This window comes from Astatotilapia calliptera, chromosome 10 (assembly GCF_964374335.1).
Source record: "Astatotilapia calliptera chromosome 10, fAstCal68.1, whole genome shotgun sequence".
Classification (NCBI taxonomy): Eukaryota; Metazoa; Chordata; class Actinopteri; order Cichliformes; family Cichlidae; genus Astatotilapia; species Astatotilapia calliptera.
In genome coordinates, this window is record NC_137431.1 from 33,131,482 (window position 1) to 33,203,570 (window position 72,089).

Sequence of the window (72,089 nt, forward strand, 5' to 3'; positions counted from 1 at the left end):
AAAACACTATTTTTTCTACTTCTACTTCTGCACAGTTTGTAATAGCAAACTTAAATCTAGGCTGAAGAAAACATTCCAGCTTTTGTTTGATGGGATTGCTAAAGCAGGAAATCCAGTCCATCTGAGTCAGCTCTACACAGATCTACAAAGAAACGTTGTTTGAAATAAGAGTAAACCAACAGAATAAATTTTCAGGTGTATCTTAAAGGTAATAGGCACGTTGCGATTTCATTTACAAATCATCCAGCGATTGGTTAAAGATGGTGAAAGTTTATCTGCTGTTGTACAGTAGCACGGTAAATCATTAACGAATCTGCTCCTTAAAAAAATTGCGTCTTCCATTGACGTGTTTCACTGTTAAATAAACTTGGTAGGTTTTTGACTGCTGTTACACTGCAAATACTATAATGTGGTATAATAACCTATAAATAGCTAAATGACTGCAACTGCTTTAAAAAAATGCATATATTGTTTTAATGTTATAATGGCAATGGTAATCTTATCAGTGAGACAGTCTGTCTTGATATCTCAATAACATGAGCAATGCCCACTAGTAGGGATGGGTATTGATAAGATTTTCACGATTCTGATTCCATTTTCGATTCTGTTTAACGATTCGATTCTTTATCGACTCTTTTTAAAAAGGAGAACACTAAGGTCGATTAGCTTAGAACTTTGTTTTATATCTTCTCTTTGAACAAGATAGAAATTTAGGAGTGACATGGCCTTACAAACCCAACAGTGAGATCTTAAGAGATCCAGCCTACGGCTCTTCAATGAGGTGTCACTGCGTTCCCAGGAAAAAAAATTGTAAATGTAAAATAATAAAATAAATATTCTTCTGTAGCAATAACAAAGTATAACATAAATTATTCTGTAGCAATTACACAAGAATAGCCAGTAATGTCCCTGCCTACAATTAAACACATTCACTTACTGAAAATCATCTGCTGTGGCAAATGGCTGCAAGCCTTTGACCACAAACTGAGTCACTGCTCGGTGACATTGGTCTGTCCTGCCTGAAAGGAGACGCTACCGGTAGACTGCAGCGAGAACTGCCAGCATCTGAGCCAGCCAGACTCTGTCTGTCTCATCATGGTCACCTACATGCACAGTAATGGTTTTGTAATAAGGCAGATCGCGCTAACATAATATGCTCTATTAGTTGATTATTTACCTGCTGCATTAACAGGAGAGGACGTGCAAACGTTACCGCTGCTGCTGGGTTGAGATTCACGAGTCCGGAGCGGAATTAAAAACACGACATTCATTTAAGGTCATCGTGTGTTTTGAGAGCAAATGCTTTTGCATATTCGTAGTGTTTCCTCCCTTAAATGAAATATCTACTTTGCAAGTATTGCAAGTTGTCCTGTTGTCATCCGTTCTCGTAAAGTATAATCAAACTTTTTAGTGTTTGAGCCGCTTAGGTGCCGTGTTTCCTGCCAGGTAAATTACGCTCCACAACGTGGTGACGTCATTCGGGGCGACTGGAATCGATAAGGGAATTGTTTGCAAAAATGGCAAACAATTCCAAGGAATTGAAACAGTGGGAACTGGTTCTCAACAAGAACTGGTTTTCGACACCCATCCCTACCCACTAGTGTATGAAGTAACAAGATAGCTTAAATTGTCACAGCTGGGGCAGCAGCCTTGTGATGTGTGGAAAAGAGGACTCGAATGCAGCACTTACTGAGATGCGAGGGTGGTTTATTATGAATGACAGAACACAAAGTGGGGATGGAAAAAACAGAACTCAGGATAAACTAAACTGTAGTATGGCAAACCTGAACACAGGAGGAGGACACCAGGGAGAGTACACAGTGGATGACACAAAGAATGCTGGGTAGAGACAGAGAGATGTGGAGAAACAACGGATAATAATAATAATAATAATAATAATAATAATAATAATAATAATAATAATAATAATAATACAACAAACACAAAATCACTGAGCCTACGGACTCAGTACCATGACATAAATTGAGATGTTGATAATCTGACATCAATGCTTATGTCCTATGACTACTGCACAGTTGGCACAAATTGTGCAGCTATGCAAATAATCACTCAACCATGAATGGTTTTTATTTACAGACAGGAAAGTTTGTAATGTCTGTACAAAAAAAGCACTTTTATAGCAAATGTTGTCAATTTTGTCTCTTTTGTTTTCTCCTTAATCTTGCTGTCTATACCCAACCACGATGTCCAGCAAGACAATAACCTGAATGTCTTTATTTGTGTTTGGAATGATTTTTTTAAATATAATTATTTATATTTAAAAAGAATTCATTCAATGGAACATTAATAGTTCACTGAAGCTGAGGGAATGTGCTGGATCTGCACTAACATGTCCTGAGCAGATACCTGTCCCAGGTACTGATATGAACTTTATCTGTGAACGCACCTGTAGAAGTTTCCTGCAGTAAACTATAAGAAGCAGGTCAAACATCAGGATACCAACGCTGATTTCTGTATAATTGTTTATCTCCTCCGCACATCGCTGCCTTATCAAGGTGGAGGGGTTTGTGTCCCAGGGATCCCAGGGGTATGTTGTCTGGGGACTTTTGTCCCCTGTTAGGGTTTCCATGGCAAATTGGTCCTGGGTGAGGGACCAGACAAAGAGGGATTAAGAAAACCCCTATGACAAGACCATCGAGGGAACAGTTCACCCAACCCTAGGATAGGGTTACCGAGGCCCCGCCTTGGAGCCAGGCCTGGGGACCGTGCCCGAGGGCGAGCATCTGGTGGCCGGGCCTTAGTCCATGGGGCCCGGCCACGCACAGCCCGAAAAAATGGACATGGGCCCATGTAGGGATCAGGTGCAATGTGAGCTGGGCAGAAGCCAGGAGCGGAGGTCCTGGCCGACCAATCCCTGGCTACCAAGACTAGCAATTGGGTCATGGAATGTCACCTCTCTGATGGGGAAGGAGCCTGAGTTAGTGCATGAGGTTGAGCGGTACCGGCTAGACATAGTGGCTTGGGCTGTTATGTCTAGCCAACACCTCTCCAGCCTCCTGGAGAGGGGGCTGGACTCTGTCTCAGTCTGGAGTTGCCCCTGGCGAGAGGCGGTGGGCATCTTGGTATCGCCTCGGCTTGCTACTGGTATGTTGGGGTTTCTCCCAGTGGATGAGAGGGTTTGTTCCCTTCGCCTTCAGGTCAGGGAATGGGTCCTAACCGTCGTCCATGCTTATGTGCCGAGTGGAGGTTCAGAGTACGCAGCCTTCCCTGGGTGGGGTACTGGAGGGTGCTCCTCCTGGGGACTTTGTTTTCCTACTGGGAGACTTCAATGCTGACGTGGGCAATGACAGTGAGACCTGGAGCGGCGTGATTGGGAGGAACGGCCTCCCGGATCTGAACCCGAGGGGTGTTTTTTTTTTGTGGACTTCTGTGAAAACCACAGTTTGGCCATAAAGAACACCATGTTCGAACATAAGAATGTCCATAAGTGCACGTGGCACCAGGACGCTCTAGGCCACAGGTCGATGATTGATTTTGTAATTGTATCACCAGACCTGAGGCCATATGTTTTGGAAACTCGGGTAAAGAGAGGGCTGACCAGTCAACTGATCATCACCTGGTGGTGAGTTGATTGAGGTGGACGGCAGGATGCTGGACATACCTGGCACACCTTGTTATGACCCAGGTCATTGTTGCCATGTGGTGCTGTTACTCGCCGCACCATGCGGGGGCATTGTTTGTACTCGGTGATGTCTGTGTTATATAAGTTTCCAGTTGGAGGCTGACCATTGGTGGAAGAGGGAATGAGGCCAGCTACAAATTGGGACCTGACTGGGCCGGCAGCTAGTGATGGGCAGATGAAGCTTCATGAAGCACTGAAGCTTTTCATCCAATTGGTTCACCCCAGCGCAAAGCGTCTTGAAGCTTCATTTGCTCTAGTAGGACACCTACTGGATGTAAAAATATTAGCTGGCATGAATTTGAAGAGTGTGGCCTTTTGCACACAGCCTGTAAATGTCAACAACAAAAGGAGTGTGTAAAACATGTATATTGTAGTGATGCAGTATACTGTGTATATTTATAGTGGCAGTATGGGAAATGATTATTTGGAAATGCTTAAAATGGAAATGATCATTTACTGTGAGGTGAGGTGTGGTTGGGGTGTGGACAGTAGTTGTGCTTTTGTAACGTTAAGGTATGGACAGCTACACTCCTGCCTGTTCACATTTTATTCTGTAAAAACTACATTTCACTGCTTTTGTGACCTTTTTAGTGGGGAGAACATAGCTAGGATTTAATGATTTAACAAATCTTTTAAATTCTTTGTCCTCCACAATGCTAAATGGCCTCTTCATCTATTTGAGATTGTTCTCCTGAGGAAAGACAATAAAGACAAAGCACAAATATAAATATCACACACGTAACTTATTGCATTGTATAATATTGTTATATCATTTAGTAACATTACTGCATGCTATATTATCATGACATTTGATGGCTCACCTGGTCCTGCTCCATAATCGGTGTTCCCCTTATTCTCATGCAAAGCTCTGTAGTGCCTAAGCATGGATGAGGTGTTGTTGTTATATCCCAGCTCCCTGGCACATAGCAAACACTTCACCTTGTACAAAAGTAAAGACAGCTTAACATAAATTGTATTGCACCATCAGTATTATGAAAATACATCTTCTGTAGAAATTTACATACTTTGTTGGGAGGAATGAAATCAAAATGTTCCCACACAGGGGAGGACATCCTCCTCTTCTTAGCTGGCCCCATTCTCTCCTGACTTTCCTCACTCTCATAAACCTCCAAACTGTCTCCAAACTCTCACTAACCGCAGCTCTCCATCAAACACCCACATTTTTGAATGAAGTCTGAGGGGTTTATATCTGTCATGGCTCGCGGCAAAGTTCGAACCACTTCATGAACCAGTCACGTGGTACAGCCGGGCAGCGAGGCTTCGGACGTCATCATTTTCAGCTCCTCCCATAAATGAAGCAAGCCTCGATACACGCATCGCGGAAACGCCCCCTCAATTACTCAACACAAGCTTCGAAGCCTCGATACAGAACGTCACATCAGTACCGGCAGCCTCTCTTACTACTTCCTGTTTCCAGTGAGCTGCGCGTTTGGGGCCCTTCATGGCGTGTGACAGAGCTAGGCTGCAGTAAAAACAGTTTAGAGAGTCGTATCTGGACATGGTAGCTGTAGTGGTGGGAAGCCATTTCTTTTACAACCTTTTTCTCCTGTTTCTGGTAGGGAGACAGGTTAGAGGTTTGTATTTTCTTTTGGGGTTGACTCACTATACAGGGAGTGCAGAATTATTAGGCAAATGAGTATTTTGTCCACATCATCCTCTTCATGCATGTTGTCTTACTCCAAGCTGTATAGGCTCGAAAGCCTACTACAAATTAAGCATATTAGGTGATGTGCATCTCTGTAATGAGAAGGGGTGTGGTCTAATGACATCAACACCCTATATCAGGTGTGCATAATTATTAGGCAACGTCCTTTCCTTTGGCAAAATGGGTCAAAAGAAGGACTTGACAGGCTCAGAAAAGTCAAAAATAGTGAGATATCTTGCAGAGGGATGCAGCAGTCTCAAAATTGCAAAGCTTCTGAAGCGTGATCATCGAACAATCAAGCGTTTCATTCAAAATAGTCAACAGCGTCACAAGAAGCGTGTGGAAAAACCAAGGTGCAAAATAACTGCCCATGAACTGAGAAAAGTCAAGCGTGCAGCTGCCAAGATGCCACTTGCCACCAGTTTGGCCATATTTCAGAGCTGCAACATCACTGGAGTGCCCAAAAGCACAAGGTGTGCAATACTCAGAGACATGGCCAAGGTAAGAAAGGCAGAAAGACAACCACCACTGAACAAGACACACAAGCTGGAACGTCAAGACTGGGCCAAGAAATATCTCAAGACTGGTTTTTCTAAGGTTTTATGGACTGATGAAATCATTGTTGGAGATGGCACCCAACACCATTGTGAAGTTTGCTGACGACACAATGGTGTTGGGTGCCATCTCCAACAACGATGAGGCGGCCTACATGGATGAAGTGAAGAATCTGGCATCGTGGTGCCAGGACAACCACCTCCAGCTGAACGTCTGCAAGACCAAGGAGCTGGTGGTGGACTTCAGAAGGGGTCAGCACAGAGACTACAAGCCCATTATCATCAATGGAGCTCCAGTGGAGAAGGTGCAGTCCTTCAAGTATCTTGGTGTCCACATCTCCTCAGACCTGACATGGGCTGCCCACATTCAGGTCCAGACCAAAAAGGCTAGGCAGCGCCTGTATCACCTACGACAACTGAGGAAGTTCAGGGTCTCTCCAAAGATCCTCAGGATTTTCTATACAGGCGCTGTGGAGAGCATCCTCACACAGAACATGACATCGTGGTTTGGGAACAGCTGTGTGAAGGACCAAAAAGCTCTCCAGAGAGTGATCCGTACAGCAGAACGCTGCTGCAGGATTGCTCTCCCCCCGCTTCAGGACACCTACACCAGGAGATGCCGGACTAGAGCAGCACAGATACTGAAGGACTCGTCCCATCCTGGCAACAAACTGTTCCAACTTCTACAATCTGGTAGAAGGTTCCTCATCATCCGGGCAAGGACAGAGAGACTCAAGAGGCGCTTCTATCCCCAAGCCATCCGTGCCCTAAACACACACACCCGCCCGCTCACATCATCTATAATTGACTGAGACAGGACTCAGTCAGGACTCTTCCAGACACTCTAAACCCAGGCACAATGTACATTCCAAATTCCTTTAATTTTAAATATGTTTATATTGTCTATCCTGTAAAATAGTCAGATGTCTATTCATATTAATGTACAGAATTCACCTGCTTACTGCTACTACTGCACATTCACCCAGTGTGTATGTATATGTGTGTGTGTGTGTGTGTGTATGTGTATATATATATATATATATTGTTCTTCCTCTACACCCCCCCCCCCCAAATTTTTGCACATGTCGAGGAGCATGTCAGGCTACATTTCACTGTGTGTTATACTTGTATAACTATGCATGTGACAAATAAAGAACCTTGAACCTTGAAATGAGAGTGAGTCTTGATGGGCCAGATGGATGGGCCCGTGGCTGGATTGGTAAAGGGCAGAGAGCTCCAGTCCCACTCAGACGCCAGCAAGGTGGAGGTGGAGTACTGGTTTGGGCTGGTATCATCAAAGATGAGCTTGTGGGGCCTTTTCGGGTTGAGGATGGAGTCAAGCTCAACTCCCAGTCCTACTGCCAGTTTCTGGAAGACACCTTCTTCAAGCAGTGGTACAGGAAGAAGTCTGCATCCTTCAAGAAAAACATGATTTTCATGCAGGACAATGCTCCATCACAAGCGTCCAAGTACTCCACAGCGTGGCTGGCAAGAAAGGGTATAAAAGAAGAAAAACTAATGACATGGCCACCTTGTTCATGTAACGCAATCTGTACTTACGCCAAACCTTTAATGCGTGGAAATCAGGACTGTTGACCTTGGGCAGTTCACTAGGTGTCGGTGTCATCAATTTCACCCCGATGTTTAACCCAGAATCACAGTTTCTCTAGAAATAGGTTACAAGAAATCAAATGTATCCCAAATATCTGTATCCCATCAGAGGCTAGTTTCGTAAAGGAGATTGGTAGTAGCTGCTCCACCACAGGAACAATAAGGCTTCCAGCACACAATGGACACCACAATTACTTAACATAAACACATTTATTAGACACAATTTTAAATAATAAACCCTTTTTTTGCAGTGTCTTTCCACTCAGTGTCCCAAGAAAAATAAAATAAAATAAATACATAAATAAACTCAAATATGTATCCCTTCAAGGTCCTTTGGCCAAAAGAAAATCACCTGAGCTCAGGGAAAAGTAAAGTGCATCGTTGGGGCTCTTTGAATTGTTCCTACCGCTCTGTTGGAACGGTGTAGCATCCAATAATAGCATCCAGCAAGCAGAAGCATCCACCCGCAGCAACGACCATCTATTTGCCAGGACGGTTCAGCAGAGTCATCAGATGAGGACTTCCACAAGGCAGTTCATCCAGTAGGATCCAGGGCACCAAAAGGGCAAACAAACCAGCCTACACACAAGTGTGCAGAAGAATTAACTGAAATGTTCATAAGTCTCAGTACCACTGACTCAGTGTCCATATCACTAATGGCTTATTAACAGTCTTACCATCATAATAATACAGGTTTGTCAAAATAAAAACATAACAGAACATAAATGCTGTTAACAATGCTTATTAATGCTGTTCTCTTAGGCATAACATAATAACACTGTAACTGACCTCGTGTCAGCCGCCATTTTAGGACATTAGCCAGGCTCACTTAACGGCTAGCTTGCTAACAGTCAGCCAATAACACACGTTATACAATATTTAGCCTCTTTCTTAACAAACATGACAGTGGTAGATTTGATACCTCGCTGCAGCATAATAAGGCACAAAACTAGTGATGGCCCGCTTGAAGCTGATGCTCCGGAGCGTGTGTCGAAAAAAACAACACACTGGTTCAGAAGCACTGTGTCGAGGCTTGCTTCGTTTGGCAAAAGTCACGTGACCAGTGACGTCCGAAGCTTCATTACGCACGTAACTGCTTCGGTACCTGATTCAAACGGATATAAGGAAGTGAATCATCCACGGGATACGTGGAGTGTGTTGATGGTGACAGATAGCGAAGAGGTGATCATTCCACTGACAGATATGGAGCCAGCGAGGAAGAGAGGACATTCTGGCGTGTGGAAATATTTTGAGTTGATTTTGCTCAATGACCTGACATAGATCATGTTTTTACTTTGCAAGTTCTTGATTAGGGGTGGGTTTTGACTATCGCTTTTCTGATTACAATCCATGCTAAATTGAATAAAGTGATATTGATTCATTACAATCCTGTGCCGATTTGTAAATTAACGTTATTATGCCTGAAACGCCAGCATCTCAGGTTAAACCTCACAACATGTCGTCAAACACCATACAGCTAAAACAGTAACTGGGAGCAGGTTTACGGATTCTGCATACAAACGTGAACACAGAGCGCGGACCCGACGCGTCAGAATCAGATTTTGATGTGTCGTCCGGTCCGCGCTGTGTTTGCCTGTTTTTTTTTTGCTGGCTTCTGCAGCTGCAGGTTTCATAACTCTCTGTTTACATCTCTAATTAAATCTCACATGTGTCAGCTTTATTTTAATAGATACGAAATTATGGATATATACTAGAGCTGGGCGATATGAGATTTTTTCATATCACGATATGTTTTTTTCATTTCAGACGATAACGATATCTATCACGATATAAGCCAAATAACTATATTTGTAAGATGTAAATGTGCCGTTGCTCACAAGTAAAATGTGAAATAATCAGCAGCTTGTTGTTATTTAAATATTTATTTCCCATAATAAGTTCAACAGGGTAGATGTACTTAAGGAACATGAGACTTTTTCAGATAAATAAAGGCAAATATTGCAAACTACACAAAAGGCAGCCGCTAAAGCGTTTAAGTTTCAAAATAGAACAAACGAAACAGACTAAATTGTCAATTCCACTTAGAAACAAAATATTAATTCTAAAAATAAATCTTAGTTTGTTTTACAGAAGAACAGACAAAACTGACTAACTTTTGTCAATATCAAATAAACTGAGAACTAAAAGGAAATTCTCAATCTCTCCTTGTTGTATAGCTGAGCTTTTCAAACAGTTTTAACAGTTACTTTAGTCTGACAAAAGCCGAATGACGAATTAGCGCTTCCAGTCAGAGACTGAGGCTACGTCCACACGTACACGGGTATTTTTGAAAACGGAGATTTTCTGTTTTCGTTTTAAAAAATAATCCCGTCCACACATAAAGGCAGAAATGAAGGAAAACGCTGCTATGAACATGCCAAAGCAGCAGGTGGCGCTAGATTCCTAACCGTGCCGAAATGTTGGCCAATCAGAAGTCTAGAAGCCTCGGTGGGAAAAAGTAAACAAAGCTGGGGCATAGAAGATGAACCGAGTCGTATGTGTGGACCGACAGTAACTGTGTGTATATGTAAGCATTTAAACACTGCAGAGAGTAGAATTAACAGTATTGTAGAAATTCATTTCACCGAAACAATAACGTGGCGCACAGTGTGACGCATGCACCAGTTTATTGTATTTCCAGACTTGCTTTCGGCACAATTTACAGTGCACGCTACTCTGTTTTTGTCAGACTTGAAATAGCCGAAATACCTTCACACTACGGAGCTTCTATGGCTCTTCCGTTCGACAATCTCTCCGGCATTGGAACCATCATCTGTTTTCTCTTCGGTCACGCTAATTTCCTCCATTATGCGCCGGCTGCTTCCCAAACAAACACACGTGCGGCTTGGCACTTGTGCTGTACGTAACAAGTCACGTGACGTGACGCTGCGGCTGTGATTGGTTCGGCTCTGCGCTACTTTATTTGGATTGGCTGACCTTTTTTTTTTTTTTTTAAGAGGACAAGAGCGGCGAGGTCTATCGCGATAGCTTAATTTCTCTATCGAGTAAAAGTTATATCGCGATACATATCGTTATCGTTCTATCGCCCAGCTCTAATATATACTGTTAAATGATCAGAATTGTAATATTTCTGACTGAGGCAAAACTTTCCAGATTCCAATCAAATTGAATCGGATCCTGTATCGAATCACAATGATTCTACAAATCAGTAACGATGCAGCCGTACTCAGCTCCCTAAGCATTTTCCCTTTCCAGTTCACAATCAATCCCACCCCTAGGTCAAAAATAGTTATGCTGCAATAGACGTAGGCTGCCGGGGGATTCCCATGATGCACTCACTGTGTGTTAACAGACCTCTCTGCATTGAATCATATCTGTTATTAACCTCTGTCTCTCTTCCACAGCATGTCTTTATCCTGTCTTCCTTCTCTCACTCCAACCGGTCGCAGCAGATGGCCCCGCCCCTCCCTGAGCCTGGTTCTGCTGGAGGTTTCTTCCTGTTAAAAGGGAGTTTTTCCTTCCCACTGTCGCCAAAGTGCTTGCTCATAGGGGGTCATATGATTAAAATTGAATAAAATTATGAAATTGAATTGGGTCTGGTGGAGATATTCTAACACACTGGCACTTGTGTGGTTGGTTTTGAAGTGACAATAGTTCCACCTGTACTTTCACTACTGTGACAAGTCAATAGGTCTGTTGGGAAAAAGCAAGAGTTTATTTTGTGGGTTTTCCTTGCCCACAGTTTGTGACGCCCACTTACTGGACAGAGGCTTTGCAATGAGCAGTTATTTACAAAGAAAATTAAATATATCTGTTGATTTCCAGTAATCATAGAGAAGCTGATATCAGTGTGTTGGAGGTTTTGAGCATTATCGAATTGTACTTTGTTCAACAAGCTTGACAAACAAAGGTTTCCTCTCTTTTGCTCTGTGAAGTCACAGCTGACATGATCAAACCAACATTCAATGAAAAAAATGTTACATTTATTTACATACAAAGTCCAGTTTTAGGATTACAGAAAATGCTTGGATGGTCTTTGTTTATGAAGGAGTGTTGGGAACTGATGAACAGAATCAAACTTTTGGGACGATATCTCTTCATTCCTGCTCTGTTTACATGACCCTGATTGTTTATTCATGCAGTCTGCTTCTTCAATCATTCACCAACAGCACCTGTAGGAGGCGTGGTCTTGTGGCTCTGCAGTGTGTGAGGTGGAGGATGAGGGGACATGTGGGGCAGTAAGCTCCTCATTCACGCCTCTTTTCCCCTCGTTATAAAACTCTCAGATTAACAGATGACAGTTATACAGCAGGTTTCTGTCGACAGAATGAAGATCATCATGTTTCTCCCACTTTTGCTTCTGGTCTGCTCTGTTTCAGCAGATCAGACTGAGACTGCAGGCCAACAGTCCTGTCCACAGGACTTCCACGCTGAGCTGAGAGAGCTGACCGCCTCATTGGCTGTGCAGAATGAGCGGATCACTGTCCTACAGAGAGAGAATCAAGGTACAGTTTCATACATCAATGTGACTTCAGAAACATCCAGAAGATCAGAAACAGGAATGACCAACATTCATGGTTATGTGTTTTCTTATGAGACTGAATATTTTGTTGTAGAAATATTAAAGTAGTCTTCATAGAAACTCATGGTACAGGGAAACAAATTTATTTTGCAGTTCTTTCAACCCAAGGAGCTATAGAGCAACAGACTGAGATTGACCAGCTGAAGCTGCAGTCAAAAGGTACTGTGTGGAAACCATCATTGAGTATGATTTATTTTATTATGTCTTTTCATACAGAAAATCCTATAAAAATGTTTATTTCAAAATAACCTATTATTTTATACCAGGAAAAAAACATTTTTTTCATCTCAACATCAGGAACTGACTGTAATGTGTTTATAATGAAACAGCTCACAGCTCCTCTTCATGGCAAACTCTTCCAAACCAAATAATTCAACATTTACTTAAACACCAGTTTCTGCTGATACAACAATTCTAACCATCATTTAAAGTCTGTGTTATATCTCTACCTGCAGATATAAGTTGCTCTTTTTACTTGTTAGACATCCAGATTGTTTAAACTCTTCATGGATGAAGACATAGCTGTGTAACATCAATATTCCAACAAGGTGGTTTTTTTAATGTTGCAGCTGAGAATATCTCCAAAAGTATATGTGAGTTCTGGATATACATATGACCAAAAGATTAGCCTTCAAATCTTGTTTTTTTTCCTCAGGCATTTTTAGTCATTATCGGGGGAGGAACAGTAGAGAGTAGACAGGAAAATGACACACGGGACATGGCAGAATGTAACCCAAATCACTCTTCCAGTGATCTGGGGTAAGCTTTAGTGGCCATCTTTTACATACATTCAGAAAACACAGAGTGGACAGCCAGAGTTCACAGACTGTGGATAAAGATGAGGTGGAGGTGGAGGATGTGGGGACGTGGAGGAGGCCACTGCTCAGTGTAGCATGAACAGAATGAGAGCCACAGTTACTCTCCTACTTATAGATAAAAACCTGTGAATTACTGTGTGCTGTCAGTGAGATTTTTCTTTTTATTTCTATGGTATTTTCTCAGAACTAGAAGCAAAGCTGGAGAGTCAGAAAACTGAGATCAACCAGCTGAAGCAGCTGTCAGAAGGTACTGTATGAAAGCCATCCATCCACCCTTCCATCCATCCATCCATTTTCTTCCATTTATTCGGGGCCGGGTTGCAGGGGTAGCAGCCTAAGACCAGAAGCTCAGCCCACCATATCTCTACCCACCTCCTCCAGCTTATCCGTACACCAAGGCGTTCACAGGCCAGCTGAGAGTTAATATCTCTCGGCTGGCCCGAACTCCTCACCCCATCTTTTAAGCCAAGCCAGAGCTAAGCTCTGTGTTCACCACGGCGGACCGGTACAGTGCATGCATCACTGCAGGTGCAGCAACAATCTGTCTGTCGATCTCCCATCCTTTCTCCTGTCACTCGTGAACAAGACCCCAAGATACTTAAAGGGGCGAGATCCTCCTCCACTTGGGGCAGGACTTGCGCCACACCTGGAATGGGCACTCCACCATTTTCAGGCTGAGGACCATGACCTCAGATTTGGAGGTACTGATTTTCATTCCCACCGCTTCACACTCGGCTGCAAACCATTCCAGTAAGAGCTGGAGGCAATCACCTAATGAAGCCAACAGCACCACATTAACTGTGAAAAGCAGAGATGAGATTCTGAGACCACCCGAATGGAGCCTTCTGCCACTTGGCTATGCCTAGAAATTCTTTACAAAAAAGTTATAAACAGAATCGGTGACAAAGGACAGCCCTGACGGCATCCATCACCCACTGGGAACAAGTCCGACTTATTGCCAGCTAAGTGGACCAAGCAATGGTCTTACAAGGATCAAATGGCCTGTAGCAATAGCCAGATAACCCCATATTCCGGAAGCACCTCCCAAAGGACACCCCGAGGGACAAGGTCAAACGCCTTCTCCAAGTCCACAAAATACATGTAGACTGGTTGGACAAACTCCCATGCACCCTCAGGTATCCTTGAAAGGATAAAGAGCTGGTCCAGTGTTCCATGACCAGGTCAAAAACTGCATTGTTCCTCCTGTATCTGAGATTCAGCTAACAGACAGTCTCTCCTTTCCAGCACCCTGGCATGGACTTAGTGATCCCCCTATAGTTGAATCCCACCCTCCAGTCCCCTTCTTAAAGATGGGAACCACACGCCCAATCTGCCAATCCAGAAGTACTGCCCCTGATCTCCACACATCATTGTAGAGGCGTGTCAACCAAGACAGCCCTACAACATCCAGAGCCTTCAGGAACTTAGGGCAGACCTCATCCACCCCAGGGGCTCTGCCACCAAGGAGTTGTTTAACTGCCTCAGTGACCTCACTTCCGGAGATAGACGAATAGTTCCTCTCATCCCCAGACTATATTTCCTCCTCAAAAGACATGCCAGTGTGATTAAGGAGGTCCTTTAAGTGTTTCTTCCACTGCCCAACAATATTTTCAATCGAAGTGAGCAGTGCTCCACCTGCCTTATCAGAGTGTTCTCACTCCCGAGGCGTAACATGTCGACGTTTTGTCACGTCCCGCGGCGTTCCTGGGGAACGCGAAAGGAGACCTTCTTATGGAGAACCCGCTGCGTTCTTATGGTACGCAGCGGGTTATGGCTGGAATCCAGTGCAATGACGCTCCCGCGGTAATAGACGTTCCAGCCCTGTATTCCAGCCCTAAACCTAACCTTATCCCTAGCCCTGACCATAGCGTGTTTCTAAGCGATTTGAAGAAAAAGAGCGAACATGTGTAGATTCAGTCCAGACGGTTCTCACATTTCCTCTTTTTTCCGAGGTCATCATTTAGGAACGTGGTGGGTAGCCGAAAACGTAATATGGTGACGATTTGTCACCTAGCGTAAAATGTTACGCTTTGGGAGTGAGAACGGGCTGGCCTTATACACAGTGCAGGTAGAGCACGGCTTTCCCCTCATGATTCTCCTAATGGTTTGCCAGAATCTCTTCGAGGCAATCAAAAAGTCTTTTTCCATGGCCTCTCCAAACTCCTCCAGCACTCGAGTTTTTGCGTCGGCCACTGCCCAAGCCATGTTCCGCTTGGCCTGTGGGTATCTATCGGCTGCCTCCAAAGTCCTACAGGCTCACCAAGCCCGATAGGACTCTTCCTTCTGCCTGGTGGCTATCCCCTCACCCTCGGTGTCCACCATTTGGTTCGGGGGTTGCCACCACGACAGGCACCAACCACCTTGCAACCACAGCTCAGGGCCACGGCTTCAGCAATGATGGCGCAGAACATGGTCCATTCTGACTCAATGTTGCCATTCTCCCTCGGGTAGCTGTTGAAGCTCTGCTGGAGGTGTGGGCTCTGCTCTGTAGAAATGTTAGGTGCAGATAATTGACTCACATTTGGCTCATCAATTTATAATCTGTCCATAAAGTGGTGTCACTGTGTTTAAATGTCTTTAGTTTGTGCTCAAGGACAATTTCACATTTTTCTCAGAACAAGCAGGAAAGTTGAAGACTGAACTGCAGAACCAGAGGACTGAGGTCAACCAGATGAAGCAGCAGCAACATGGTACTGTGTTGAAATCTGAAATATAGAAATGCTGAAATATCTCTATATTTGACACATTTTCAGACACATTTCACATTTTTCACATGAAGGCTTTCAGTTGCTGATATTCAAGAAAATTACTTTTGCTGATTCCATATTTTAATTCAAGTTTCAGTTTCGCATAAGATGTTCTAGACTATGACACGTTACTCATGACTCGAAAATTTCATATCTTCTTTTTATGACCTGGATTGTTCCTAATGGGTGTTCATTTACATGGGATAAGTGAAGACTTGGAATTCTTATTTTTAAGAATTCCCATCCTGATGGGAATTAATTAAGATAACTAAGTCATGATACTGGAGTATATGAAAGGCAGATTAGAAATTTGTTCCAGGTCCAGCCAAGAGCTGTCTAATAAGCTTGGTTTAATCAATTTTTAATCTATTGGATCAGAAGTAGTGATACAAATTTGGTAGTTGTAGACCACCGTCATGTTTTTAGACCTACCAGTGATGATTTTAAGAGAGGGTTTATTAGGTATCGGTGTAGTTTATTTTAAGCAGAATCATAATTTTAATGGTGACAACTCTTCCCAATAGCAATTTAAAATTACAATATATGAATTACAATTTAGAGTCAGTAGTGCTGATTTACTCCAAGTGATTGAGTAGTCAAATACTGATGAGCGTGAAACCGGCAACAGGATGTCAGAATGTTTTGAATGGATGATTTTTGTTTGTCTGCCTGTAAGTCCTTCAACCAGTTTCTAATTTTAAGCCTAAAACTCCACGTTCGCACGGCACCACAGTCCAAGCCCCACCACAAATTAGTATTTGAAACTACAGCCAGTCCAAACCGTAAAATATTGACTCTCAGATATTGCAATAAATAAAAACTGCAGCCATGTTTGTAGTTCTAATAATGTGGGAGAGCGAGTAGAGGATTTTTGTGATTGTTATCTGTGATTAACAGAGGTGTTGCTTACAGGTGTATCCCCACTCTGTGCAGGTCATCAAAGTGAAAGCACTCTTTAAGCTTCAGAACACACATTAAGTTCATTACTGCATCTAATTTACTGAATGACATTAAACTGAGTTCATGTTTGTCTGAAGCACAAACCAAGATGCAACTAAAACACTGAATAACACAGTTTGTTGTCTTGGCAGAAGCTACAAAATACCTTCCTGTCTGATCTAAAGGACGAGTTTGGGATCCTCAAAAATAGATTCAATCAAATTTCAGTTTGACAGAGTTTGATTTCTTCTGTGACAGTGAAACGCTTTCAGCTGTAAAGTTTTTGTCATGGTCACTTTTTTGGGAAGAGTCTAACTCTAAAACAGGAAGTTTAAAATGAATTTTCTCTCTCTCTCAGTCACACAGGTGGCGTTCTCAGCCTCTCTGCTGGAACAAGGTGGTGGATATACTGGACCCTTCAATGGCCACACTACTCTGGTCTTCAAACATGTTGTCACAAACATTGGAAATGCCTACAACCCATACACAGGTAATAACACTGAATGTCACTTCTCAGCTATGTTGATGTCAGGCTGATGTTCCAGATGTTCTAACAGCTGATTTTCCATTTAACAAAAACAAATGTCCCACAGGTATTTTCACTGCACCAGTGAGAGGAGCCTACCGCTTTGACTGGAAAGTACTAGGACATGACAAAGCAGGTGGTTATCTATTCAGGAATGAAGAGATCATTTTTCTTGCATTTGAAAATCAATCATCTGGGTGGTCAAGCGCCTCTAATGGAGCCTCACTGCTTCTAGAGGTTGGAGATCAGGTGACTGTACGTGTCAGGGCTGGTTCAAAGGTATATGACAATGATAACCATCACACCACCTTCAGTGGTCATCTGATTTTCACCATGTGAGAGGTGTGACAGCTCCAACACTTCCTGTTTGGACTAACCTATGTGGGCGGAGCTTAGCCATTAGATAAACAGGAAGTAAATCATTTGCCATAATCAGTTTCTTGCTCTCTCTCTCTTTCTGGTTGGGTTCTAGTTTTGTGTTTATTTGTTTCTACTGACTCAGATAATTTACTTCTTCTTGTTATCTTTGATTCAAATACATCCAGTTAAATGCTCAGTGATTCTCTTCTCTTTGTCCTTTCTTTGAGTCGGCTCTTCATAAAGTGCTGCTCCTCCATTAGGTCCTGACTATTTTCTATAAGTTGGTAAACTGCATCATTTTTTATTGGCTCCACTGTCCTGTGTTGGTCAGTCTGTTATTTTGGTGACTGCTGGCCCACATGTTTGCTTTTAACTGGAGTCTTTCCTGTTAAGTTCCAACAGTTCCTCTTTTTCTCTTCTTTGATAATCATGCAGGTGTTTTTCTTAAACTCTTAACAGATGTTAAACCTAATCTGACTATCATGATAAAAATGTAAACAGCTGATTTAGTTTGATATAAAATGTGTGTCAGTGCTGTGGAGGAATGTTTCCTTATTTTTCATCTGAAGCCAGACACAGCAGCACGGTGGCACGGTGGTTAGCACTGTTGCCGCACAGCAAGAAGGTCCTGAGTTCAATTCCACCATCAGGCCGGGGTCTTTCTGTGTGGAGTTTGCATGTTCTCTCTGGGTACTCTGGCTTCCTCCCACCATCCAAAGACATGCTGCTTGTGGGGATAGGTTAATTGGATAATCCAAATTGCCACTAGGTGTGAGTGTGAATGGTTGTCTGTCCCTATGTGTTAGACTGGCAACCTGTCCAGGATGTACCCTGCCTTTTGCCCTATGACAGCTGGGATAGGCTCCAGCGCCCCCCGCGACCCTGAAAAGGATAAGCGCAAGCGGATGGATGGATGGATGAATCCAGACACACATAACTGACTGTAAACTTACTCGGGGTTATTTCTTTCTATTCTTTACTTTCAAAATAAAAGCATCATTGAACTGTTGATTTCTTTATATGTGTTTGATCACTATCCACAGCTCGTGATCATAGGTGAGGGTGGGGATGTAGATCGATCAGTTAATTGAGACCTTTGCTTATTCACTCAGTTCTCTCTTCACCACAACGGATCTGTATAGTGTCTTTATCACTAACCCTTCTGTTGATCTCAGAGATGAGATACTACCCAAGTGAAAGCCTTCCACCACTTGGCTAGCTAGACATTGAAAGAAAAGCCTTCCTTTATGGAAGATGTGTCAGTGGAAATAGGGAGGTCCTCAAAGTATTCCTTTTTTTTTTGCCTGTCCCGTTTGGATCTTTAGCCATTGTTGTCTGAAGGCCAAGAAAGATGCCAAGTGGATTTACTTTACCAAGTGGATCATCATGGCCTTGCCATATTGGTCCATTTGATTGACCTTTATTATAATTATGTATTTATTTTATTTTCGTTTTTTAAAGATGGGACAGACATGCCTGGGGGATAGGACAGGGAGAAAGAATGAAAGAAAGAGAGGGAGAGAAAGAAAAATAGAGGGGAGAAGAGATGGTGAGAAAGGGGGTAAGAAAAAAAAAGAAAAGCAAACAAAACACCTGGATCACCTGTATAGAGATAAGAAACCAAAAGAGAAAACAAACAACAAAGAGCAACATAATAAAAACAACACCATCACACTAAACTAGCTAACAATAGATAACAGTAGATACTTCTTTAATTTTACCTGTTGAGAATGAAAAAAGAAAACAAGCAGAAGAAAACGAGAGCAACATAATAAACAACATCACGATGATCTATAGGAATATAACTGTAAATACTAAATATTAAACATTATTGTGCAGCACGTAAGATCAACAGCACACAGTGTGCTTTGAGGTAGGAGCAAAAAAGGGTGTAGTTTGTGTGTGTGAGCACCCTGTTATCATGGTTCCAAATAGGTAGATATCTTCAGCGTCCTCAATCGACAGTCCCGCCAGGCACACGAACCTCCATTTCTGCCACCCGTCCATCGTGTATCCGGCAGGGAAAGTCCCTCCAGGACACTCGGGCTCTCCCGAGCCCAGACTTCTCATTGAGAAAAGGATGTCAATAGCATCCAGAGACCAGCTGATCAAATCCATAATTCTCTTTAGGTTTTAGAAACAGACTGTGAGAGCGTGTTCCAGGGAAAGTAATACAAAGAACACGAGACTAGACAAGGACACAAGAGGCTAAGCAGGGAAGCTAAGGGAGAGGAGGAGAGGAGAAAAAGGGCATACGCCTCCTCCGAGAGCCATTTGTTACATTATGCAGAGCTTATCCTTCACTTTGGACCACTCATTTATTTTTATTTTCAGTTGTTACAGACGGGACACACATGGCAACAACTCCACTTCATTGTTAGTACATTTAAAAAACTTGGTGCTTTTCCTCTGCCTTTTGCAGCAGTTTCAAAGAGCCGGAAAGTAAATAAACGGCAGACAGAAATGAGGCAGGTCAAATCGTCTTGTGTTTCACACATGCACTGTACTGGAACGTAAGTGTTTTTTAGGCCGTTTCAATGTGGACACACAACTCTGTGAAAACAACTGAAAACGATAGTGTGGACGCAAAGCGTTTTCAGACGAACGCGCCGTTTCCAAAGTTATCCGGGCTATAGCCTCAGACTATGCTCTTTGAGCGCAAAATTTATAACATTTCGGAGAGGCTCATGGACCCCCAATGGGTGATTGAGAGACCAGTGACGGACATTTAGATCGACTGTAAATTCGACATGCAGTTGTTCGCACTACAGGAAAACACCATCATTTCATGTGGCTACCATATCAGCGCCAACCGTGGTCTCAAGGCTGGAGCTTAACAACAAATTCTTCCCTGATAACAGACTGTTTAGACTCTTTGCCGCCATCTTACGCACCCCCATCCTGGACTCCAAACGCCTTCGAAGGCTTCCAAGGCCGAGGTCAGACGGCAGGTCCAGCGCTGGATTAGTAGCGCATGGCAAGATGGCTGTGTGTAATCAGCTCACTTCTCACCCCGTTACCCATCCTGTTGCTTGTCATGTGCTTCATGGGGTTGTGATGTGCTCTCTGTGCAGAGGAGTTTTTTTGTTTTCTGTTCTCATGCTGACCTCCCACAAGGAGCCCAGTATGAGTAGAGGTCTCTTTTTTCCCTCCTCCATTTGCCCATTGTATTGTACATTTCAATGTTCTTCCAAATTACTACCTGTCTCCGACCTGTCTGTGCTATGTATGTATGGTTGGTTGTCCAATTCCACTGCAGGTGCAAACTTGCATGTGACAAATAAAGGTCTGATCGATCGATTGATTGATATTTACGTGTTACCATAGCGACCAGAGACCCTTAAGGGGCAGAGAGGAGGATGTTACTCTCATTGTTGTTGGCGTATTTCAGGAGGATCCTGCTGATAAAGTTACACAATTACACAGTGAATTCGCGTTTATTATTATATTTACAAACTAACACTGTCTTGGTCGTATAATTTTATTTTGTTGTATTTATCCGTGACACCTTAATGGTCGGTGAAAATATTGTCGGACATTAAACCGGTCCATGCCGCAAAAAAGGTTGGGGGCTGCTGATGACAAGTAAACACTCGTGCAACCGGTAGACCGCATACAAGCTTTTAAAAACTATGCTCAGGTGTCTTTAGCCGCCACACGGTTTCCGTAGTGTAGTGGTTATCACGTTCGCCTAACACGCGAAAGGTCCCCGGTTCGAAACCGGGCGGAAACATTATTTATTTATCTTATTTCACTTTATTTTTTCATGAATTTGTCTTCTTTAAGTAACCAAACCATATGCCATGCAGTCGTGTGGTCTTGGTGCGTTGTGGGTAGGGTTGCCAACCGTCCCTTAAAAAACGGAATCGTCCCGTATTTAGAAACAAAAGTACACGTCCTAATAAGGGACGCACTTTGTCCCGTAATACAGTGAGAATCAAAAGTAGTCTATAAATGTTAATGGAATTAACGCTTTGTTTGAAAACATAATTCCCAGCCCCTCTCCTGCTTTGTGACCAATGAGCTGACAGCACACTTATGACAATTCGAGTATGACAATTCAGATTACCGCTCATCTCATTGGTCGAGGAAAGGTCGCTTGCGGAGAAAATACCGGAAGACAACAGATGACCACAACAACAAGCATGGCCAACAGGGAAACAAACGCCGACACTGCGGTGCAAGTCTCGGATGACAGTACACCTAAAGCTGGGCAGACTCTGTGCGATTTTTTTCAGTCACGTTATTCAGCTCCTGCTCAAACTGCACGATTGACTCGCAGGGGTTAGAAGTTGGTAGGTCACGATGCAGGGTCTCACACTATACGGCCCGATGCTCTGATGCGACCTGAGTGCTCACACTGTGCCAACATAAAATGAAGGTTATAACAGAAAATCTGTCGCTCGCTCTCTCTGTCTTTCACTCACACAGACACACTACCACCATCAACTTTGCTAAATTGCTAATGAAAAACATGATCATGCAGCTGTGATTGAGCAGCAGTGTAAATCCAACTATTTTCACGGTTGTTGTGGTCGTGATAATTTTGTGATGCCACATCGAAAAGGCTCGGATGAGCTTTCCAAAGTTCTACAAGTTGTGCCTCCATCGCTTGTGTCCAGATCACACGCTGCACAGCCGTGCTGCTCCGTCTTTTTCACGGCGTTTACGTGTTTGCGCGTGAGCGGCTGCGGTGACACCCTCACGAGCGATTGATGATCGGGAGCTGGTCGTGAGGTGTTAATCGCTTCTCGTTACCCCACGTATACTACACGATGCACGATGAAGGCCAAAATCGGGCCGATCACCAAATCGGTCGCACGACTCAAAAATCGGCTCAAAATGGGCCAAAAATCGCACAGTGTAAGCCCAGCGTTAGAGCAGCAATGTTTGTTCCCCTCAGAGAAAGAAAAGAAAAAAGGCTCCAAAAGTACAGGGAGGACTGGGAAAAGGAAAACACCTGGCTGGGAAAGTGCACGATAACACCTTTAAAGCGCACTGCACTGTGTGCCGGAGCACTTTTTCCATAGGCATGCTTCTAGTGGTGGGCACATGAAGAACATGAGGGGCGTGAAAGCTCGGGGAACCCTTAACCAATTTTTTGTCCACCAGGCCACGGCAGAAGCAGATATGGTATGTAAACACTGGTTTGTTGTTTAAACCCTCTGGTTAAGGTTAATATGGGCATGTGCAATGAATATCAGCGCTATGTGGCCAGAAGTGTGATAATATCATTTATTTTGTGTAATAAACAACTGCAAGGATGGATGATTACAACAAATAGATGACTAATACATAAAAGTAATACATAGATGAATAATGATGATGAGTTAAGATGCGTAATCATGGGAACAAGCGGGTTTGCAAACAGGAACAGCTGATTAGCATTAGAAAAGCTGAAATAATATTTCAACTGAAGCCAATTGTACTAAATGCACTAAATGTGCACTGTTACAAGAATGTTTTTCGTTCTATTGCTTTCTATTAATTTATATAATTTTAAGTTAAGCAGGACAGAGTTCTTTTAAAGAAAGATTTACTTATATTCTCAAAAGTTAAGCATGACAGGCTTCTGTTTAAGAAAGAGACCTGTTTTACTGTGTTAATGTTGTCATTTTGAGCTAAAAATAAATGGCTAAATGATCACTTGTTTCCCATATGGTCATATCACAAAGAATATGCATCTGCTTAAATCAAATTCAAGTCAAATGGTTAAAAAATAATTTCACACACACAAAAAAAGAGCTACCACACTGGGAAGGGTGAAGACAACTGGGTTGCCCGGCCCTGGCCACGAGGTGTCCCTTATTTATTTTTCAGGGAGTTGGCAACCCTAGTTGTGGGTAACAAGTGAAACAAATATAAACTGACTGTGTGAAAACTGAATTGTCCGACATGTGTCCCTGAACGCGACCCGTACTCAGGAAGCACGCATGTGTCGCTGCAGCTGTTGTTTAGCGCCGTGTTGCAGTACGTGCTTTAAAAAAAACTATGCAGCCACAGACTTTCTAACTCCCACCAACCACCGATGTGTTAGTTTTCTGCTTCAGCTGTAGGTAAGTGCTTGTATTTCTGCCCTCGGAGCTTCCGTCCACCCGCCGAGACAACCCACAGTTAGCTTTGCAGTCCTAAGCTAACGTTAGCGCGGATGCCGATGTTGGTGTTTCTGCAGCTCCATAAACTCAACAGGAAACTCAGGGAGTTCGCTTTTAACATAAATCTGTGAAGCTAACCGTTCACCCCTGTCCCCACGACATGCGCAACAATAAGCGAAGAATCTAAGATTTTCAAATACCTGAAATCCGCTGGTTTGGTGCAGAACTGCAGCCTATTGCTGCAAAGAGTAATGCAGCCATTCCAGGCGGAGTAAAAGTTTAATTTACGCCAGGGAGGATAAATATTGGAGAAAACAATTCAATGAAGAATTCAAGATTAAATCTGTTCGTTCATTTTAAAAATTAGACTAGGAAAATCCCATATTCATACGAAAATTGTCATATTTTAGCAATTTCTTAAAATGATGCATATGCAAGAAAATCTGCAAACAATTGAACCATGATGCACTTTGACCCTTTTTTCTTAATGAGCATTAATGCCATTGTAACAATCATTTCAATGTTTTTTTAAGAGGTAAAAGTAAGTATACTTAAGACTACTGTTAATGCATGTTACTGTTGTTATTAGATGTCAATAAAAACTGAGGGGTTTTGCTTGTATGAAATCTTTATTTGCTTCTTAAAAATATGAGCCACACTCACAGTCGTGACAGAACAACAAAAGGATAACAAACTTGTCTTATTTGCACATTTTCTTAAATGTGCAAACAGCGCCTTCACAGCACGCTTATGGCCACAATTATGTTACACCCATAGTAATGATAACTACTTCAGAGAATGAATAGGAGAAGCTAAGAAAGATGAGCCATGAGTCCATGTGCTGGACTTTGAACGCTTAAAATATTAGTGGGCGGATCGATCCAAATATCGATGATATTGAAACCTATCATTGTATTGATATTGATCGATATGAGCTTAATGCGACTGATACTTTAGTTTCTGCGGTTTCATCAAAGAGGCAACCTGACTGTCTAAGTACCGCTGCAGCACAGAGCAGTCATCTAACTGAAGCACGTTGTTTAAAGAAAAACATTTAGTGCAAATGAAAATTCACCAAATATAATATGGCTCAGGTTTGATTGAATATAATTACCCTTTTGTGTTACCTGTGAAAGTAGATGTGCTGCAGACTAAAACATTTTATAATTTATGTCCTGGGTTTTAACTAATTCATAATCCAAAGGAAAAATCCCCCAAAAACACTTAATGGTCATGAAAATTTATTCAGATCTGGCAATTTGATGATTAATCACCCTTAATTATTAAAACAAGTATTAGTATAATTGATCCTGGCCCTGTAGTTTCTTGCTATCGGCTCATTACCAAATCTTGCAGTACTGCATGCCAGTAGTTTAAAATAAATTAGTTTCTCAGTGTACTGTGGATTTGAAGTGAACACAACTCATGTGTGTTTTACTGTTTAAAAGATAAAACTGAGTTCCTGAACACATCTTTTACATCAATTCTTTTTTTCCATTAAAATACTTTAAAATACAAAACAGTAAGCTAAAGTAATATTTTTACTTACAGTAAAATATTCACCAGCTGAAGTAAAACGTTATTGCAGGTTGAGCTTTAATCATTTCTGCACTGTGCATTATCTCGCACAACCTTTTTCTTGAAGCTGCATTAGTGACACATTCACACAGTATTTTGGTGTCTGGTATCTGCTGATACTGCAGTGCTCTCTGTCAATATGTAAAATCCTCATGACCTTAAATCTATTGACTTGCGTTGTCAGACAGTCTTTCTTTTTACTGATTTGTGCTGATGTGTACAAAATGAATATTTTCCACTTTCAAAAGCGGGAAGAAAAGAGTGCGGCAATCTGTGCTACGCAGGCCTTAAACAGTGTGTGCACAGTACAATTAGCTCAATGTACTGTGCACAGAAAAGAATAGAGAATAGATAAAAGTATAGCTTTTCTTATGTCTTTTTTATACTCTTTTCTTTATACTTTGACTGCATTTTATTTTGACTTTGCACTTAAACCACTTAGGTGTGGCATATTTTAAACTAATTTTCAAATTCTTTCTGTAGTTTAAGATAAGATAACCTTTATTAGTCCCACATGTGGGAAATTTGTTTTGTCACAGCAGAAAGTGGACAGTGCAAAGTTAAATTGCAAAAATTAGAATACAATACGAATAATATACTGAACACAACTGTATAGAATAGAGTAGAATAAAATTAAATACTATACAGTAGAATACAATAGAATAAAATAATCCAATAAGATTCGTTTCAATCCTAACAATAGGATAAAAATAGAATACAAATGATATATACAACTGAGTAAACATACAAGTTTTTAGAAAAAGAGTATTGCACTTAGTGTTATTGCACGTGTGTGGGTTTGTGTGTTTGATCAGCTGTAAAAGTCTTTGTTGTGGAGTCTGACAGCAGTGGGGACACCGTGGGTGCCGCAGCCACCAAAGGAGCTGCTCAGTGCTGTCAGAGTCTCCTGCGTGGGGTGGGAGATGTTGTCCAACAGTGATGACAGCTTAGCCACCATTCTCCTGTCACTCACCACCTACACTGGGTCCAGAGGGCATCCTAGAACAGAGCTGGCCCTTCTGATCAGCCTGTTCAGTCTCTTCCTGTCGCCAGCAGACCACACCATAAAAAATAGCTGAGGCCACCACAGAGTCATAGAAGGTCTTCAGGAGTGGGCCCTTCACTCCAAAAGACCAGAGTCTCCGCAGCAGGTACAGCCTGCTCTGCCCTTTCCTGTAAAGGGCGTCCTAATTATGAGTCCAGTCCAGTTTATTGTTCAGATGAACACCAAGGTACCTGTAGCTGTCCACAGCCTCAATGTCCATACCTTGGATGTTCAGTGGTTGCAGTGGAGGATGTTTGTGCCTGCGGAAGTCTAAATGGTAGAACATGATTGCAGAGTCTAATTGCTAATATGTTAGTTATAAAAATTATGAGAAAAAAAAGATGAGAAAGAAAGAAACTCAGAATGAGCAGAGCTGCTGTAGCAGGCTGCCACACACGGGGGCGCCGGAAGCAGCTAAATGAAGCTCCAAAAACGTATTTTTAGATTTTAAGTCTGTGTTACTCTATTTTTATTAAGCACGGTTTAACTCTGTTTTACAAGTGCTCAATATTTTTTAATGCATACATCACATGGATTTTGATGAAATCAGATCCTGTTGCTTTAAGATTTTTCTAAGCCTAAATAATTGAAACTGTTTTGTCTTTACTTACAGACTGAGAAGATGTGGCAGTGAAGATGATGCCTTCAGATAATATCTTGTTTTCTCTACAAGAAAGCTGTCTAGGAATCTAGCCAGGTGCCTGAGCAAGGACCAGGATTTTTGACATAATCTAGCAGTTTCTAATGACTTTGGGCTTTAAATGTCAATATGGATGGCATTGAGGAGAGCTACATCTGGGAGCGCCGCATTGCCCATGGCATTAGGTATCAAAAAGGAGCAGTCCCCTTCCCAGAATTGGTTGATATTGGTCTGGAGTTCAATGCGGCACTTGAAAGGAAGGAGAAGTTGGATCAGAGCCTGCTGACGAATAGTGTTATGCTGGAAATTTGTCAGTTTGCCAAAACAGTGAACAGGTCTGAGAAGTATTTCCTGTTCGAAATGCTGGAGTTCAACTTCGACCTTGGCTTTGACATAAACAATGACAGTCTGTGCTACATCTATGCAGTTCGTGTCCACAACAAAATTAAACACCTGAAGGAGCAAATAAAGATGAAGCCAAATAGATGGAAAGAAACATTTCAGTTGCCAAATCCAAGTGTTTTAGCCGGGTCCAAAGAAGACGTGTCAGGACGATACTGTCCTAAATGGAACAAAATTGCTGATAGTTCAGTGCTCACTGTCTCCAGCAAGAACTGTCAGTCTTCAGACAACCACGAAGCTGAAACTACCAGAGATGCTAGCAATAAATACACTGTAAAAAAACAAGGAGGAATCCGTTTAAGAAAAACACTGGGCGCTAACCCTTTCTGTGCACAACTTGGTGTGACCCTAGCTATTCGACCAAGTCACGCCCCCAAACAGAAACTGGACCCAAGTCTGCTCACCAACGGTGTGATGATAGAGATGCTTGATTTTTCCCGAGTGCTGTGTGGAAAACACACTTACCTAGTTTATGAACTGGTCAAGCACAACTTTGGTTATGCTTTTGATAAACCTCAGTTCCGAATGTGTCTAAACAGGGTGATAGAGAGAAAATACACCTGTCTGACAGCTGAGGACAAAGACACTTTCAGAAAGGAACTTTTTAAGATCCCGGCTGAGAAGAATAAATTGGAATATAAAGGTAAAAAACGAAAAACACCTGATGCAGATAACCAAGAACTGGAAGCACAAATGCTGGCCACCAATAAAAGACAAACACGGAAGCAGCAGGCTAGCAAAATGCAGGAGATGAAGGAGGATGATTTGTCATACATGTGTCCTGTTGAGTTTGAGACTGAATTGCAGTCAGAAACAGAAGCTGAGCCAGAAAATGTGGAACCTGAAAGTTGTTTGTCAGGAAAAGAGGTAGAAATGAATGTGCTGCAGGATGTAAAGCCAGAAGAGGAAGAAGTCTTCATCTCACCGATGCAGCCTCTGAGTTATGGCCACAAATCTTCTTTGTCACCCACACAGACAAAGGATGCAAGTCAAGAATTGTACTGGTGTCTGTTCTCTGAGGGAAGATGTGCAGAAACCCCAAAGCAGAGGCTGTGGCTGAGGCGCGCCGCTCGCACACAACAGATCCTGATGTCAAGCCGAGTCAATGATATGTTCGCCCACTGCAGAGAGATCGGATTAGACTTCAACTTTTGCTCACCAAAACGGAGCTTAGATCTACAACTGTTGACCAACTGGGTAATGTGGGAGGTTTTCAAGTTAGGAACTGCTTTGTCGAGGAGTGTACGCAGTTTTTTATTTGAAATTCTCTTAAACAACTTTACTCTTACGCTCCAAGATGAGCAACATGAGCGCAATTTCTTAGTTTACATGATGGCAAAACATAAAAATCTTGTGAACCACCCGAAGAGTCAGAATATGGATTTTCTCTGCAAGCCTTTCAAACTCCCTGAGATATACCACATGGTTGATGTGACCAGCAGTTTTCAGACTCAACAGGAACTCCAGAGTCAAGGGCAGAAAGGGTTAGATTCATCAGATTCAGCAAAGAGGGAAGAAGCTGAAAAAGAAGAACACCCTTTTTGTAAAAAGTTGGGTCTAAATCTTTGGTCAACCGTAGAACGCCCGTCAGACCAGAAGCTTGATTTGACCATCCTGACAACAGGCGCTGTGCTTGAGATCTTCAGCTTTGTAAAGGAGCTGTGTGGTGAGGCCCGCAATACTGTTAATGACATCCTTGAGCACAATTTTGATCTTCATCTGCAAAGTGGTGAGACTGAGGCCGCGCAGAAGATCCAGAGATGGTACACAACACAGAAAAGCTTGATGAAAAAGCAAAACATGTCACCGAAAATCAACAGGTGGTTAAATATGATTGTCCCGCTGAATGGCAACTTGCAAGAGATTCCACACTCACCAACCGAAGATGGGGACCCAGATCTAGAAGGGGAATTGGATGGCTTTGGTGGATTTGTCAAACGCTTTGACTACCAGAACTGCAAGGAGATCGGACTGGACCTCGACCTCAGCTCCAAATCAGAAACCAAAACGAAACTTGATTTGAAGGTTCTGACAAGAGGAGTTTTGTTTGAGTTGCACCAATATGTGCAACAAAATTACAACCGATACGTTCCTGCTCTGTATGAGATTCTGGAGTACAACTTCGACCTGAGCTCTCAGAGCCACCGGAAGGTCGAGTTCGCCTGGTCCATCGCCTCACAGGTCCTAGCCATGACTGGCAAAAAATGCAGAAAAGGGGATTACCTGACCAAAGTTTTTGAGCTCCCTTTCGAGGCCCCCAAGTTCCCTGAGTCTTCCCAGGTGGTCTTTAAAGAGGAGCCGAAGGATGACTTTGGCGAGCCGGACCTTAATAATGACAATGATGACCTTGTGTTTGTCCGAAAACTGAAGCCTGTTGATATGGAAGTCGAGATAGAATAAAGTTCTAGCTGCTGTTTGTATTTCAAATGTCAGTTTTCAGGATAGAGTTGCGACTGAACTGCTTTATATCTACCAGGTTAAATCAGTTAAATTCACCTTTACCCATTCATATAGAAATGGGGATCCTCTTTCTGTTTCTGTTCAGCATGTACCTAAAATCCAACTTGACCTTAACCCTGGTGGGCATAAAGAGGATGAGACTGCTTGATCGAGTTTTGTTTTGGTCTATAAAGTGGCAAAAAACAGCTCTCGCAATCACATTTTTCTTTTTTTAACTGTTGACATCTTGGGATTACTTGTAGCAAATATCTTTTAACTTGAAGAAGAAATACTTGCATTTAAAAAACTGAAACTTGATCATGTTTGAATTCAGTCAGGAAGGCCAAATACATTTTTAGGATGTGCTGCAGGTGTTTACAGGGGCAGGAAAAATAAAGATTCTCTAACTTGATTTCTTGAAATCAGAGTTTAATGTTAGTGCCCAGCAGATCCAGCTGTGTCTCAGGATGTGGGGTCTTTGCAGTCTTAGACGATAAAGGTTCTAAAATGTGAACGACGTGTTACTGCTGGGCCTCCTCGACTGGTTCAGTGCTGCTTTAGAGTAGAGTAGAGTTCTTTTGCTGTAGAGTTCTTTTGCTTACCATTAGGTGCGTTACGACTGGAGTGTAACAGAAAAAAGCGGTGCCACTTTTTTTTTCTCCAAACGAGGAAGTAGACTATCCACGTTAATGTAAACCGGTCGAAATTCAACCATCAGTGACGTGAGTTAAAGAGGACAGAATGAATGGTCACGGCTGGCATTGGTATTTAATTGTTTTGACTGATTCGTGATGTCACCTCCGTCATTTAATAAAATGTGAAAGAAAACATTCCACCTTAAAATTTGGTCAGTGTTCATTATTATTTGTCTCTTGACTTTATTTCAATAGTAAAGATCAAAAGTCGGTGAAATATCCTGTTATTGTAAAAGTTTACATAAAGCCGCGTTCACTGCTGTGGTTTAATGTTCACGTCGCTCATTTTCTTGATTTACATGAAAAAAAGAAAATGAGTTTTGAGCTTTCGAGTCATGACCAGATGTTTTGGCAGGGGGTACAGATGTTCCAGTTCATATTTTGTTTATTTTATATGTGAAGGAAAATCAGAAGTCATCATTTTTAACTTTTATTGGCAAACCAAATTTATTCAAAGATTCAGTGTTTTCTAGCTTTTGAAATTGTCTGTGTGCAAAATATCGGTTTGTTAGTCTGGTCAGCCCTTAAAAAGTTGGTGGATACTTTTTTAAACTTAGTTTTTACATTAAACGTGACATGCATGGCCCAGGTAAATAAAAGTGATCACAACATGCACATTAATGGGACATCGAGTGCTCTTGAAGTTCTGCAGGATTGTAGCTTGCAGCTCCTGCCCAGGATGTTAAATCTTTTATTCCTTACTAAATATTGTAAATGTGTTAAAAACACCTGTTAAAAATGTTGAAACCTGCACAAACATGTGTGGACTTGTAATAAATCACAAATGTGCTTCAACTAAACTAATGCAGCTTGCAGTGTGCTGTCACAATAATTACAGGCTTCCAGTGGATTATATAACCAACCCTGCAGATTTGAACTGATGGAGTCAATTTGCATTTTAAGTGATTCAATTCAAAGTGTAAAAATAACCCAATGAGACTAATTGACTTGTAAACTTTCATTAGTATATCCTCACATGATGGGTACATTAATTTTTAAGTTGATCATTACACCATATTTAGTCAGGCTTTTTCAGGGCTTCCCATCATGCACTCTGTCATGGCCCATTTATCCTCTGCAGGCTGCAGCTGGGATGCTTTTGGTCTCAAATTAAACAGGTGTCACTCATCAGTTCCTCTGAAAGCCTTCAGGACATTTAATAAACAAAGGAGAGGAGATGAAGCTGCAGTGTTTCTGTTCAGTGTCCACTAGATGGAGCCAAAGGCCAGGTTTATAAATTTGCAACAGGACAACTGATATAAAACGATGCACTTAGATTAACTGCACAGAAAATGAAGTTTTACATTTTGATTCTGTTGGAGAGGTTTTTTTTCTCACTGGAATTTCAGCCGAGTGCACGTCAAACAGAAACCGTCTGCAGCTTTTATTTTTCGGTAAAGGAGACGCCATCTTGTAGCCCAAACGTCCACAGAGCAGCCCAGCTCAACAGCCATTCATCTCGCTTTGATGAGAAGCTGTTGTGTTCCTTTCTGGCACCAGCAGAGTAGCTTTGCTTGATTCACAGTTCAGAATAATCCTTTCTGTCAGTCTGGGCCTTGATTTCATTCGTCCTCTGTTAAGTAAGTGGTTTAGCTTCTCCGTTAAACCAACTTCTTTTTCATGAACTGTTGAAAAGAAACGCTTGAAGATCCAGTGGGTGGGGCTTCTGTGCCTGAGATAACCATATTAGGAGCTTCCTCTGTGTGACATCAAACAGAAAGGATACACACACACACATATATACTGGCGTGAGGAGAAGCAGTAAGGATCCACTTTAAGGAGGATTCAGAGTCTGGGTTTTCTCCTGGCCTGCTGCACGTGCTCAGTGTTTTATTCTTCTGCCCACATTGATTTTTTTTTCTATTGTGATGACATCACAGAGAAAAAACACATTTTTCTGAATCCTGAACAAATCCACTGAAACCTCACTGGATTAAAAGCTCACAAAAGTCTCATTTTTAAGCTGAAAGTTTTCTTTTATTTTGAGTGACCCCTGGGTGACAAATTAAAGAGAAAAACCTCCACGCAGTGTCTCAGCCGGGTGCTGGGCAGCTTCAGCGCTTCTTATCATTGACTCTCAAAGTATCCTGGAGGATGGACACTGAATTTCCCACTGATATTCCCACACTGGGACTTTTGGACCAACAAACCGGTCCAAAAACTCCCAAATCTGTTGACTGTAGGGCTCACTGGATATGACATCCATTAAAACACTGAGTCAGTGATCCTCGTGTCCTGAACATGGAGGCATTTCTTTAACAGATTGTTAAAACAGAAGCATTTTAAAACAGGTTCAAAATCAGAGTCTTGCTTCTCAAACAGCAGATAAGAGATTTATTTTGCTGTGTGTTATTTAACCATGTGTGATTATGGATGCACAGCAGCCACCAGGACACGTCCCGGTTCTCCTGATGGAGAAAGACAAAAATCTTTGCCCCTGTTTTGCAGCAGGTAACATGTAATCTGAAAGTAACACATCATGATGCCTTCATGTGCTGTTATTTGTTAAAGGGTGAATGCGGGGATCACATGTTGGTGTTTGTTCACATCTGGAGATAATTCTCAGGGTTTGGTCTCTAAGTTCAGGTGAAAAACGGACACTGATGGGAGAAGTCTCGAGTCTTGAGTCTGTGATGGTGAAGCCGAGTGAAGCCGGCAGCCTCCGTCCCCGCTTGGATAAAGGTTTTTAAAGAAGCGGACGGGCTGGAGCAGCACACTTTGGTCCTGTTGGATTATGACAGAGCTCTGCTGTGAGCCCACAGAGTCTCTGAGCAGATCATGAGCTGCGGTGAAGACGAGTGGGAAATGTGTGGGAGAGCAGCTGCAGAGGTGAGGAGTGTGCACATCCATATGTCGGTGCAGATGAGGCACTCTGGGGATGGAGCGTGTCGCTGCATGGGGAGCTCAGATTTGTCTGTGTGACACTTTGGAGTATAGCACACACACATGTAACTGCACTCATCCTGTGTGCCCTCATGCTGGTGATGGGGGTCATATCCACGGGAATAATTCACACCTCTCATTGTGAACACACTCACACACACCGAGCACTTTATTACCTATCCACCTGACAGCTGCTTCACAAAACCTCGAGAGCAGATGAAAACTGGAGTTCACAGATATCCAGGATTCATTTAGCCCTGACCCGGTTTCAGTGAGGCAGGACTGTCAGTTATGACGGAGGCTTACTCTGTGCAGTCAGCTGTTCCACATTTTGCTGTGGTTTCTTTAGCCTGCACTGACATGCTCACAACGCTTTTTTTAAAGGTCCTCTCCTGCAACGCTTCGTCTGAGCTCCCTGTCCTGCAATAGCTATCAAGCGACTACGCTCTTAAATTGATGACTTAATGAGAAATTCATAAAAACAAAACAAACAAGCAGAGCTTTAAAAGAGAAATCGTCTATCCAGACTGTGTTTTTTCCTGTGTCAGGCTCTAACATGTTTATTTCTGCTGTAAAGTTGGATGTTTTAACATGAAATTCTATGTGGACTCACTCAGTTTTGCAGCCGACTCAAGTGGCCAAAAGAGGAACTGCAGTTTTTCACATTTCACTGTCTGTGAAGGTTCTCAGTAATCTAAGGTCCACTGTGGACAACTGTCCTTGAACAGAGGGTGGGGCTTATGACACCACCTGTCTGTTATCTATAATCCAATTTTGAGACTTCTTCCCAGACGCCTTAACGCCCACATTCTTGCCCTGACAGCCAAAGGAGCAACATCTCCAGATTATTATTTTTCTGTTTGTACCGCGTGTGCCCTGGCCTGAAGAAGACCCTGCGGGGTCGAAACGTTGCCCCGGGCACACTACCATTTGGCCTATTTTGAATTTATTAAAAATTTATTTGTTTTTTTTATTTTTATTTTATTAAACTATAATACCAAAGGATGCATCATCCACACAAAACTTTGTCATTAGATAACAAAGGCTTCATCACAGACAAGGGTTAGGGTTAGAGCCTTCAGTTTTCAGGCCCCTCTTCTGTGGAACCAGCTTCCAGTTTGGATTCGGGAGACAGACACTATCTCTACTTTTAAGATCAGGCTTCAAACTTTCCTTTTTGCTAAAGCATATAGTTAGGGATGGACTTCCTAAGGATATATGCTGAGAGGAATCCCCCCCCTTTCATAGTGAGTATGAAAGAATTTCTCTACTTTGAATGTCCTCTTGTGTTTAATGTTGTATTTACTGGATGCTGAGGTGAGGGTTGTGTAAGGATGAGGGCGACAGTATTAACAGGGACTGTCTCTGTTTGTGTTATGTGGATTGTATATTGTGGCATAAAATGGAAAAATTCAAGTAAAGCACCAGACTTCACAAGCACAGCGCAGCACTGCAGACTTCAGTCATAGCAGATTGGCTTTAGTCGACCTCGGCAGTTAAATCATAGGAGACCGGCTCACACTGGCCCGCTGAGCAAAAGGCTTTCTGCTATCTATACCGACATGAAAGGAGTGTAAGAGCAGTGACAGCTTCATTTCCTCGATCACCAGCGTGGCAGGCAGGCTGTAAGGAGGTCAGGAGTGAGCGTCCGTCTCAACAGTATTCCTGCAAGCTGCACAAAGACAGCTGAACGCAATGTTTTCCTGTGACAGTCCGACTCATTAAATCTGCACTTTAGTGGCCTCGGGCTGCCAGTTACTGTAGTCACGGCATGTTGGCTGATGTTTTTCCACTGAAATCTTAGTTCATTGACTGCAGCCGTCACTGAAACTGAGCTGGAGGCGAAACAGAAAAGAAGAAACACATTCTTTTTTTATCTGTGGCTCCCAGTTAAAGAAGCTGTTGCACTTCAGCTCTCAGACAGTATAAAAGATGGAAGCAACTTCTGAAGAATTGCTTTAAACCTGCAGTCTCACTCATGGCCATCCATTAGGAAACAACCTTCTTCACTCACCTCCGCACATCACTTCCTGATTAGTTTATGAAGTCAGACACTCATTTGAACTCCCACTAAAAAAAAAAAGAAGATGTTCATTTTGTAAATTTGGAGTCATTCTTAAAGTCTGAAAGGAGAATTAACCAGGGACAAAGGTTGGCTCTGCATAATCCTCTTTATCAAAGGAAAAGTAGGCTTCATTCACCAATGGATAAGGTCACAGTGACTACATCCATCTTTTATACTGTGTGTTGCTAGTTTCAACAGTGTGGAGGCAGGAAAATAATCCAGGTTTAAGTGAAGTCTTGATTTTCTCATTTTTAATCTCCCTGTTAGTACAGTTTCATTAATAACGGAGGAAATGGTCTGCAGCTCACTAACCCCCAGGCTGCTGCAACAAGGACTCCAGTCTTCAGTGTGTGAGTCATCAGCTCGACCAGGTGATGAGGTAGCGTTGTTTCAAACTGTACGGGGCGCATTTTAGCTGAAATTATGTTTGCAATCCTTCACCAGCTGATTGCTAACAACCCCATTTTGTCACATCATTTTCTTAGCTGGTTAGCTTTAGCTATAATGGTAACTTAGGTGTCACCTTTGACTCGAGTCTCACATTGGATGGGCATGTGAAATCTCTGGTTCGGTCTTGTTTTTATCATTTAAGAAATGTGGCTAAGCTAAGCCCGATTTTATCTCGCCCTGAACTGGAGATAGCTATACGTGCATTTATTTCGTCACGCTTGGATTATTGTAATTCGCTGTTTATGTGTCTAAGCAAAGGTTCTCTGGATCGTCTGCAGGTTGTGCAAAACGCTGCAGCTAGACTTTTGACGAAATCCTCCAAGTACTCACATGTGACACCGTTGTTATCTCAGTTACACTGGCTTCCTGTTAAATTTAGAGTTGATTTTAAGATCCTGGTCTTGACCTACAGAGCTGGGGACGGACTGGCACCAGCCTACATCTTTGATCTGCTACAGCCCGATGTCCCCAGCAGGTCTTTGAGGTCATCTGATCAGGGCTTACTTGCTATAAAAAATACTAAGAGGAGGACTGAGGGTGACAGAGCTTTTGCCACTGTGGCCCCGAGACTGTGGAACTCTCTCCCCATTAAGAACTGTGGACTCAGCAGCTGTTTTTAAAAAAACAACTCAAAACTTACCTTTTTAAAACTGCTTTTGGTTAATTTTTTGCCTGTTTTATTTTCTCTTTTTAAATCTTTTTATGACTTGTAATCTTATGTGCAGCATTTTGTGATTCTGTCTTGAAAGGTGCTATAGAAATAAAAATGTATTTATTTATTATTTAACGTGTCCCACTCCTGCTGGTGGAAATTTGGGTGGTTTCTCTCTTTCTGCTATGTACCCAAGATGGCAACAACTGACAATGAGAAGTTACTGTATGAGTATTTTGTGAATACAAAATCCAGCATCCACTAAGATCTACGATCTAAGACGCCACTACCAGTGACCACAACCGCAGATGGGATTGTTTTGTAGACATACAGTGAAAACGATCCAGCTCCACAAGTGCAGATAAATGACCTCTTATTATGGATGTTTTTTCCTTTTTACCTCATTTGACCTAAGGTCTGATGAGGTTATGTCATGGTGAGGTGTCCATCCATCCATCTGTCCACAGTTCATAAGACCTGTTACTCCTCTGAATCTAAACCACTTACACACAATGATAAACTAATGGGTTCAAAGTCACATTTGTCATTTTCCTGGCAGCAACCTTTGAACTGACGCTCTGGTTTCAGACCAGTCTTTCAGTTAATCTGTAAAAGACTCGTTCGTGTGCAAGTGTAGAATTCAGAAATGTGCATTCTGATGGTTTATGGTACTTTACTCCTCCTTTTTACAGGTGAAGGAAAGAAGACGTTTTATAGAATTTATTCCAAAGTCAGAACTAGAGGACCAGAAGCCAGAGCTTGTCTGTGTCTTTGGGGGCCACTCCACTTCCTGTTAATACTGTTGTACAGATATTTGCTTCAGTTCAAATGGAGGTGAAAAAATGGGTGCTCATGAGATTGTCCTCAAAATTGATGAATGAATGAAACCAAAACACTGCCAACTGTCCACCTGTGGCTGAAGAGCAGCTTGTAGCCCTGACAGTTCAGACGCTGACCTGCTGGTAAGCATCGTTTAAGGAGGTCTCCTGGGAACTACTGGCCCTCCAAAACGTTATATTCTGCCTACACTCGGATATTCTGAACCAATCAAATGCAGAAAATATGTGCATGCTTGGTCAGTTAAGGCACCCTGTCGCTCTGTTAAACATCAACAGAAACTTCCTTGTGAAGAAGCCAGTTGTGGTGGTTGTCAGGAAGTTACTGACTTGAAGTGTTGTTTGATGAGAAAAGTCAGAATGTTGGATGCTGCAAAGTACCTGATGGTTCTGTGGCGCCTCTAATGACTCACAGTTATTCACTCATGTTAAAAAACTGAAACTGTAAAACAAAAAATGTCTGAATTATTGGTTCAGAATATCCGAGTGTAGGCAGAATATAAAGTTTTGGAGGGCCAGTAGTTCCCAGGAGACCCCCTTAAATGATGCTTACCAGCAGGTCAGCGTCTGAACTGTCAGGGCTACAAGCTGCTCTTCAGCCACAGGTGGACAGTTAGCAGTGTTTTCTAGCCTTTACAAGACAGTTTCACTGTGATCCTCCTGTTTCCTCTCCTGTTATGTAAGTCCTTCTGTCTTGTGGAGGCGTCTTACATAAGCACTGAGGCTTAATTCCTCCATGCAAACCCCAACAAAACCCTCCTTGTCCTTTTTCTACAAATTTTCCCCTTGTTGCTTCTTCTTCTTCTGTGATATCCTCTCGCTTTCCCTCGTCTGTTGTTCCTTACCTCCTCTTACCTTTAAACTTCCTTCTTCCTTGTCCTGTCATACTCTTTTGTTGGTTGCATAAATTAAAACAAAACTCTGTAAACACTTTGCAGTTTCAGGTGCACCCAAGCTACCTCTGTCTCGTCAGGACCTGTGCAGGTTTTGGAGCCTTAAGGTGAGATGACGTCTCGGCCTGATAACGTGAACGGTGCAGAAACACCACAACCTGCAGAAGGCCAAGCTGCAAACTGCAGGTAACTTAGGTGATAGATGAAATAAATAAAGATGCATTTAACTAACTGCATGCACTCACTGGGTTTGTCTGCTTTTGTTTAGTGCAGGACTTTCACCTATAGAACATAAAGAGTTGACATCTTTCATGAGCATGAAGGGAACTATAGCTTGTAAAAAGCTGTTAAAACACACACAGGACCACAGACGTGTTAAAGTGAAGCCATTCTTTTTTATTTTTTTTATTGACATTTTAGAATCACTATACAATACCATCAACTTCAGCTATCTGTCAGTACATATATTTTTTCTTTTTTTTTCTATATTTAAACAACTAAAATATCCATACAATAAGAATGAAAGAAGAAGAAGCAAAACAGGAAACAACAAACAAAATAAATAAAAAATACATAAGGAAAAAGAAAAAGGAAAGAAAAATAAATAAATAAATATAGGGAGTGTGTTTTTGTTTCCATTAATGTAACTAATATTTCCTCTAGTCTTCTAGTAGTTAACAAAGTCAAAATCTAAAGCAAAAGCAAAATGTGAAGCCATTCTGCTCCTTTATATCCTCAGACTCTAACAGAGTGGAGTTGTACGATTTACTGCTCAAAATAATCCTTCTGTACCTTATCCCAGGCCTCAGTTCTATCAATCAATCAATCAATCAATCAATCAATCAATCAATCAATCAATCAATCAATCAATCAATCAATCAATCAATGTTTAGGATGAGCGTCCTCTGCTGTAAGAGCAAAGATATGACAGAAAATAAGGAAAAGCAGATATGAGCACTTAAAGGCCACAGAAGGAGCAGGAGCAGTGTAAAAACAGCTGACTTGGTAGAATTGCAGAGTTGGTTGTTTACCTGTGACCTACCTGACAAACACCACAAATCCATCACTATTTCATAAAGCACAACACGTGCAGTGCTTTCCCAGTAAGTTTTTATCACTTTGCTGTTAAAAATTCTGTCTCATGTTCATGAAAACATGATGGAAGGCGGCACGGTTCAGGTGGTTCTCCCTGAGATGCCTCAGGATGTTACTGCAGAGCTCACTCACAGCCTGAGCCAGAGAATGGAAGGAAAACAAAACAGTGACGTGCTCCTGCAGCACTGCTGTCCTGATGCAACACCTTTCACTGAAATCAATTTAGACAAACAGCAAGATTAGGACATGCAACAGCCTGACAGACGGCCGAGGGAAAATCACATGCACACAGTACACAAGTACCATGAAGCACCATCTATGTGCTACACCTACTGAATGTGCTGTGGACAGCCACGATGAAGCTCCTGCCACACAGCTTATGTTAATGTGGGAGGAGGTCTGGAGCTCCAGCAGAGAGCCAGTGACCCCCTTTATGTGGACTGTGAGCTGTTGTGGCTCCTCGGTGCTTCCCCTTTGGAAGAATACCACTTATAGCTGTCTGTGGAAAATTACACAGCGGCATCCTATGACAGTACCACACTGAAACTCAGAGGCAAAAATCAATAAAGTACAGATGCAGGAAGAAGAACAGGAAATGCACAATATACCAAAATAAAGCAGGTAATGAATGCAACTGAAACATGTGAAACCACGGTTGATACTCAGCATGAGATCTGACAATGATGACAAAGCCTGAGGCTCACCGTGAGAGAAAGAACAACACTTTCATTTAACTTCAATTGAAATCAGGTTCAGATGTTTTTTAATGAGTAAAGTCCAATAAATGTATCGAGTCCAGAGAGACAGCCCATGGGTTGTGGTTCACTGTCAAAGACTCTTTTTCAGCAACTGCTTTTGGAGAAAATCCCTGAAATATTTCCCTCAGGCGTCGGTGGAGACCAAAAACAGAGCAACAAGAGTTTGCATGATTTAAAACGGTTGTTACGCTAACAAAACAAAAATGACATCATCCGACTGACTCAGTGAGACGGAGTAGATCCTCTTGGTTTAAATATTCAAACTGCGTGTCTGTGTGTGCGTGAACTGAAATTAAAATGAAAAAGAAAGAAATGCATCCGCATTGGCGTTTGTGTCCGTGTCTCTGTGCGTGTGTGGTAGATGGTTGGAGGGCTGTTGAATGATGCAGAAAGCGAATGTGCTCTGGGAACAAAAACACACCAACAACACACACGGGGGACTGCAGAGAGGGAGGGAGAGAGCGAGGCAGGGGAGTACAGCATGTTGGAAAGTGGAAAGATTCTCCGCGTGGAAGTCCACACTCACACAAACACAGAGTAATAAGATCCTTTTCACCACCTGGCTGAGTCCGAGGTTGCTGATCTTCCACATATGTTGTGCTGTGAAGTGACAACACCTCGTAGGGACATGAGACGCAGCGTGTTTCCTGTTTCCGGCCAACACAGAGACGACCTCAGCTGCTCACCACAGAGGGGGACGTTAGCTGAAGCCATGAAAGACTTCTCATATTGGGAGAAGTTTATCTGACCCAACCTTAATGCATTTCTTTAAACCATCCGTGGTTCTCACCTCAGATGTTTCTGATTTCTTTCCCTCTGTGAGACATCAGAAGTGTAGAAGCTGGATTAGCATCATGGACTGTGGGAACGTCAAAGACTCGCACACAGATACACGCTAATTACCAACACTGGAGCCTGGACTTCTAGGATGGTCAACACGGGGTACACCTCTCACACCAGTATCCGGATGGCTGACATTGTTGTTCTGAAGTTCTGACTGTAAACGTGTTTATTTCTGCTTTGATACTGGAGTCCGTGCAGACCGACATCAAGTGGACATCAGAAGAACTGCAGATGTTTGTTCTTCTGCGCTGACAGCTTCGGAGGGTGCTGTCGATGTCCCAACGCTGTTGCGATAAGGAGGCGGCAGAGATGCACAGAGTGTGGCCCCGCCCACTTCAGTTTTACTCAACCAATGGAATGTTTTTTCAGACTTTAGCTTCCGAAATGTACATTTTTCTTTTTCCTCCTGTCCTCCAGTTTAGCCAATCTGGAACCAGTCACACACACACACACACACACACACACACACACACACACACACACACACACACACACACACACACACACACACACACACACACACACACACACCATCTGTTTTCTCCAATTCCCTAAATCTGTCTGAATCATCTGGAGTCACAGCTAAATCTCCTTCAGGACTCAGTTTGTGTGCCTGTGCATGTGGGAGGACAAATATCTTCCCCACACTCCCAACTTGGGGACTCATCTTCCTTCGGGGGACAAAAATTAAGTCCCCATAAGGTACATCGGTAAATTTCTGGGTCACGGTAAGGGGAAGCTTCCAGGATTAATACAGGCTGGAAAGATGGAAGCATGTGTGGCAGTGAGTATTTCTATCTTTGTGAGCACCAGTTTGAGTTTTAGACTCAAATACTTTAACACGAGCTTTCAAAGTTTTTTTCCTTTTAAATTTGGTTGCAGGTTAGAATGAAGTCACTGCACGTCCTCACAAAAAATGTGTTGATGGCTGAGAGCAGTCCCAGCTGAACGTGGAACAGAGAGTTGCTGATGAGTGAAATATTTGTCCTTTTTTTGTTTTCTAACAGCACGCTGTCTCCACATACTCGGCTTGTCATCTGCCTTTTGCCCTCCAAAGTAAATGATAAGTGACTGGATGATAATACGTCACTTCATCGCACGACTGGAGCCTGAGAAATTCTAAATACACAAGAACACACATGCTCCAGGCATTTGTTTTTTATGAGGTTGATAGAAAAGGTCAAATAATAGATAGAATTCCTTTTTTTAGACATTTTCAGATGCTTGTATTGCAGCAGTAAATTTTTCTGTAATTATGAGGGATGTCACAGCACAATCGTTACGATTTAAGGCATGAAGGGAGGATAACCTGTTGCATAACCAGGTCCTGTGAAAGGCTGTACCCCCTTTGCTTTGTGCTCTCCGTTCAAGGTTTCCTCCATCTAGCATCTACAGACAGGGAAGGCGCTGACTTGACGTATGTAGGCTCAGACCTGTGGGGAGGAGAGGCACTGAAATCAGAATAATAATCAGACCACTTCATTGAATCCAGAGGAAATTATGTGCTGCAGCTCATGAAGGTAAATCAGGGGAAAAAAGATTGTTTTCTTAAATGTTATAGTGATGAAATAAGAATGAGTTTTAATGACATTTTTAAGGAAACAATATTCAAAATGTGAAAAGTCACAGACTATAAGAAGATCCTTGAATCTCAGCTTTGATCAAACTTGCATGGTTAACTTTGCCATCTGTCTGTCCATCCGTCCACACGTCTGGGTCATGGGGGTATATGTCAGTGTTACATGGTGAGAGGCAGCTTTACAGACTGTTCTACTTTAAATAAAGCCTGGCTAACAGTGACTTTGATGTTTTTTACAGAAAGTCGAACCTCTACAACCGAGAGTAAAAGCAGAAAGGACAGAAACGTGAATGCTTCTGGTACACAGCAAAACTGAAGACGGATGTGAGCGTGAGTGATGTCTTTTATTTTTCCTGGGAGTGTTGTGTCGACTGGTAAAGTGCTTAGAGAGCATGAAGCAGCTGGACAGACCTGATAACTAGTGTGCTACCTGCCAAACACACACACACACACACACACACACACACACACACACACACACACACACACACACACACACACACACACACACACACACACACACACACACACACATTGTGAACTTATTCATGTAAATATTCAAACATTCTTCTTGGTTGTTTTCATTTAAAGAAAAAGACATTTGAACCTCTTTGAAATAGATAAAGGAGTGCTTCTTCTTGAACAGAGAAAATTAGCATTTCCAGTATTTTAATTCAACCAACATGAATACATTTTAAATCTTTGGCATGTTTTCTGTAAGACATAGTTTCTGTGTATTAATTTATAGGAATGCACCCCCAGATTCACCTTGAATGCTGAAACTGAGGAAGCTTTCGGGTGACCTCGACATGAGGTGAACATGCAACCCTCTCAGCTGGAATCAGATGCGCTTCCATTGCACCACAAGGTCCCACTTGCACACCTTCTTTTCCTCTCTACACAAGTTGTTAAATGCAGGCCTGTAAAAGGACTAATTTGACCGGTCAACAGAACTAGGACTACCAAAAGACACCACAAGGCCAGCCAAAAATAAGCCAGCGGATACCAAGACCTCCTCACTGGTCAACATGAAGCTAAGTGTTTTGGGTATGTCAAACTGGGAGACCAAGGACCCAGTGGAGAGGCTATGCCTCTCAGCTGGTGTGAGAACACCTCAGTGTCCCCCAGCAAAAGGTGGAGGTTGGAGGAGGTGGCTCTGGAGAGGAATGTGCAGCATTTATTTTACCACTCTGCTGGCTCCATAGTTCTGTCCAACATGTTTCCTAAACAAACAACCCCAGAAATTCATTGACCCAGATGTGATGAGAAAACAGATCACACAATTTTGTCACAAGGTCCAGTTGGTAGCCAAAAAAAGTTTAGGGAGTTTTGGAAATAGATAAAGTTGTTCTTGAACAAAAAAAACTTCTTCAATTGTCAACTCAACAATGTGTAGTAACAGAACAGTGCCTTCAGCTTCGATTTGGAAGTTGAAGGCACTCATTTTGACCTTGGCATGAGTTGAACACACAACCTTCTGAGCTGAAATCAGATGCGCTACCATTGCGCCACGAGGCAAGACACATGAGCTGGAAAAGTTTATGGAATTTTTTTCTCATTGAAAAACTTCAAGACTTCAGTAAATCTGAACTTTTTGTTTTTGAAGCCTGACGAGTCAGAAATGGAACCCCCCAGTACACCACCAGTTTCATATTTTGAAGGGGTTGGTTGGGTCGGGTAAATTGACTGATTTTCAGTTACAACCTTGTTTTCATGCTCTCATTATAGCAAAGGGTCTGCTTGTCCCGCAACATAATTAATATGGGCCATGAACACTACTACAAAGAAGGACGTCAAAGCAAGAGTATACCTGCTGCTTGGACTGTGGCATTTCCTTAGACTCTGGTAACACGGGGTTGTTTTTTTGTAGCCATTTCCCCCATTGCCCGATTTTAAAAATGGCTGTTTTAATTTTCGTAAACTAGACGCTGCCAGCTGAGGTTCTTTCTAATAGTTGAGAAAGTGGAGTGGGTAGGGGTGAGCTGTTGTTACTTTTAACCCATCGTTTTCTCCTGTTTTTGGATAGGACAAGGAGGTCAGACTCTGTCTTTGTTTTGCTTCTTTTTTCTCTCCATGGGGTTATAAGTGCGGGCATCATAGCTTAGCTTTGTGCTGTTTATCATTTTGGCCTCGGCTGACGCTGAAGTGTTGATGCTCCTGTTCTGTTGTTTTCCCTCAGTACTTCATAAATAAACGCCATGTAATAATCAGTGATTGTTTCCTGTGGCTGCTTGGGTCTTGGGGGGTCAATAGACTATGTGCCTCATCCATTGCAGGAGCAGCCTGGACCCAGAAACAGGGAAAAAAACGAGAAAAGTAAAAATATAGTTAGTTGAAAACATTAAATGTTGCGGGTATTTTACAAACTGCTGAGACTGTTTGATTTTGTTTGTTCCCTCCAAATGTTAAAGTTTCATTGGGTTACATGTTGTAAAGTAAAATGTCCATTATAAGAAACTAACTGCTAAAAAGCATTGTTAGTAGCCGTGTTTCAAAGAGAAGTAAATGTTTGCTAATTCATATACATCACAGCATTTCTTTGGGTCAGTAAGTTTTATTCTGACTCCTCATGTTATGCTTAAAAACTGTTTACGCTGCAGTTTGGAGTGTCACGCTAAAATTACCTAAAGATAGCTGCAACTGCTGTGTGAATGTAGCGACTCAAGCTGAGCACTCAACACGCCAGACGTTAACCTCCCCGTCAGCCTGAAATGTACCTGAGGATGATGAACGACTGCGAGGAGACGAAACCGAACACACCAAGGAAGAAGAAAATGACCATAGAGAGAAAGTACTTCTGTTTTTAGACATTTTGCTTTTCTTCATTCCTGGAAGTTGTTCTTTCTGCAGATGCTGTTTTTTTCCCTCTTGTTTCCTTCTGTCTGTCTTTTCTCCAGACTTGGTATTTTGCCAGGAGCAACAAGGTGAATTAACAGAGGACCCTAATCCAGACGGACATGAGCCGGTGGATCCTGTCGTCCACAGGTTAGCTGAAGGCTAATCAGTAAATTCAAACTGACTGTCGGGAAGAGACGCTGCTTATCACACTCCTGAGGGAGGAAGAGCCAAAGGCATGCTAACTCATTTTATATAGAAAGAAGAACTGATGAGGTAAATGGCATTCTACAAACTGAAATTAACAATTAACATCGACTGTGAACGATCAAGCAGCCTGTTTATTGTCATCATGAATACATTTAAATAACTTTTTCTCCTGCTTTGATCACATTTTTTCAGTTTTAGTGAAGTTGAACCACAGTTTTATGACCCTACACCTGTTTTTATAGCTCCTGATACATGTCAGGTACACAACGTGACCCACTTTTAAAAACAGTCCACAGCTCGAGGTCGGAAGGACTGGTACTGCCAGCGAATCACTGCTCAGCACATTGTCACAGCAACTGATTTTTATCCTCTTATTAATTTCATCTGTTTCTAGTATAGATAAAACCTAATTGGTTTGGTGTAGGCAGTAAATGGTTTGGGCTTAACTATGAAATTGTCCCTGTTTAAAAAGCTCAGTGTAAAAGACAGACTGTGACGCCAAACAGCTTTGAAGTCCTGATATAAAGTTTCAAGCTGAGGCTTTTCTCAAAACCAAGGAATGGATACAACTCATCTGGAAATTAATTGTCAACCACAAGTTGTTAGCCAATGGGCAAACCTTATGTAATCCTACTTCTTACATTTAGAGTGACAAAATTTACTAATTGGAATGAATATTTCATGCTGTGAATTAAAATATGCTGTATAGCCCACAAAGTCATCGGTTGTTTAGTTTTACTGGACGGCTTTTGAAAGGAAAACACATAAAGGCACTTCTGCGTTGAGTTTATACTCTTTATTGCACTGAAGACTCTCAGCAACATGTGCTGAAGGCACAACCTCACTTCCAGAATGTTGGGTTGGTGTGTAAAGTGTAAATAAAAAATAGAAGTCAAAGATCTGTAAATCATGGAAACTCGTATTTTATTCACAGTAGAACAAAGCAGACAGACAAAAAGTGACATTTTGATTCTGATGGCAGCAACACATGTCGTTGAAGAAGGTAACAGTGGAAGAATTAAATCCTTCCAGTACTTACTGACATTGCTGATAAATGTAATCAGACTCAAGCTTTCAAGACCTTTCAGTAACACAATGTCCTTTTTCAGAGGCTGCCTCCTTCGGATCCACCATCTACACAGACTCTGATGTTTCAACATGTAAAAGCATTGATGGACATAACCAGCATACAATTTGATAACCCCAAATCAACTGCACACAGCTCACTCATGCGACGGAACATTCGTTCAGACAGATCCAAACCTTTGTCCCTTGCGGTTGTCTTTCTGTGTTTCGGTGCATGTTTGCCTTGTGATGATCAGTGAGTTGAGGTGGGAGGTCATCACGCTTCTTAATTCTCAGCTGCATGGCCGCAAGCAGGGAGGGGAGGAAAGCAGAGTGAAGAAGTGGAGGTTTATGAAACAAACTGATGGCTGGAACAACTGCGTAGCACATATGGCCTTAGGCAGGGAAAGACAGGAGGGGAATACAAGATGGAAGAGGAGGACTGAGAAAGGAGAAGTAAGAAGAAGAAAATGAGAGAAAAAAGCTGGCCTTACACCAAATCATCTAAAAGACACAACCTGAGGCCTGTTTCAGATTGTTTGGTTGGAAAGTCCAAAGTTTCCCCGTCAGAAAGCAGCACATCCTCGTGTCCAAAATGACCATGTCTTTTTTCCTACTGCCACAAAGGTCATCAGTGATGTTCTGCAGACGGTTATGACAAAAAGATCTTTTAAAAACAATCAGCTTTGCTTAATCCACCATTTCGGAGCTAAAATAAAAATATATAAATGGAAACAAACCATAAACCAAAATGTTCATGTCAGCTTTTTGTTTGTTCCCTTTAGAACATCCATACAAACAACCTGAAGGAAAGCTTTTAAAGAATAGCAGCGTCAAACAGACGAGCGCTTGAAGTTTGTTTTGCCAGATATTTACTTGGTTTAGGTACCAAAACCACTCAATAAAGAAGATTAGTGATTATCTTAGCAGGTTTTTACACTTTACCATGGAATCCAGTGTGTGTTTTGTACTCCTACAGTGCAGATGTTATCAGTGTGAGTTATGGTGTCACATTCTGTTGAGGGGCCTGAAAAAACATTTAATAAACCAAACTCAGGACATCCATCCATATGACCTAGTTAGAGTGTTTAGATTTAGTTTATCCAGCGGACTTCTTCACACTTTCTCTTTCCTCCTTCCAGCTATACTTAGTGTTACTCGTCCCTGTTTGTAAACTGCCACAAATCCAAACAGGGATTTAAGAGTTTTTAGTGTGTCAGCGCCTTCCTGTCCCCTCCAGATCCATTTTCTCTCTCTTTTTTTGGCCCAGTTATCCGAGGAGGATCCAGAAACCTGTCAGGCCTATCAGCACTGCCCAGCGGAGCATTGGAGCCAGACGGACAGATTGGACACAACGGGAGAAAAATGAGCAGAGACTCGTGGGTAATTTGGCGTGATGATACGATTTGATGCAACGTCTGCGACCATTTTCTTTCCCACTGAGTTTCTGTTTCTATGAGCCTGCTCTTTAATCAGGAGGCAGTTGTCTGTTAAATGGATGATTGAGTTTATGGGAAAATAGAAGATCTGTGTAGGTTCGGGGGCTGGACTGAATGAACTGGATTGAAACTAAAACTGTATGGATAAATTACTGCATAATGAGTGGATGGAAAGGCTCGATGAGTCAGTATATGAACAATGCATCACAATTGTTGTTGCTAATTTATCTTTTTTGAAGATACAACTCTGTAAAAACAAACTGAGTAGAAACAAATTGAGTTGTCAATTTCAAACAAAACAATCCTCAAACTGAAAAATTAGAATTGAATATTTAAATAGGAGGCATGCTTTTTAATGTTTGGTATCATGTGAACAGATTTGACTGTTGATCACTCATTCACTATGCTTGTTCCATCTACAATAAACACACAAATCAGAGAGCAACATGGGGTTGGAATCTTGCCCAAGGATATTTGGCATGGAGACTGGAATAGTTGGTCCCAGAAATGACAACCTGCTCTACCTCCAGAGCTACAGGCACCTCACATACTATTGTTATTTGTCTTATCTATTATAAGTAAGAACAAGCCTAAAGACACTGCTCCAGGTGAGGCTTGAACTCACAACCTCAGCATTGCTCAGCCCAGTACTGCCTATAAGTACCACGCGCTAACCGATTGCGCTACTGGAGCTTCAGGTAAACGATGTCCTGATGTATCAATCAGCAGTTTGCTTCTGTCCACTTTTGATCACCTGCTCTTATTTCACCTATTGTACCTGGAAGTTGATGATTGTCACAGAAGGATGTCACTGCTAGTGGCTTCCTGTGTGGATGAGTCCTCTCAGGAGATATGTCAAACTTAGCAACTCAGAAAACTGAACTTTACTTTGTCTGTAATGTGCTTTTTCACATCTACTGCTTTTCATTATCGAAACCTAAGCAAATTAAAGCTTTTGCTTAGTGTTTCCTGACACACTCTCTCTCTTTTGTGGTGTAAAACTAGTTTTTTAATCTAACCTGTCATGTTCCCCATAGTGAGGATTTTTAAAGCAGGTAAATGTCTGCATTTGGAGGGTTGGGGGTGATAAAGGTGGAGATCATTTTACTTCTGACACCCCTGAGAAACCTTCTGTGGTATTACTTTCCCGTTAATAATCTTTCATTAGTGTTTGATCAGGTTTCAAGAGTAAAACTACTCGATTAGGTTTACAAGGTAAACCGTTTAGATAGAAAATAAAATAACTGTAAATAAAACTAGGTTTGGGTGTAAAAAATTGTTGCTACTTTTTCTTGTTTGTAAGGATGATTTATCCCGGAGGACTGAAAAAACATCTGGTAGACCTGCAAACAGGGCGTGAAACATACTGTATCATAGTTTAATTTATATTGGTTTCAAAGTTTATTTGAGAGAAACAAATATTCAGCGAGTCTGCGTTCAAAACAGAGCCCAGTCCAATGGACATGTGGGGCATAATTAGTATAAGCCTGCACACACATGAAAAGATTAGCTTACCAAAGGTAGCTTGTTAGCATTACTAGCACCAGTTGTTTTCCTTTGTTGCATGCTAGCATCCACACACAGGTGCCAAATGTGGTTACACATCGCTTCAGTAGCACCACAACATGTTTGAACCAACATGGAACTGGAGTTTTATGTTGATAAAACATGAAGAATTCGTTTTACCAACGAATTTTTTTAGTGCTGACTAGCAGGAACACCAACATTAAAATGTATCCCTAGTCCCTCAAGACAGGTCGATCCTTCTATTGTGGCCATTTCATCTTTTGTCAAGATATCAGGCTGTGAAGTAGGAAAACTGATTAATTACTGGGCGAATCATTGCATACCCTCAATAATTTCAACTGTGTGACTTGATTAATGATAGAAGGATTGATAGTGATGAACATTAGTAGACAAAATAGACTAATGAGTGATGAGATTAATGGATTGAAGTATAGATGAATAAACATGTGGCCTGCCTGTGTGCTGTCAGAATGGATGGATGGACGAGTAAATGTTGGATGCTGTATGTGAGGATGATGGATGGAGCCCTGCTGGCTCTCCAGATTGATGGATAACAGACTGGATGGATGGTTGAACTGTAAGCATGAACCGTGAAGTGTTTCCAAAAATATTCCAGTCAGAAAAAACAAAAACTCCACCTGACAAATTTCCCAAGCGAGGAGGAGAACAATGGGAAAAGTGAGTAAGTGTGCAAATAAATAACCGAGTTCAGTGGCTTCACAAAGACATGAAGAGGATTAAGATGAGAAAAATAAACACAACACAGTATAACTCCAAAGGGTTTATGAAGAGGGCAACAGTTTGATATGAAGGAGAATAACAGGAGTGGGCATGCTGTCACAATCATGTGTGGAGAGTGTGTTTACTCTGAAAAATAATGCAGCGAGTGCTGTGTTATGATTAATCATCCCGCCTTAAGGCTGATTTTAATCGGCCGGAGATATTATGTTTTAAACAGAGATCAGAAGAAATAAAGTCTGTTGAATACATTTTTCACTCTGCATTTACTGGTCAGCTTTCTTTGAGATAACGTGAACGTGCAGTCAGTTGTAGAGAAACTCTTAGTACTGATGCACTTTGACGTATCCATCCATGCATTCTCTGCTGCTTATCCAGGTTCGGGTTTAAACAGGCACATCGGGACTTCCCTCCCCACGGCCACTTTATCCAGCTCATCTTGGGGGACACTGAAGCTGGGTCTGCCCCAGGGCTTTCTCTTCTCCCACTAAAGGGCATCCTAGTCCTTCAATGTGGATGAGTAGCAGCTCTACTGTGAGCCTCTCAAATGGTAAATGGGCTGATGTACATATGATGTACATACAGTGCAGACAAGTACTTTGTCTGATATTTGCACACACTCCAACAGATGAATTAGTAGCAAGGATACTACAGGGTCACCAGTAATTGGACCGGCGACCCTCTGACCCACTCTTCCTCCTGTGTCAGGGTTGGTTTTTACAGCCAGCAGTGACCTTGTGGAGTTCTAAGCTGTCAGCTAAAACAAGCAATTTTGGTGGTTGTATGTGTGCCAAGTTGCATCACTGTTACGCAGAAAACTAATCACGCACTAGAATTTAGCTCGACAATTTTAAGTGCAAACTTCATGGACCATCTATACCACACGGCCAAAACTATTGTTTACAAGTGATCACATTTAAGGTGTAGCAGCTGTCACCTGTAGAAAGGGCTACACTTCCTAAGAGACTAAGTTGCAGAGTTGCAACACAAAACCAGAAATTTTGAAAAGTGCACAAAATAAAGTGTAAGGTTTATTTTGTGCAGTTCCCTCCTTTACATGAGCAACTGTATACTGTAATACTGAAGGTGAGAGTTGTGTGTATAAAACGAGGAAATTAAATGACAAAATGCAGAATCATTCCTTTGTGTGAAATAACCTGTTACTTACACAGCCCCTCTGTGAGTCTGAGTCCCTCCACCTGTCTAAACCAACCAATGTGTGTCATGAGAAACGGCACATATTTGTGGCAATAGTAGAAAAAACCAACTATACAGGTCAGACCTCAAAGACCTCGTAATTGTTTTGATTTCAATTTGGATTTACGCCATCAACTTATCAGAAGGAAGTGAGTCATTGCTATCCATCCCATTCAGATTGTTCGCAGGGACCCTTCAGTGCACAGTGCCATTAAAGTTATTGAAGGCAAAGATGGTTTCCAGATGCTGTTTTGTAGGTAATATTCTTGATCCCTTCCTTGCTGTTGGTACCAGAGTTTTGGTGTCAGATTGATGGTTTAGAACGCCAAAAAGTGTTGCCCCGTTTATGATGAACAGCTTCTGTTGTGCACAGTGAGCCGTGGATGTGGAGGTGTTGGTTATTTAGCAGGCTTTGTGGTGAGTCATCATTCATCCTCTTGTGAGGTTCATCTGTTAAACACTCTGCCAGTGCTGTTGTTTTTCAGGCATTAACATACTGAACCAATGAGTCTGCAATATTAGCATAAAACTAAGCCTTCAATGGTGACACTTCATCATTATTGTGGATATAAACGCCTTTTTCAAAACTGCAACTCAAGTAACTGTCTCCAAACTTTAGCTTGTAAACTGGATATACTTTTGTTTTTTCAGACTATTCTTGGTAAACACTGAGGATGGTTGTGTGGGAAAATCTCAGCAGACCAACAGTCTCTGAAGTACCAACCCCACCCTAGCATGATTGCTCATGCTACATTCAAAGTTACTTAAATCAACTTCCCATTTCTTCCCATTCTCGTGATTCAGCTGAACTTTAGTAGTGGTGTGACACACCTGGTTATAACGACACTCGTTATAACCAGGTGTTATAACTCCTGGCTCTGTAAACACTGCCAGGAGTTTATGGCTCAGTCTCTTTCGGGTCATGCTGCATAAAATATACATTTTGTTTTGTTTGGATTCACAGTCGAGTCCATGCCTTGCGTGTCACACCCTGTTTCAAATACCAAAATGGTGACAGCACAAACACTCATCTAGAGGCTCCATAGCAAGACAAACCAGTGGGGGGCGTCACCGTGGATACGTTCATCTTTTATATTGTCTATGGTAGTGACACTCTCAGGGGGCCAGCACTTACCTCCCGTCACCATGTGGGGCTGCCGGCGTACAAACACGTCTCATATCTCATGTAATACAACTTTCCTGTGTAGCTCCCTTTTGATTTGGATTCAGTTGCTTCAAAGGCAAACGTCCTTTTACAAGAGAAGAAGAACCACCTGCGGGGCCGTCTCACCCTGAAAAGTGTGTCTGAAAGAAAGAAAGAGTGTGAGACTCTAAATTTGTACGAGTGTGTGTGAGAGGAAAAATTGTGTGCGTGTGTCTTGTAGAAAGTCTCGCTCCTCATCTCTGACATTTCCAGGTCACTCAGTTATCAAATGGCTTCTCCGCCCCCTCGCTTTCCTCTCCCTCTTTTTCTCTGGTTTTACCTCACCATCTCTGGGAGGCAGAGAGGGTGAAAGAAAGGAGAAGAGGAAATCAGATTAAAGGTGGAAAAGACAGAAAGAAGAGTGTTTGATTTGATTTTGATTTGATATACCTTTATTAGTCCCACAACGGGAAATTTAATAAGGCTGCCGACGTATTGCACGCAATGGCGGCACCATCTTACCCTCCGACCATACATACAGTACATTACACAAAACATCACATGGGGAAGACAGGTCAGAGAGGTCTAACAATGGAAAATGCACCACATGAGGAAAGATAAGGAGAAAAAAATAACTCCCCCCAGACTGAGCTCCAACAGGGAGATGGAGGGGGGGGAGTGTGTGCATATCAGTGTATATGTATGTGTGTGCGTGTCCAGAGTTCAGTTGAGACAGTGTCCTTCGCCCTGCCAGGCTAAGTAAACAGTCTGCCAGCCAACCCAGGTGGCCTTGCATGGAATGGGGGGAACAGACTAAACACAGTCGTTATCAGGGTGTTTTTTGTTCGGCTCCAGCCTTGAGACAACAGCTGGTGCCAAAGGGGTATCCGCATGAAGTGATGGTGCTTTTTACTTTAGTGCGAACAACTCATATGAATTTCAAAGCAGTTCTAACAGTCCAACACTGGTCTCTCAATCTCCCATTGGAGAGCCGCGGGCTTCGCCATACTTGCGTTCTGTGATGTTGTCATTCTTGTGCTCAAAGAGGCGATTTCTGAGAGCTCACGACAGTTTGCCTCCCCGAGATGTAATCCAGTCTGCAGTCAGAGATCTTATTCTGAGTATTTACAGCAGCCGTAAGCCTCTCCAAGATCTTATCCGTGCTGCACTCAATGAGCCCATTTTGAGAAACTCACGCCTCTCCCATCGTTTCAATCCCAGCGGGCAGCCTTGTGGGGGGTTTGAACAGCCGGTTCCGCTTCCTTAATTCTTCGATAAGTCAGGGCCAAGCCAGCTCCGATCAGCCAGAACCCTGTTATCATGGTTCCGAATAGGTAGATATCTTCAGCACTCAGGCTCACCCAAGCCCAAACTTCTCGTTGAGAAAGAGGTGTCAATTGCATTCAGGGACCAGTTGATCAAATCCATAATTCCTCTTTTAGGTTTTAGAGAACAGACTGTGAGAGAGTGTTCCAGGGAAAATACAAAAAACCCCCCACGAGACTAGACAAGGACATAAGAGGCTAAGCAGGGAAGCTAAGGGAGAGGAGGAGAGGAGAAAAGTGCGACCGCCTTCGTCAAGAGCAAGAGCAGAACCCATGATGGAAGTCTGGTGGGTTTTGCTTAATCAGTATGTATAGAGTCCCACAGGGTCAGCCAAATATCAAAACAAAAGTCTAAATCTCTGTGGGTTATAAACAGCACATATTCTAATAATCCAATAATCAGCCAACTCCAGAGTAAACTGATTATCCGGTCGTTAAGTGATGACGTGACGAATCCTACTTCCGGGTCTAAAGTAGTCTGCGTTTAATATGGCTTTTGTGTTGTTAACATGTTTAATGTTTTGTATTTTCTTCTATTTAATCTCAAAAAGCTCCTAAAACAGTCAGTGATCACGTTAACTTTTATCAAGTGGGAATAAAGTTAGCTTGTTTATATTATGCTAACGTAGCTGTGTCGCTAGCGGTCACGTAGTGCATCATTAAATACCAGCTAGCCCAACTTCAGTAACCCTACAAACGCCACTGCTGTTTAGTTTTCTGTCTTCATTTATGTTGGAAGTGATAACAGAGCTGTACGTTTTAATTTGTTTCCAAAACCCCGCAGTCAGGACATGCTATATTGTATTTAGATAGAAGCTAGCGAGCTAACTTCCTGCTAACTTCTAACTCTGTTAAATGTCATAAATTCCGTTTTCATGGATGCCTGGATGTTAAACTCAATTGTTACACCTGGTAGAGCAGAACGCTGATCATTTTATTAAAGATGAAAGACTTTAGACAGTTTTTCAACTCTCAGTAATGCCACAGTGATCGTTTGATATATGGACCTGCAGCGGAGTTTAGGCCCAGACACGGCTAGTGACGTCAGACTTAACGACTGGATAGCTGTCAGCTGCAGAAGTGTTACTCCACATCTTTCTCTCACAGATGATTGACGTACTGGGTGAGTTTGCCCAGATGGTCCACAGTTAGACTTACTGATGATGGACACTGGTCTCCCTCAGAAATACCATTTGTCATCGATTCTTTTCATAACTTGAGAAGAAGAAGAAGAGTCATCTTCAAGTTGTCGTATTTGGTGACCACGGGATCGCTTCTCTAGTGTTTTTGCAAAACCTCTATCTTACACCGAGGCAGTTTGTAGAAGCATGCAAAGTAAAAGTGCTGAGAATTAACCACTCCAAATCTGAAAATCTGTAAATCTGTGGCACAATCTGCTTATAAATGGGGAAAAGGTGGAATGCCAAGTCCGGGTTAGGGAGTTTTTCCTTCCCACTGTCACCAAAGTGCTTGGTCATGGGGGTGGTGTGACTGTTGGGGTTTCTCTGTATGACTAAAGGGTCTTTACCTTACAATATTAAACACATTGAAGTGACTGTTGTTGTGATTCAGCGCCATGTAAGTTACACCGAACTGAATTGACATGACTGTCAGTCATCTCTAGCTGCCATGTTGCTGCTAGTCACTTCCTGTGTGTAGGAGGATCCGAGTTTGCGCCACTACTCCTCCATACTGTTAAGGAAGTGGTTGGAGAGAGGGAGGTGACAAGTGAAGTAATTAAGTGCATTTATCTTTATTTTTACTATGATAATGTGTAGAGACACCTTCTACCATAAAGATGAAACTGCTCTGAATTAAATTATGATAAACTTTGTTTGGCATTAGTGTCACAGCAACCTCAACGTTAAACACAATCTCCAGTTTGGCATTTTTCCCGTGTTGTTTTGAAGTCGTAACTACTTTGTGTAAAACATGAACCACTGAAAAGTTTGCAGAGAGTTTCACATGTTTTTCTTTAGTTGAGTCTGATTCTGTTCACGGTTTTCATCTGCAGGCTTCGTCCAACAAATAGAAAACCTCGTGCTGTCTGTGTCTGAGGAACAAAGCAACAGACGAGCTTCAGTCTCTGGAAAACAAATTGATTTCTGCTGTTTAAAGTTTTTATGCTGCGCTTCCACAGTCTGTCTCTGAGAAAACCAAAGATAAAACCTTTTATTACTTACTTTACTTTTATTTTCTTCTTTTATTGCAGCTGTTCTCCAACGTCATAAAGTTTAAACTTTCCACCCACAGATGAATATGAAAGACTAAATAATAACACATGAATTAGTGACACCGTGGCAGTTTCCTCTCTAACCAATAATCCCTGAAGTCAAAGTCAAAATATTCTACACTTTGCCCAGCAGTCAGAGACCCAAACATGTTGAGTTAGCTATCAAAGAAACAAGGAAATTGGAAAAAAATCCCCATTTGGGAAGTGGTTACCAGCAAAGACCCAATCAGCTGTTTCCCTTTTGGCTTTCTGCTGGTTAAGTAATTGATTAATAAATCAAAGCTCAGCCGAGGCTACCAGAGTGCTCCCCGCAGAATGCTAATGTTTCCACGCTACCCTTTCCTCTTTTTGTTTAGCTCTCCTGGTTAATTTCTTGTTAATCTTATTATGTTTATTTAAAACTGAGAACACATCACCCTCCGTGCAGACCGCAGCATGGGAAGGCTGGATGTAGACGGAGAGTTATTGTTCATCACCAGAAAATAGAAAAAAATAAGCTGCTGATTTTAACCCGTATACATGTCCAAATTCTGAAAGGAAAATGGAAGTGATGAGATTATGCTTTTTGTATACAGCACACACATTTCTACAGAGCAGCAGTGTGTGTGTGTGTGTGTTTGTGTGTGTGTCAGGGAAACTGTGCGTAGGAGGGGGAATACACAATTTGTTGTGCTTACAGCTGAGGTGCTGAAATCAGCAAAAACATTTTGCTTCAGAAGAGTTTTGCTCCCACTTACGGCTGCTTTCACTGCACATTCCCCTGTTACAGCTGAGAGGGACGCAGGCGCGCGCACGGCTGCTGTAATTGGTTCGCTTCACCTGCTGAGACTCACTCACTCACTCACACACACACACACACACACACACACACACACACACACACACACATACAGGTGACAGGTAAACAGAATTGTCAAAATGACAAGACAACCCTGTTTAGGGAGTCAGCTGACTCCCAAAGCAGCAGCCCAACACTCAGAGCTGGATTAATGCTCCAGAGTGAGGACGTGATGAAATATTCTGCCCTGCTTGTTAACTGAACACACTCACAGAATTTTGGTCCAAACCAGATTAAAAGAGGTGGTTTCATGCACTCAGGGCAGTAACCTGAAGAGTTTATCTCGGGAATTCATGGATGGGAAGAACCTCTGCTTAGTATTCCACCTTTAATCTGTTTACAAAATAATATTTAATTAGTATTTTTTTTTTAAATATCGAATTTTTAGTGAAATGGGAGCCTGTGTTGGAGGTTTCAGGTGTTAAAAGTCTAACATAAAACCAAAAACGTCCTTGAATAATCACATTACTTTGATATAATATTCATTAAGCACTTAAATGTGCTCTACGCAACGGTGCTTTCATGTATTAGATGCTTTTTATGCCAAGTACACATTAACTTCATAAAAAAGTGTTTGGTTTTTGCTAACATCATGTGCATCATGTAACATCATGTAACATTTATTACGTTTATAAGTTAGTGAGGAACATTAGCTACTGTTAGCTTAGAAACCGTGAATCACTAACACTATCAGTTAAGATAACTCTTTATTGTCATTGCACAGTCATACCTAGAACAGTCCGATGAAATTAGAAACTGTCCCACGGTGGCACTACGCACAACACAACACAACACAACACAACACAACACAACACAACACAACACAACACAACACAACACAACACCACTCAGTAAGTTAATAAATAAAAAGAAGAAATAAAAAGAATGAGTGTATGGATGCTCCATATAAGAACCTGTCCATTTACCATTTACTGTAGATTGTTGTCAAATGACTTCGCCAGCTAATGTAATTCATGATACTAAACAATGTCAAACAGCATCTAAGCCATCAGCTATCTGTGACTCAGCTAGCTGTGGTGAAGCATTGGGAGCTTCATCATGAAAAACCACAGATTTCACTTAAATGGCTATTGATGTTCTTGGAGCTGCTCTTTAAGCTTCTTTATGATATTTTAAAGGTCTTTTGTGGGTTTTACTGAGGCGGATTTACTGTTTTCTGTTTTTGTCATGAAATGCTTGAAATAAACAGCTTATAAATAATAGTGCCTTTTTCAGCTCTCATCACCGAGTCATTTTTTATTATATCATCACTGGTTTTTCTTTACACAGTGAGGATAAGAACAGGTGCTGTGCTGCGTCAACAATTACTCTGACATTTACAGTGAACGATGATGGAGGAAGCTATTGCTCCTCCATCTCCCACATCAGCCCAGAGGCAAACAGATCAGCAGTATCTGGTAATGATAATATGGCGGTATGAAAGTACAAACACACGCTCAGCCACTGTGCAACTTCCCAAAGAGTCCTCAAATAAGGGGATTTTTTTTGTTCTTGCTTTATAAGTTAGATTAGATAGTAAATGTTAGCATTTTTTCTAATTGGTTCAATACTTGTCAGCCCAGACTCTTTGATTTCATGTTTGCAGTGATTGAGATTGCATAGAGATGCTTTAACTTCTCACAGAGTGACCATATGCAGATGGCTGACCACTGTGATGCTTCTTTTACAGCCTGGATATTTGTGAGAGTTAAGATGTAGATCGATTTGGCATCTCCAGTGTTTTTCAGGCCTTTTTTCAGCTGAAGTGCTTCTGACTCTGGGCTCATTCTTTGGAGATTCCATCAGGTCTTTCCTCGTCAGCAGCTAATGTCTGATGTTTTCTGGGAGAGTTTTGTGAGATCCTCTGGGTTCATAAACTGGGAATTTGTACTTCAAGTTCAAGTCAGTCCTGTCTTCTCTAATAAATCTTACTGGCCATAGTCCAATCATTTTCAAACGTTGGCGGATTCTGGTTCATCTTGTCATCAAAGTCCTCAAAGAAAGAAAATGCTGTTCTGTACGGCTGACCAAACAAGACAGCAAGTATCTGACGAAGATGCACCAAGCTGCAGTTGCCCATTGTGGGGACAAACAGACCTGGCTGGGATCTGTTTTGCCCTGTGAGCTGAATAAATTCATGAGCAGTCGTGACTCAGATTTGTTCAAGTGGAAGAAAATGATAGATGGAAAATTTCCCTTACTACATTCATTAGCTCAGTAAAGACTTGTGCTGGATCTCTGCACTTGTGAAAATGAGCTACTGTTACCTTAAAGTGCAATGTTGGCATTTGCTGCTCAGATATTGATGGACAAAGCTGATACACTGGTATACATAATTTTTGTTTTGCTCATTCTGCAAATTCTGTGCGCCGATCTGGGTCATCCCGATCTGCAAGCAGTTTGCTAACTGTAGCATGGGAGATGGGTGGTCTCGTAGGGTGTCTTACATTGAAATCTGCTGCAATGACCCGGTTACTGCGTTCACCAGATATCAACACAATTTCGATCCACTCCTCACGTGTTAACCTCTTCGACATGTCAATGGCTGTGAACAAAGAGAAACTTGTAAATAACTCATGAAAGAATAAAGTTAGGTTGAAACCAAGCACACCATTGTTGTTCTTGTGACATTACCAATAAGTTTGATGTGTCACATGATCGTCTTCCTATTGAAAAAACAAAAATTGTATCCAAGATGGCCGACTTCTAAATGGATACCATGGTCACCACCCATCTTGAGGAGTTTGCCCCCTCACATATACTAATGTGCCACAAACAGAACTTTAATATCACCAACCATTCCCATGTTATTACGGTGCATCCATATAAATGGCCCACCCTGTACATGGAAACAACATCACCATGTGTCTTTCTGTGGTTCTGTTCTTTTTAGCTTTGACCCAGGAGATGATGTCAGGGTTTCAGCCATGTTTCCTGGGACTGTGTTATTAAAGGAAGGCGATGATGTTAGCCAAAGTGCACCTTCTCATCCAGCCAGCATTCATCCTTGAGGTCTTTTCACTTGCAAAACTGAACAACAGCATTTGAAAAGAGTAAACCTCAGCTCTGTGTCACATGGTGTTTTTATGTCTGCCCGATGAAGGCCATGCGCTGCAACGCTCTGCTCGGATAATACCTGTTCTATAATGTTGTTGTGCGCGCTGTCTTTGCCTTCTTTAAAGACGCCCTTACATACAGATGCTCACGTTGGAGAAGGTCGTGTCGAGTGGACGGTTTAACAAAAGTTAGGTTTCGGTAACTGTGACAAAAGTTTCCCTTAATCAAGTTTGGGAGAGTTGACGGGTGTGATTAACGAGGCCCCGTGCTTTCAGGCCAGTGTTATCAGGTGCATAATTAAACCTGTAAATCAGCGAGACATACATGTACAGTAAGCACGATATGGCTGATATCGTCTAACACAGAGTTGTGTAAGAATTAAGAAGCCCCCTTGCTGTCCCTGTGAAAGGCTTTCTCATTATTACAGCTTCATATTGGACTCACAGGAGCAATAGCAGCAGTGCTTTATTAGCCTACAGATCAGGCTATTAAACATTTTAAGATGAGTTGAGCTTCATTAACGACATCCTGTATCCATATGTGTCATCTAATCTGTCTGACCTCAGGGGAGCTGACGCGGGGAAGGAGGAAGGATGGAGACCTGTTATTTTAGGGTGAGTAACAAGGAAAATCTGCCTGTTTTTCCCACACAAACAACATTCACGTTATTTGATTGGTTATGAAATATTAACCTGAAATACAAAACATGTCCCAGCAGGCACCTGAATCTTTAAACGCACTGTTCATAATTCAGAACTCTGATCAATAAATCATAACAGGGGCGATCGTGGCTCAAAGAGTTGGAAGTTTGTCTTGTAATCAGAAGGTTGCCGGTTCGAGCCCCGGCTCTGACAGTCTCGGTCGTTGTGTCCTTGGGCAAGACACTTCACCTGCCGCCTACTGGTGATGGCCAGAGGGGCCGATGGCGCGATATGGCAGCACTCGCTTCTGTCAGTCTGCCCCAGGGCAGCTGTGGCTACAACTGTAGCTGCCTCCACCAGTGTGTGAATGTTAGAGTGACTGAATAGTGGAATTGTAAAGTGCTTTGAGGGCCCCGGAAAGTGCTATATAAATGCAATCCATTATTATTATATGGATGAAACGGGCCGTGTATTCAGGGCTGACTTACTGACTCAAACAACAGCGTGGATGTGTTGCGTTATTTATAATTTACACTCGGGGTAAAAAGGCAGTTCGGGGTTATTAACAGTAACCTTACAAACGTATTCAGATGGTGAGAAAGGCAGACGGCGTGCGTGTGTACAGCTCAATGATTTCTTTCCACATTAATCAAAAAACCTTGAACTTAAGAAACCACACAGAGCTCTCACACACTCTGATACTGTGTGTGTGTTTTCACTGCATAATAGATGACCGACACAGCGCCCTCCCTCACACCGCAGGCCAACACGCAGCTTTACACGGACACAGGAAGTTGTTCGTCTGAACCACGACTCCGTGAAGAAGTGCGTTCCCAGGCGAAGCGTCAGATGACAGTTCTGTGCAGTCACCCCTCAAATAAGGAGGCGCTGGAAGTAAGATTGTGTGGTTATTTAGTGTGACATAAACTCATTTAACATCTTATTTTAATGTCTTGTGGTGCCAGAACAGTTTAAAGTCTATGTTACCAAAGTTCACAGGAAGCTCAGGCTTTGAGACCTGAGTGAGGAATTTGTAGAAATGATAAAAATCATTTGGTCCTGGAAAGATAAAGTAAATTTGAGGTTGTCAAAGGAGCTTGCAAAGAAAAGCGTCTGGACTTCTTTAAGTTACTTGAAGACGTTTCACCTCTCATCCGAGAAGCTTCTTCAGTTCTAAGGTCAAATGGTGGAGAGTCCCAGATATAAACCTAGTGGGAGTTTCCCCCCACAGAGGGACAAAAGGACCCCCTGATGATCCTCTAATCACCTGAGCCAAGGTGTGAAACTGGGTGTGGGTCACAATCAGCCAGAGTTTCGGGTGAGTTCATTGTGATACCTGGCCCCACCTTATCATGCGAATTCCTGAGGTCAGATGGCCCAAGATGTGAGTGGGGGAGTTCCCACTAGGTTTATATCTGGGACTCTCCACCATTTGACCTTAGAACTGAAGAAGCTTCTCGGATGAGAGGTGAAACGTCTTCAAGCAACTTAAAGAAGTCCAGACGCTTTTCTTTGCAAGCTCCTTTGACTATGATGACCTGGATGACTGAGAACCTTCACAGACATAAATTTGAGATTATATGGAAAAAGCAAAAGAGGATCCCAAAAGAAAGACTTTACATTAATTTCTTGTGATTTATTTAACATTATTAAAATTTTTTAATCCATATACGTCTCAGCTTATTCAGATTAAAATAATATTTTTCAAGAGTGTTCAGGCCAAGACGGAGAAAAGAAATAGACCTTCTGTTTCTGAAAAAAGAGGAAAGGAATGAAACACAAGTGTGGAGTCGTCCAACAGGAAACTTTCAGTGTTACGAACTTCATTTTCCTCACAGGGGAGTTTAAGTTCACACCAATCACATATTCATTCTTTTGAATTCACTGAACTTCAGAAACTAAAGAGTTTTTATGTTTCAGAAGGACAAACATTGCTGCATGTTAAAAAAAATCTTAAATCTGTGACAAACTTGGTCATCAGTCATATAACATACTGATGACTGCTGACACTCCACCCACTCCACCCTGCCTGCACCTCTCTGCAGTGTCACTCATTAATTTCTGTCTGACTTTCATTCATTTTCTCTCTGGAGCATACCTCCACCTCCACCTCTGTAGGTTCTCCTCCACCACCTACTCTCCTTACAGTTTTCTATCAGGCTGGAAACTGTTGGGGCAGGGATAGCTCAGTAGGTAAAGTGGTCGCCCCATGATCGGAAGGTCGGCGGTTCGAATCCACTTAACGGCTACCCTGAGGTACCCCTGAGCAAGGTACCGTCCCTACACACTGCTCCCCGGGCGCCTGCTTAGTGGGCTGCCCACTGAGTGAATGGGTCAAATGCAGAGAAAAACAAGTAATTTCCCCATGGGGATCAATAAAGTATCTATTATTATTATTTCTGCTGTTTTTCTGTCTCGACTCAGTTTTGGAACTAGTTTTAGCAATAGCCTTGTGTTGCAGCCGTACTGATAGCTTATCAATGCTTTATCACCACGTCATTTACTTTTATTCAGATAATAATCCAAATCAAAAGAAAAAAGTTAAGACTATGTGATAGGATAAGAACAACAAGCTCCATGTGAGTGCATATTTTCTCTTCTTTTTGAAACATTTGGACTTATTTGGTTTACTGAGAGCTGAAGCTTCTGAGCTTCAGAGGTGTGAAAGCTTTGTTTATGACGCGCAGCTCTCTGCTGCTGCTGAAGCAGAGTTTAAAGTAGGCCACCTAAAAGGCAGAACAAAGCACAGAGAATGCTGGGGTAACTTTTGCTTTAAAAATACATGAGGCGGCGCCCGCCACTCCCCACCTATCAAACATTAAGGAGCAGCGGAAAACACGTTTAACGCACACTCGTTCCCTCACAAGTACATGAAGATACACGGAGGCAAACATCAGACACATGCAGACCTGAAGACGTGCTTTTAGAAACAGACAAACATACACAGATATATAAGCTGCTCCTTAACAGTACTTTAAACACACACACACACACACACACACACACACACACACACACACACACACACACACACACTGTGGGCCACAGAGGCTTTTACTCGCTGTCAGCTGCCTAATCACCCTTAAAGAGTCTTAACGAGCTCAGTACAACCTGGGAATCGATGACATGTCTCACTTTATTCTGAGGTTAATCCACCACATCTGTCAGCTACTGTCATTTGTTTTTAAATGAGATAATGAAGTATTTGTTTTTTTTATAGTAAAGTATGATTACACAATGAAAGATTGTGGATCATAAATTCATCGAACAGCAGATGTGTTTATCTGCATGAAAGCCATGAAAAGAAACCGATTCTGAGGTTTGTAAAGCATGCAGTGTGTTCTGACTACAGAGAAACTTGAGAAAAATTCAGGATGTTTTAATGGAGTCTGGTGACTCACTGTGAACAGGTAAGTTAAGGAAATCACAGCTCTGAGTTTAAATATTTAATCACATGAAACTGGAGAAAACCTGCCAGGCTGATTTGAGCACAGTGTAAATTTAAAATTGGAGAACACTCACAAGCCACTTCATTAGGAACACCTGTAAAGCCTAATGTATTCCAACCAATTGGATGTAAAGTAATAGTTTTACGTGAGAAGTTAAAACTGAACCGAGTGGCTGCATCGAGGTCCAGCAAGAGATAATCAGGATGATTGTGAAGTGAAAATCATGCAAAGCTAATTTAGTAGAATACAATAAGAAAGCTTTGGACTGTCCTCCTTTAACCTCCTAGGACCTGGCGTCCACATATGTGGACATTGCATTTTGGGATGTCTAGACCAAAATACTTAATTTTCCTCTACAAGGGCCTGATATCCACTTACGAGGATGTTATACTGCCACTGTTCTATCAAAATTTAAAACCAATGTCCTCATATGTGGATGTCATTTGTCTCAGAAACAAAAATAAGGTAAAAAAAAAAAAGATCTGGTAATTCTTTGTTTTACATTCATCAGGTCCCAAACGACCCAAATAGCAAAAGAAAAAAGAAAGTAAAAATACATGCCATGAAATAGTTCGGGTGTTAGGAGGTTAAAGTGTTCCTAATATTACATCTACCTGACTAACATATGTTCAGACTTAACAGTATGACATTAATAACAAACACTAAGTTGGCTTTCACAACAGCAATCAGCCTCTCTTCCCAAAGCTCCTTTCCTAACGCACACTAATGATGTCGTACTGCAAACATTAGTAGATCGGGTTCCTGGGCCATTACTGCTGATACCGATACTTTTAACCTAAATTGTCCTGAGTTTCAAAAGTTCTGAACACATTAAACGCCCGCTTAATCACCGTGATTTTGGTTTTCCACAATGATTAGTTAACAAAACAAAACACACCTTTCAGTAATTTAAATTTTGTTTTTTGGAGACCTTGAATATAAATGTGTGTGTTTAAATATGCTACAGGCTTAAAATCACCAGAAATGACAATCAACTCAAAAAGGTTCAGACATTTTCCATAGTGCATGTTTCAGGCTTTCCCCGCGACCCAGCCCCGGATAAGCGGAAGAAAATGGATAGATGGATGTTTCAGGTTTATGTTTTCATTTCTCCAGCACTGGTATCAATACTATCAATATTGGTATCGATCCACCCACCTCTAACATGCACAGTTACACATGAGCAGTCCTCATATGAACGAGCATCAGCCAAAATAGAGACTGCTACAACAGAGGCTCTATTGTATGTACTGCATGAATGATGAATGGCCTACAGTATGCTCCATAGTTTATCTCACAACGCTAATGGTGCTGGTCAGTCAGTCCTTATCAGGAAATGCAAAGCAGGGTCTGAGGGTTCCAACATAAAGCTGAACCTCCATGATTACGACATTTCACTGCAGCTTTTACTGCAACAACATTAGACTCAAAGTAGGGGAGAAACCCGCTGTCATATGGTCTACGTGCTGCTGCTGAGGAGAGACATTTCTGTAGTATATGTCGGGATGAGGAACGTGAGCATTGATGCTGAGCTGACGTGAGTTCCTCAGGAAGTGGATTTTCATGTAAACCACATGATGGCTTGGTTTGGAAAAGGAGTCGCTTGCTGTGGTTGCAGAGCGGATAGCGAGCGAGTAGGGGAACTCTGGTTAACAGACCAAACATTACTCGAAAATCCACTGGCCTTAAAGTCTGGCTTCATGGATTCATCCTTATTTTAAATGCCTCTTCATGCATTCATCTTGGAGTGGTCTGGCAGTAGTAGGTAGGAATGTTTCTTTTCCAATGAATGAATAATGGATAACTTTTTTAAATACAGTTCACAGGAACTGACCATATTCTTGTCGTTCCTAACAGTGAACACGGAGAAAAATTTAAATTTTTCAGGAGTTACTGCTGGAGGATTCTGCTGCATTGCTCCTCATCCTACACCCGAGGTTTCTAATAACTTTCTGTGTGTGTAGTGAAAGATGTGCAGGAGTGGCTTCAGTGATTACAAAGCCCTGAGTTCCAGAGCTTCACAACAGATACTGCATGGACGCTTTGGTGTAACTGTGAGCTCAATGGTTAGTCAGTCATAATTAGTGAAGAAGCATACACAGTCAGGAAATATCAGTTAGGTCCAAAGACTTTTAGTGAACACAGGTAAAATAAATGTGACTCAGAGTGGGCAATCCCGAGTACACTGGCAACAACCAATGGAAGTGAGAGTTTCCATTGACAGAAGATTATGTAGAAAATGTGTAACTGTGCTGTGAGCACAGACTGACATCATCCACTGGTTTCCAAAGCTTTGTTTCAAAGCCTTAAGGAAGAAATTTGGAGTGATGTGGTGACCAGAGATTAAAGATGAGATGATGGGTGCAGTAAGTGCTGGGATGGGAAGCTGGAAGGTCTTGAACCTTTCCCAACTTTGAGACAGGCGATCGAGTCGACCAATGAGAGTGAAGGATGCATTCATTGGCATGTGAGTTGAAAGATCTTGGCAACCGACGCCTGCAGTGTCCACTAGTGGCCAATCAGCAGTGACGAAGCAGTGTGAGATGAGCTCCCTTTTAGATCCATGATTCCCAAAAACAACGACGTAGAAACAATAATGACTTATTTTGTTCAGGGCAGAGTTCTCGACCTGTGAAACACATGCGGTCCTGCAGTATCCTCCCCCTGTTACATCCAACACCTGTGCCGTTTGCAACAACTGAAACACTTTCTATGTGGATGGGGTCTTCAGGTTTTCCAGTCAAGTCAGACCTGTACTTTCCTTTGTTTCTAAATTTGTGATTTATTACCAGCAAACTTTGGGTTGTGCGTCTGGATGTGAAACCAGTGCATAAGAGCCTTAGACCTGCTTTCTGTCGTCCATCGCTCCAGAGTAGATGGGCTATTTGTTTGTGTAGCTTCCATTGAGGCTCCAGTAGTCAGCAGGTCTCGGACTTTGTTGAGTCGTTACAATAATTATCCATTTAAATAGAGTAATAGCAGCACACCATCCACCAAGCAGACCAAACAGCTTGCTTTTATTAACTGCAGTAAGCACCTCTGAACAACATCTCATCACAGTGGTGTGTTAAACATGCTGGAGTCCAGCCCTGATCACTCAGCGAGGCTTTGTTGTGTTTCAGCCTGTGTGCAAAGCTGGAGACTGAATCACTCTGTGAGAAGGAAAGCAGCCCGAGGACACTGCTGTCATTGTGTGTGTGGTGCTGTCAGAGTTTGTGTGCGATCACTGGATGTGTGTGTGTACTGTCAGCAGTGATGTATTGATGGCTGAGAGGATTTGATTACACTGAAAAGCTAGAAGGAAAAAAAATCTCAATTACTTCTTTCTTCATATTTTTGTTGAGGAATGAAGAAAGGATAATTAGGACGACCCTGTTAATGTTAGAGTCACACCCTGAGCTGAATCTCGCTGTGTCAGCTGATCAACAGTTAGGATGAATTTGGAAATCATCTGGATTCAGTGGAAGGTCTGAAATGTTTTCAGGTTTGAATTAAAGACATTAAAAGCTCTCTACTACTCAAACTTTAATGGTACAGAGTCTAAATTCAGAGTTTAATGTAATAAACTACTTTTCTTCATGGATGCATTAATAGTTCTGGATACAGCGCTGCAGCCCAGGCTTGCTGCTAATCTTTCCCCGTGGAGTCCTGGTATAGAGACACCTGTGTAAACCGCTGACTACTGTTTTGACTCTTTCTGATATGAATTTCAGATTAATGCAGGTGTAATAATTGTAAATCCCCTCAGAGGTTGAAAAAGTCTGCTTTTTTGTACCCATCACCCGTCACAGTCTCATACCTCCCAGTCGCAATCATTCTCCCAAACTGGGGTTAGAATTCAGGGTTATTAGAAAAATGTATTCAGTTAAAATTTAAGGAGGTCAGGTAAAAAAAACTCAAACATTCATTTACTGTCAACAACAAGATAAGAAGCTTCTGAGAAACGCGTCTTCAGCGCTTGATTAAAAAAGGAAAATGTGTGCTCTGAGTTTCACTTTTTCTTTTTTCCTCGACTCTGTTTCACACGAACAGTCTGAACAAACATTAGTAACAGCGTCAGCTCGTCTGCTCTCGCTGTTTCTGTTTTCACACACAGATGTTCTTGACGTTTCTCTGGAGAAATGACCTGATTGGCTGAGTAGTGTCACATGGGATGATTTACAAAGCATGTGATTGGTCGGTGTGTTTCCTGTGTGCATAATTTGACTACTGTGTGAACAAATAATTAGATCATTAAAATAACTGTGGATAGAGTTAAATAGAAACAGTTTGTTAAAATCTAATGGGTCCTTACAGAGTGAAGTCTGGGTCCAGACCGCCGTCTGCTAATTGGTGACCTAGGATTTAGAATCAAAGATGGCTGCAACCTCGTGGGGGCGCTAGTTTAAAACACTCGTCTTCTTTCCCCACTTGTTGGCTGTGTTTGCTGGCATGAAAAATCATTGTGCAACAATTTCTGTCCATTTTACTAACAAAGAGATTTTCAGTGTCAAGAGAGCGTCTTGGTTAATTAATTCTTTGCACAGGTTCAGCTGAATGTTGTAAAAACAGAGGCAGCAGCATTCGAACAGCAGTGAAATCTCTGTCTTTCTTTCCTCTGCTGCATTCAAACGCTGCCAAACCAGCAGAGCAGCGTTTGGCTGTCAGTCAGGCCGTGTTGCTCCAGAGGAGAGCGGCAGACTCAGTAACAACCTGCTGACTAACGATAAACTGCGACACCGAACAAGTGAGATGTGAACTCGACACCTGCCCTGACAGCATGACTGTGTGAATGAAAACAGATGATTGTGCTCTTCAAAAGGATGATCGCAGCTCAAATTCACACTGCAGTTTAGTCCTAATCTGGAAGCAGTTCAGCAACACACTGGCAGTCGATCAAGCTGCAAGTACACATGTTACAGCTGTAGGACAAGAGCTCCGGAGATAAGGAGCTGCAGTGATGTAGCATCGGAGTGTCTAAGAGTGTCTTTTAGTCATTCTGTCTCGGGCCCAAACAATCTGATTCACAAAGAAAAAACAGCGAGGAAAACATTACCCGACACGCCGCCAGCGCATCAACACGGACAGCATTGTTTGCTTCATCACAGCGGCTTTATTTCTAGTTTGGTAAACTGTTTGTTGATTGGTTGTTTTTCTTTGCTGAGGTGAAGCCAAGCTCATGTTTTTCACAATTAAATACCAAATTAAGACCCAAATATTCACATTCCAGATATGAACTACATGCTTTTTGTTCTTACACGAATCAGTCTTTACATCAGCCTCAAGTAAGTAAAAACAACCTTGAGATAACAAACAAATGGCACACGAGTCTGGGATTCCTTTGCAAAGGAGACGACATTAGAAAGCAAAAACTAAAGATTTACAACAAGTTCTGCTTCAAGCACTGACCACTAGAGCTAAAGAATGAAAAGTGCGAGGTATAGGTAAGATAAGATAAGATAAGATAACCTTTATTAGTCCCACACGTGGGAAATTTGTTTTGTCACAGCCAGTGTTGGTCAAGTTACTTGAAAAAAGTAATCAGTAACTAATTACTGATTACTCCCCCAAAAAAGTAATCCCGTTACTTTACTGATTACTTATTTTCAAAAGTAATTAATTACTTAGTTACTTAGTTACTTAGTTACTTTTTAAAAACACGATTTACAACCTGAAGAGGTGATAAAGCGATAGATCTTTCAGCCCAATTCTACTTTTTCTGCATAATCCATCATACAAAATGTAATCAAATGGAAAAGTCTCTTTTTAAAACTTGTTTTATTAGTTTTAATCTTTTAACTTTATGCATCAAGCAAACATTTAATTATATGCAACATTCTCTGACTGGAAGAAATTTGTTTAACATTTAAACCTATTTTCTGCACATTCCAGCACATAAAATAAAATGTTTTTTGTGTTTTCACTCACTCTTTCAAACAGATGCAAGTAAAACACAGCAGAAAATAAATAAAGTCAAAGACTCAGCGGTCCTTTTGCTCTATTTTCACCTGTAAAGCAGGAGCAGGGTAGGCGGAGGGTTACCCTGGTGTAGGTGTGCTGCGGTCAGTTGAAGAATCCGCGCGAGTGTCTCTGTGAGTTTCCCATCACGTCGTAGCTACTCGGTGCTTGCTCGGAAGTTTAGGGGTTTTTTTCGCTGTAAAAAGAAGTTTTCTTCCCACGCACGATGGACGCAAATGTTTTTGTCACTTTTTATGGAATCAAACTCAAAGTAAGGTCAGTACTTCCACGCTTTAAACGCTGCACGCTCATCTGCGTTACTGCCCATCTCTGGTCACAGCAGGAAGTGGACAGTGCAAAAGTTATGAGGCAAAAATTAGAATACAATAAGAATAAATACAGTACACAACTGTACAGAATAGAATAAAATAAAATACTATATACAGTAGAATAAAATAAAATAAATATACAATAAGATAAAAATAGAATACAAATACAAATACTATATACAACTGAGTAAAAATACAACGATGACAGAAAGGATTATTGCACTTAGTATTATTGCATATGTATGGATGTGTGTGTTTGTTCAGTTAAAGTCTTTGTTGTGGAGTCTGACAGCAGTGGGGAGGAAAGACCTGCGAAATCTCTCCGTCCCACACCGTGGGTGCCGCAGTCTCCCACTGAAGGAGCTGCTCAGTGCTGTCACAGTCTGCTGCATGGGGTGGGAGACGTTGTCCATCAGGGATGACAGCTTAGCCGCCGTTCTCCTGTCACTCACCACCTCCACTGGGTCCAGAGGGCATCCTAGAACAGAGCTGGCCCTTCGGATCACCCTGTTCAGTCTCTTCCTGTTCCCAGCAGAGATGCTGCCGCCCCAGCAGACCACGCCATAAAAGATAGCAGAAGCCACAACAGAGTCATAGAAGGTCTTCAGGAGTGGGCCCTCCACTCCAAACGACCTGAGTCTCCGCAGCAGGTACAGCCTGCTCTGCCCTTTCCTGTAGAGGGCGTCTGAGTTATGAGTCCAGTCCAGTCTATTGTTCAGATGAACACCAAGGTACCTGTAGCTGTCCACAGCCTCAATGTCCATACCTTGGATGTTCAGTGGTTGCAGTGGAGAATGCTTGTGCCTGCGGAAGTCTACCACCAGTTCCTTGGTTTTACTGGCGTTGATCTGGAGGTAGTTCAGCTGGCACCAGTCCACAAAGTCTTGGGTCAGACCTCTGTACTCCTTGTCGTCCCCATCAGTGATGAGGCCGACTATTGCAGAGTCATCAGAGAACTTCTGCAGGAAGCACTGGGTGGAATTGTGGGAGAAGTCTGCAGTGTAGATGGTGAAGAGGAACGGAGCCAGAACCGTTCCCTGTGGGGCCCCCGTACTGCAGACGACCCTGTCCGACACACAGCCCTGAGTCCTCACATACTGTGGTCGGTCGGTGAGGTAGTCCAGGATCCAGGTAGTGAGGTGATGGTCCACTCCAGAGTTCACCAGCTTGTCCTTCAGAACCGAGGGAAGAATGGTGTTGAAGGCACTGGAGAAATCAAAGAACATGATTCTCACAGTGCTTCCAGCGGTCTCCAGGTGAGCGAGGGAACGATGTAGGAGGTGAATGACGGCATCATCCGCTCCAATGCCAGGCTGGTAGGCAAACTGAAGTGGGTCCAGTGATGAGCTTATTAGGCGCCGAAGCTGAGCCAGGACCAACCGCTCCAGGGTCTTCATCAGGTGGGATGTCAGAGCCACCGGCCTGTAGCTGTTGAGGTCCTTGGGGCGTGAAGTCTTTGGCACTGGTACAACACAGGAGGTGTTGTGTAGACTGCTAGTGCTCTGCACCGAATGTTACCACCATGTTTGTGGAGTTTCTATCTAAAGAGCATCTCCAGTGCAGTTATTATTTTCTCTGCTGTTAACTGCAGACCACTGAAACAGTCCAAAACAGTCACTAAACCAGTGGTTGACATCAACACAGCCATCGTTTACATGTCTGTAATAGACCCGAGGCACAGATGGCAACAATGATGAAATCAAATCGGTAGGAAAAAGGCAAAAACAGGAAGGAAATCAAGTTAAAAAACACAAGAAAAGAAAACAGGAA

The 72,089-nt window shown here is 42.2% G+C and overlaps 2 protein-coding genes, 2 long non-coding RNA genes and 2 other non-coding genes across 6 annotated transcripts; 4 read left to right on the top strand and 2 right to left on the bottom strand.

The window, feature by feature from the left end:
• Positions 1 to 7,394: 7,394 nt before the first annotated feature.
• LOC145431501 (uncharacterized) lies at positions 7,395 to 8,416 on the bottom strand. Its single transcript, XR_013911824.1, has 2 exons — positions 7,881 to 8,416; positions 7,395 to 7,529 (listed from the first exon to the last, which is right to left on the bottom strand). It is a non-coding gene; the product is annotated as an uncharacterized LOC145431501 (long non-coding RNA).
• Positions 8,417 to 11,402: 2,986 nt separating this feature from the next.
• LOC113030974 (uncharacterized) lies at positions 11,403 to 18,416 on the top strand. The gene is made up of 6 exons (XM_080307385.1): positions 11,403 to 11,940; positions 12,111 to 12,176; positions 13,020 to 13,082; positions 15,451 to 15,525; positions 16,880 to 17,011; positions 17,115 to 18,416. The coding sequence occupies exons 1-6, from the start codon at positions 11,730 to 11,732 to the stop codon at positions 17,384 to 17,386; spliced, it is 819 nt and encodes a 272-aa protein (XP_080163511.1). The 5' UTR covers positions 11,403 to 11,729; the 3' UTR covers positions 17,387 to 18,416.
• Positions 18,417 to 21,067: 2,651 nt separating this feature from the next.
• trnav-aac (transfer RNA valine (anticodon AAC)) lies at positions 21,068 to 21,140 on the top strand. Its single transcript has one exon. It is a non-coding gene; the product is annotated as a tRNA-Val (tRNA).
• Positions 21,141 to 23,312: 2,172 nt separating this feature from the next.
• Positions 23,313 to 30,449, top strand: LOC113030116 (uncharacterized). The gene is made up of 2 exons (XM_026181263.2): positions 23,313 to 23,463; positions 26,739 to 30,449. Exon 2 carries the CDS (start codon positions 26,895 to 26,897, stop codon positions 29,565 to 29,567), a length of 2,673 nt encoding a protein of 890 aa, XP_026037048.2. The 5' UTR covers positions 23,313 to 23,463; positions 26,739 to 26,894; the 3' UTR covers positions 29,568 to 30,449.
• An 11,698-nt stretch (positions 30,450 to 42,147) lies between these two features.
• Positions 42,148 to 43,796, top strand: LOC145431503 (uncharacterized). The gene is made up of 3 exons (XR_013911825.1): positions 42,148 to 42,296; positions 42,595 to 42,685; positions 43,104 to 43,796. It is a non-coding gene; the product is annotated as an uncharacterized LOC145431503 (long non-coding RNA).
• A 4,708-nt stretch (positions 43,797 to 48,504) lies between these two features.
• On the bottom strand, positions 48,505 to 48,597 carry trnai-uau (transfer RNA isoleucine (anticodon UAU)). Its single transcript is given in 2 exon segments — positions 48,505 to 48,540; positions 48,560 to 48,597. It is a non-coding gene; the product is annotated as a tRNA-Ile (tRNA).
• Between the last annotated feature and the right edge of the window lie 23,492 nt (positions 48,598 to 72,089).

Bases quoted from the DNA above. Each gene is read 5' to 3' on its own strand.
- LOC113030974 (XM_080307385.1), top strand. From the start codon at position 11,730: ATGACAGTTATACAGCAGGTTTCTGTCGACAGAATGAAGATCATCATG. The intron at 11,941-12,110 runs GTACAGTTTCAT...TTTATTTTGCAG, and splicing joins CCTACAGAGAGAGAATCAAG to TTCTTTCAACCCAAGGAGCT. The intron at 13,083-15,450 runs GTACTGTATGAA...CATTTTTCTCAG, and splicing joins GCTGAAGCAGCTGTCAGAAG to AACAAGCAGGAAAGTTGAAG.
- LOC113030116 (XM_026181263.2), top strand. From the start codon at position 26,895: ATGGATGGCATTGAGGAGAGCTACATCTGGGAGCGCCGCATTGCCCAT.